The sequence below is a fragment of the Rhinoraja longicauda genome, chromosome 15 (genome assembly GCF_053455715.1).
Source record: "Rhinoraja longicauda isolate Sanriku21f chromosome 15, sRhiLon1.1, whole genome shotgun sequence".
NCBI classification, from domain to species: domain Eukaryota; kingdom Metazoa; phylum Chordata; class Chondrichthyes; order Rajiformes; family Arhynchobatidae; genus Rhinoraja; species Rhinoraja longicauda.
In genome coordinates, this window is record NC_135967.1 from 31860339 (window position 1) to 31932427 (window position 72089).

Below are 72089 nucleotides of genomic sequence, written 5' to 3' on the forward strand. Positions count from 1 at the left end.
ATTTCCCCCCCTCCCCAACTAGTCTGAAGAAGGGTCCCAACCTGAAACATCACTTATCCATGTCTTCCAAAGATGCTGCCCGACCTGTTGAGTTATGTCAGCACTTTGTTTATCTTTGGATGCAAGGAACTGCAGATACTGGTTTACAAAAAAATAACAAAGAATTAGAGCAGCTGATCAGACCATGCAGCATCTCTGGAGAACATGGATAGGTGACATTTTGGCTTGGGATCCTTTCAGAGTTCATTCTGCCTGATCCACTGAGTGGATCCACTGATCCACCCCAGCACTTTGTGTCATTGTTTATATTTTCTCAATTTGGTCGTGTTTTGTGGATTAGTATAAAGATATCAAATCTAGTTTCTAAATCATAATTTGTCACATTCCAAGGAAATGTCTGTTTGAGCATTATGGAGGGAACCTCACTTGGTATCTCGCTGAGACTGACTGGTACCTCCATCGACCCAGCTCTGGGCTTAAATCACATATACTCTGCATACTTACAAGCCTGGGATGGTACAGCGCTAACTCCACATGTCCTCCAGCAATTCCTAAAAATCAGAAGCCCCTTTTCTACATTTTTTTTTCTCTTTCGTTTCAACGATTATATTGCATGTGATATTAAGGAACTTCACAATTTTAATGTCCGTTTCTTTTATTCTGAAAATTAGGATTGTCCTTTGGAGAGCAAACATTTTCTGGCAGCATATTCCCAGTAGAAGAACCAAAATGGTGAAGTCAAACAGATATGGGAATGTGAATGATTACAGCAACCCAAACTATTGCAGTGCTGAGGCAAGTGAGGGAAAACTGGAGTGCTCCAATGCTGCAATGACTTCACAAATGTGAAGTTGAAGAATTGAATGAGAAAATGTAAATCTTAGCAGAGCTGTGTGGCTCAGGTCTTGAGGCATGCATGACCAGGTTAACATGTTTGTCCACAAGTCATTTGGTCTGCCTGAAGATCAAGTGATGTAGCAGCAAAAATCAGATGAACAGATTTAAGGCCAATTACAAAGATATTGGAAAGCAAGCATGATAAAGATAAATAATGAAAAGCTGCTTCTATAGAAAGAACTGATTTAGATTAAATTTACAGGAAGGGAGAAGTTAAAAAGAAAGCAGGTGCTATTCTGGAATAATGAAGGCACTGAAGGATTAATGGGCTGTTCCATGGATAAAAGAGAAGGATCATTTTCTTATGCGCTGACAGTGAATCTTGCCATTTGTTTCCAATATCCAATTCAGTTAATTGGTATATTTCCTCTATTGACCAGGCCAAAGCAGAAACAGATGGAAAATGTATCGTATTAGTTTTCCTTTATTTACTTCAACCACAAAGTCTGTCCACTCCCATCCACATATTCTGTCTGATGCACTGAGTTCCTCCGGCAGTTTGATTTTACTTATTTTCAAGTTAATGTTTTTAAGATTAATGTTAATGATACCACCCTGGGGTTCGAGAGGTTAGATTGTCAAAACCAAGAATGCCATACCATCTTTGCACATGATAAATTTGTTTGTGTTCTTATAAGCCACTGGCAAAAAAAAGCCTCCCATGAATAGGCACTGATATAGGAGGCTGCAGAGTGTAAGCAAGTATCACCTGACAAAACAGATGGGAGTCTTCCATAACTGAAGGCTAGGCCACATTGTTAATACACAACATATGTGAAGTGACTGGTCAGCATCTAACACCCAAGCCAACAATAGATGCAGCAGTCTTACCGGTTGCTGATGAGAAATGGTCGTGTATATTTGTGAATTAGAAGAATTGCATTCTCAAACCCATCATTTCAAATTTAAGAGATTTGTTGAGTAATCTTTGAGAACAATACAAGTTGTTTTTGAAGATCAAGTAAGAGTCTTTATTTTAAAATAATGCTCAATTACTGTATTATGTTATTTCAACTTGAGGTAATTCACATATTGAAGCCATTTCCAGTAGAGAGCACAAATCTGCACACAACTGCGTGAGATGGCAAGTTGACAATTCTGTACTCAATCCATTACCTCCCGATCATTGCATTTTTTTGTCATTATATTTTCTTTGCATCCACATTTTTAATGGAAATTAGCAGTAATCCATGGTGGGTTTCTAGTGCTGGTTCTCGTCTGCACTTTGGGCTGTAACCTACTAGGTAATGCTAGTCCTGTGCCAGTCTTCTGCCAAGTACAGGATGGCCGTGAGATCGCGCATGTTGAACATGCTGGCTGATAACCATTTTCTGTGATGGGGAGGGGGATCTCAAGGGAAAGTTGAGGTAGATCATCCATTTGGCATAAGTGGGCAAATGTGGTTACAAATGGTCCATCCTTTAACCCATGTTCCAATGGGCCCTGGCATTGTTGAAAATGGGAATGATTTTGGAACTTCATCTACCTGTTAACCTTTTAGGTAGCCAACATCATTCACAACTGGGTGTGTAAGCTACGATCTTATTCAACAGTTTTGGGATCACGTGGCTGCCTCCAGCATATTGCTTTTGCTATTTTGTTGTATTAAGACCTGTTCTTCAGCTTTGTTGTGTTTTGCACACGTCTGACAATCATCCTGCATGATCATCTATCATCTACATTCTACGATGAACTAGGGTTGATCTCCTGATTCAATGGAAATGGAGTGTGAGCCGTGTCAGGCTATGAAGTTATAATTATAGTAGAGCACATTTCTGCTGCTGCTGATGGTCCAATATGCCACAATGATGCCCAGATTTAAGCTGGCAAATCTGTTCTCAACCATTTAGCACAACAAATGTGCACAAACTAATGGAGGGTGTGTCTCATAGAAAGATGGGTGGCAGTGTGAATGTGAAGAGGATGTTAGGAGGTTGCAGGGTGACCTGGACAGGTTGAGTGAGTGGGCAGATGCGTGGCAGATGCAGTATAATATAGATAAATGTGTAGTTATCCACCTTGGCGGCAAAAACAAGGAGGCAGATTGTTATCTCAATGGAAGGTATTTATTCTCAGGAGAGAAGGAATGGGTGACGTTTCGGGTCGAGACCCTTCTTCAGACCCTCATTATCTCAATGGTGTCAGGTTAGGTAAGGGGGAAGTGCAGCGAGACCTGGGTGTCCTTGTACACCAGTCACTGAAAGTTGGCGTGCAGGTACAGAAGGCAGTGAAGAAAGCTAATGGCATGTTGACCTTCATTTCAGTATAGGAGTAAAGAGGATTTCAGTATAGGAGTAAAGAGGTTCTTCTGTGGTTATATAGGGCCCTGGTAAGACCAAATCTGGAGTATTGTGTACAGTTTTGGTCTCCTAATTTGAGGAAGGACATCCTTGTAATTGAGGCAGTGCAGCGTAGGTTCACGAGATTGATCCATGGGATGGTGGGACTGTCATATGAGGAAAGATTGAAAAGACTAGGCTTGTATTCACTGGAGTTTAGAAGGATGAGAGGGGATCTTATAGAGACATATAAAATTATAAAAGGACTGGACAAGCTAAATGCAGGAAAAATGTTCCTAATGTTGGGGGAGTCCAGAACCAGGGACCACAGTCTTAGAATAAAGGGGCCATTTAAAACTGAGCTGAGAAGGAACTTTTCCACCCAGAGACTTGTGAATTTGTGGAATTCTCTGTCACAGAAGGCAGTGCAGGCCAATTCACTGGATGAATTTAAAAGAGAGTTAGATAAAGCTCTAGAGGCTATCGGAATCAAGGGATATGGGGAGAAGGCAGGCATGGGTTACTGATTGTGGATGATCAGCTATGATCACAATGAATGGAGGTGCTGGCTCAAAGGGCTGCATGGCCTCCTCCTGCACCTATTTTCTATGTTTCTATGTTTCTCCAGTTGATCTCTGCAGTGATTAATTCTATCAATGTTGTTGTGCTACATGAAGACTTTGGAGGAGGTCAAGAGGGTTTCTGCTTTCTGTTGATTCCCTGGAGGTAGATGAGAACAGGAGAGGGGGAGACAAATGGGGCTCTGAGGGGTTATAGATTCATGCAGCATGACAACAGGCCCCGTGGCCCAACTTGCCTATGCCGACCGAGATGCCCCATCTACACTAATCCCACCTGCTTGCATTTGGCCCATATTCCTTCCCATAAGAACCTGTCTGTCCTTGACCTCCTCAATTGCCAGAATTAGGCCACATGTTCTGCTTATATTCTGCCTGGGTAACCTACAACCCAATGGCATGGACATGGAACTCTCCATTTTCAGATTAACCACACCACTCTCACACCTACCCCAGTCCTCATATTCATACGCTTTTTAAACACTCACCCTGGCCCCATCTTCCAGTTCTTTTTCCCTCCTCCACCTCCTCCTCCAATACAACTTAGACAATAGACAATGGACAATAGACAATAGGTGCAGGAGTAGGCCATTCGGCCCTTCGAACCAGCACCACCATTCAATGTGATCATGGCTGATCATTCTCAATCAGTACCCCGTTCCTGCCTTCTCCCCATACCCCCTGACTCTGCTATCCTTAAGAGCTCTATCTAGTTCTCTCTTGAATGCATTCAGAGAATTGGCCTCCACTGCCTTCTGAGGCAGTGAATTCCACAGATTTACAACTCTCTGACTGAAAAAGCTTTTTCTAATCTCCGTTCTAAATGGCCTACCCCTTATTCTTAAACTTCATCCCATCTAGGCACTATCCCTCCCTCTGGTTCTACAAGTCATTCATCAACTTACCAGATTCCACCATCTGCAGCCCTTTGTCTATTCCACTCATCACCTCCAGCCTCTGAGACCATATTCTCTTCCCTACTGAACTCATCTGTCAGTAAACCTCTCCTTACCTAGATTAACCTATCATTTGTCAACTCCTGTCGCACTCCTTGGCCTCGCCTCCTTCGACTACGATCTCCCCTCTACCCAAGTCTTGATGAAGGGTCCTAACCCAAAACGCCCTGTCCATTTCCATCCACAGATGCTGCCTGGCCCACTGAGTTCCTCCAACAGTCTGTTTTATGTAGATTCCATCATCTGCAGTCTCTTGTGTCTCCTAGGTTAAGCTAGAAGTCATATAAAGGCATTCTTAGATTTCTGCAGTCTGCAAAAGTTTGATTTTGTACCCATGATGTCTTAACATACAAGTTGGGGGGGTTTCTGCAGCCCTTGTTAGGGGTTCTAAGGGAATCACCAGTCATTTTTGCAGTTGATCACAGCAAATGCCATTACGCCATTCTTAAAGTAATTCTTAAAGCCATTCTTAAAGTAATGTGACATCTGTGACCTTTTGCTTAATGCAAAAACTGTCGCTGCATTGATTACACTTTGATTGAAGAGGTAGGAACTAATGGGAAGGGGAAAGTTAAGGGCCCATATGGGAATAGGGGTGACAAGGATGCCAAAGCCCACCACCAGAAAAATCAGTGCTTGAGAATGTGGGATAAGTGCAATACAATTTCAAAGCACGGTAGCGCAGCGGTAGAGTTGCTGCTTTACAGCGAATGCAGCGCCGGAGACTCAGGTTCGATCCTGACTACGGGTGCTGCACTGTAAGGAGTTTGTACGTTCTCCCCGTGACCTGCGTGGGTTTTCTCCGAGATCTTCGGTTTCCTCCCACACTCCAAAGACGTACAGGTATGTGGGTTAATTGGCTGGGTAAATGTAAAAATTGTCCCTAGTGGGTGTAGGATAGTGTTAATGTACGGGGATCGCTGGGCGGCACGGACTTGGAGGGCCGAAAAGGCCTGTTTCCGGCTGTATATATATGATATGATATGATATGATATGATGAAAGTAGATGTTTCAAGCTTATTAGAGCTTCTGCAAGCTTATTGAGTTTTGGAATTTTAGAAGCAGCTAGACCAAGTGGACCCGTTAGGCCCAAACCTCTTCTGCATTGGTGTAGCACCCTCTCCACCCCCCCTCCCCACTCCCCCCTCCCCCCTCCCTCCTCTCCTCCTCCCCTCCCCCTTCCCCTCCCCCCCTTTCCCTCCCCCCCCACGCCATCCCCCTCAACCCCCCTTAACGTCCCTCCTCCCCCTCCCTCTCTCCCCCTCCCTCCATTCCCCTCCCTCCCTCCCTTGGAGATAGATTTAAACTTTAAAATGTGAATAACTTAAAAAATATAACACGGATTTCAATGAAACTTCTTCCATTAGCACCAAATGGACAACGGTGAGTAAGGTGGGCCTAAAATTGTCATGCTATCGTGTACCGTTTTGGCTGTAGTTCAGGAACAAACAAACAAACAAACGAGAGTTTTAGTATATAGATGTAGAGAATTTATAAGTACAGTGTTGCATCCCAAAGAGGCGTGTTGTACTGTAATTATGTCCTCAAGCACATATAAACTAAAATGTGGTTTTGACAATCGATAAGAAATTTGGAATGCTTGACATTATGACGCCAGGCTTGCAGTAATGAAGATTTCATAAGATTAACATCACAAGAGATCATCCACTGATAAGTCCACTTTGATCTTCAATAATGCAAGGGCTGCTCAAGTGTCACTAACGTTATTGAAGAACTTTAAAGAGAAGTTTATCTTCAAATGTTTTTTCCCCTGTGTGCAAGGAATTTATTATGCAATTCTCACTAGCATTTTTCTTTTGATTTAATGGCACAAATTTCTCTCATTCTTCTGTGAAAGTGTTGACGCATTAGCAGAGTCATCGCGAATGACTATTGCCCCATAATGATAGAGAGGAAACACCTGCTGCTTTCTGCTGGAAGTGCACCTGCTTCTCATGCTGGATAAAGGGGCAAGTTTTGTCCATGCCTGAAGTTGGTGTCAGAATCTCTGCATTTACAGAGGTGGAAACAAAACCCTACCCCAGTTATTAGAAGAGAAAAGAAAGATTTCAAAGTGATGAAAGGACATTAAGGCTACTAAAACTATCAGACCACCAAGTGGTGTGCAATTTTATTATGTTGCTAAATCTTCAAATTTAGTTTTAGTTTTAGAGATACAGCGTGGAAACAGGCCCTTCAGCCGGCCGAGTCCTTGCCGACCAACGAACACCCCCTACGCTAGTTCTATCCTACACACTATGGACAGTTTTACAGAAGCCAATTAACCTACAAACAGGCACATCTTTGGAATCTTGGAAGAAATCAGAGCACCTGGATAAAACCCATGCCGTCACAGGAAGAATGTGCAAACTCCATGCAGACAGCATCCGTGGTAAGGATCGAACTTGGGTCTCTGGCACTGTAGAGCAGCAACAATTTCTATCCATTAATATCCATTAACATCCATACATTTTAACCATTAGCAGGAGAATATACATTGAGGTTGAAGAAAGATAAATTAGCTTTGCCACATGCAGGTAAGGCAGAAGGCATGGAATTAAGTATTCTTCCAATATTGTGTCTGCTTTGGTGATGCACAGATACAATAACACAACTGCCTCAATCTAGATTAAAGTTTAAGAACTGCCGTGTTGCTAAAGATTGTCTTTTAAAATGTGGTTTCAACTCAACGTGCAGCGTATGGCAATTAAATAAAGGTTTGAGAGATGCAAGGGTTCTGGTTGCCATGCTTTGTGTTGTTTCTTCCTGCCTTCTGTGATCCAACATCTTCAATTGGTTAGTATCAGCTGTTTGTTACGAGTAGATTTTCTTGTTCGTGCCGCACACCCTTTACGGAGTGGACATATCTGTACATGGATATCCTACCTGATAAACTTCAGGCTTAGTAACCAAGGGACATTCAAAAAAGATTGCATATTTAAGAAACAACTTTGGCAATTCTTTTGCATTCCTTACAAAACAGCTGTGGCAAGAATGTAAATCGCAATACATTCACATGATATCATCAGGATGGAAACGATAAACACCTTGACTGTACGATTTCCATCCTTCAGCACAACAGACTGCATTACTCAGAGGCCACAGGATGGCGAGTGTGGGAACCAGGAAAACATCCCACAGCTGCATCAGGGGGTCTCTTAGGGGGGCAGAGGCAAATAACTGGAGCAGAGCAGGAGATCTCTGCACCACAATGCCATATCTGACCAGGCAGTATTGACATTATACGTCTCAGCCCTTTACAGCGCTACTCTTCTTCATGAGCACTAATATTAACACAACGTTAGGATCTCCTTCGAACAATAGAACTGAACTTCAGTCCCAATAGGGCAGAGTAGAAAGAGGGTGAACTCATGCCTGGAGTTCTTCACCAATGAATTCTAGGATTGCAGCTGAGATACCACCTGCTCCTCAGGTTTTACTGTTTTTTTAAAACTTGGGATTATGTAAAATGGCAGACATGGGCAGTCTCACATACATCACCCCTTGACTTCAATCAACTCATTGATCATTGCATGTGGTGGATTGGTTTCACGTGGAGAAAACTGAACACGTTACACATACAGAATACATTCTCAATTTTATGCTTTCTTTTGTGGTATTCTTCAGCACTAAAAAAACCTTTTTGTTCCAATGAAGCAAAACTATATCTTGAATATTCTTAAAATAAAGTGTTGACCTTTAGGGATCTTCTTAAAATACTCATGCCCACACTATCAATCCTGGAATTTGTTGATTAATTATACTCCAGTGCCTTAATTAGGTTGCCATTTACTATGGTAGCAGGCAAATTAAATTAAATTATTTGGGTTCATTTCAAAACTCAAGTATTTATACATATTTTAATTAATTTGTATTACTTTTAATATGGTTTTATTATTTAATTTAATGTTATTAGTTTTTAAATGCCAGAGTGCAATAATAAAAAAAAACATTGAGTAGACAGCTGGCTATCCATTTTCTCCAGTTTTGCTGGCTTCAAGGGCTCCAGTTGCCTTCAAGGGAAAGCCTCCACTATTCATTATCCAAGTGCCCACTGCTGTCTATTCATGCTCTGGTCTCTAGGATGAAAAACCCAGGAAGGTAGTCCTTCTGCCACCAACCTGGACAGGATAGGCATGGACAGACCACAATGATGGACTTTGGGACAAGGTGTGAGGTAAAGACTCTGCCCAACATTATCCAGCCCATTTTTTTTTCTTGTCCTGTTTAAGTTTTCTATTAGACTCACGTTGCACTTGGATTTGCATCACAGTCCTTTGAATTGTCAACAGCAATGGACCTAAGAGTTGGATTAATTTCTTAGTTCACCCGAAAATAACCACAACATGAAGCATTTTTATATCAGTGCTTATTGACTGAAGTGGAATGAGACATTTTGAGTTTACTGCCCTCTATGGTACATGCCATATTTTATAAAAATACACCGATGTGATGAATTATTTAAAATAAATTTGTCAAATTTATTCCATAATTCAGTTCTGTTAATGTTGCATTACAATGGATAAAGCTCTAAATAAATCTACATGAATTTTATTTGAGACTAGGATGCAGAAATATATTGGCTGCTAACACTGGCTGAATATTTATAACAGGGTGATTTTCATCCACTGCTCATATGTTTCTCAGTTGAGGAAAATCAAACGGAGGCCCTTGAGGCAGAGTTAAGATGCAGCATTTCATCTCAAAATGAAACGCAATTCAAGCAATTTAAAAAAAACAGGTTCATCTTTCTTATGCAACTTTACCACACCTTGAGGAAAAAGGATTATTGAATATTCTTGTAGAGCATAGATTCATTTTAAATAATCCAGCGTGTTGATCCACTTTCATAAAGTCTGGCATGAACTCATCTAATGTGATTTTCAAGTAGTCCTATAGCAACCTGAGTAACTGGTGGCATCATTGATTGATTCTGCAAAAGTTGGTTAGGACCAGGCATTCCTCACTCATACTCCATGGATTACTATCAACTTGTAAGTAGCCTAACCAGTGGTAAATACGATGATGTCCACTAAATGTTCCCAAAGATTGGAAGTATAACCTTGTGAATGTATTACGGAACTAAATTCCAGAAATGGAGGACGTGCTTTGCCATGTCATGTGCTCTGCAGATACAAAAGGACAATATCCAGTTCTCATGCTTGCATTCTCTGCTTGTCCAAATGTCCACAGTTGTCCCTCCAGAGATACGCTCCTCATTGACCAACTTCCCAACTCGCCCCTGTACTCTGCTAACCTATGGATCCTCGGGTTATCGACTCTGACTTGAGCCTAAGCATAATTCACGCCTCCTGATGTGGACAACAGATGGATTGGCGAGAGGTCAATAGTAATGAAATATCGGGTGGGAAAGTTCAAATATTACCCAAGAATGTAAAACAGGCAGGAGAGAAAACATGGGGAACTACAGAGCAGACACCAACAAAAGGAAAATTGACAGTTTGTATCATTTGGGAAGTGACAGCGGAACTACTAATAAATAATTCTAAGATTGCTCAGAATAGTCATCTTTGATACATGTTACTTTTGATTTAAGATTGTAACACACATGGTGGATAATGGGAAACTGGCAAATATTACATCTTGCACTTTCACAATGCCTTCAGGGAGGTGACAGATGGGGCACATATTAAATGAAATAAGACCACACATGGGATTGGGAATAATAAATAGGCATAGATGGAGAATTGTGTAATTGTCAGAAAAAATAAAAATGTGAAAGAAAGATATACAATACTGGAGTAACTCAGCAGGTCAGACAGCACCCCTGGAGAACATGGATAGGCTATGTTTTGGGTCGGAAACCTCCTCAGAAGATGAATAGGTCTTTTTTTGGTCTGTGTTTAGTAATGCACTGCAGGGCTCAGTGCATGGGCCCCCGGCTATTCATAATCAACATCAATGATTTGCATGAGGGGATCAATTGCAATCAATGCATGATTTGTCATGATACAAGACTTGATGGTAATTTGTCATGAAACAAGACTTGATGGTAATTTGGGTTGTGAGAAGGATGCAGAGGGTCTTCATGGAGATATAGGCAAGCCAAGGATAAGGCAGATGGAATGAAGGGTAGAAAAGTGTGAGGTAGAAAAATGGAGAAGTGGAGCACTTTTAAATGGCGCTGGTGTACAAATGGATCTGGGTGTCTCTGCATATGAGGCACAAAGTTAATATGTTGATTCAGCAAGCATTTAGGAAGGTGAATGGTAAGCTTGCCTTATATTGCAAGAGGATTTGAGCACAAAGGTCTTACTACAAGTATAAAGCAACGTGATAAGACTATTCCTGGAATATTGTGTATGGGTACCCAAGGAAGGATATGCTTGCAATGGGTGAAGTGCGATGAAGGTTGACCACATTGATTCCTGGGATTGGGGAGTTATTCTCACGAGGAAAGGTTAAACATGCTTGGGAGCACACTCTTTGAAAATAGAAGAATGAGGAAAGATTTCATAGACGCTTACAAAATTCTTGCAGGGTTTGACAGGTTTATGCTTTCCCTTCCTGGGGTGTTCCGAACCAGTCATGTTTAGTCAAGACTGAGATGAGAAGAAATTTCGTCCCTCAGAGGGCAGCAAAACTTTGGAATTCTATAAGTCGGATGACAACAGAGAATCTGTTGGTGAGCATATTCAACATAGACACTGATAGATGTTTAGATATAAAGGGAATCAAGGGATACAAGATAGTGTAGTGAAGTGCTCCCGAGGTAAAAGATGAGACAAGGTCTTACTGAATGAAAGGACAAGCATATTTCTCCTCATGTTACTTTAATTACGCATATCATTTCTGATTTATAGTGTGAAACAGACCCAAATAAAGCACCCGAATAAAATAAAAATGAAAAAGGGCTGTAAAATGGAGTGTGACCGGAATGGTGTTTTAATTGACACGGTGCTGACAACTCGTCCTCGATGCTTCGGGTGTCACCAAGACCCATGTGTTAAGGAACAGCTTCAGAAGCAGAGGATCTGATGACTCATGGTTCCCAGGAGACTGGTGAATGTGCTGCCCACACAGCTGGAGCCCTGGACAAACCAAGGAAAGCTGTGCCTCGAGTGAAGAGCATAATCGGGTGATTGATGCTGTACACGCATACGCCGCTGGAGTCAAAAACAAATCCTTTATATTAACACAGTGATATTAACATGGTGATCTTAAAATACTTCAGCCTGAAGGGGGGTCTTGACCCAAAACATCACCTTTTCTCTCGTGATGCTGCCTGACCCGCCGAATTACTCCAGCATTGTGTGCCTTCATTTCAAACATCAATTGAAACTGGAGAAACCACTGGTGAGGAACAATTATAAACCTGATGATTTCATTCCAAGGAAAGAGTGATGATGATAATCATCATTTCCCCTATGGAAGACGCTAAATTGTATGTGACATTATGCAAGGCTCTGCACCTATGTACTGTAGTTTGTTTGATGGGTTGAGACCTTGGAGAGATTTTATTTAATTTCCATCCCAAATGGGGACTTTTTACAGCTTGGAAAGGATATGACCCGGACCATGGATGCTATACAAGCCATGTGGCAACTTACTGATGAGATATGAAGAGCTAGTGACCAAATAGAGTTGATGCCAAGAGCCACATTACAACTCCAACATTGAATGGAATGTGCAGCCATGGCAAGGAAGTATGTTGGCAAAATAAATTGTCAGCCATGGTAGTCATCTAGACCATAATGCCTATCATCAACTTTAAACTCATGTCTGACAAGGGTCTTCTTTGCAAATAGGCAGAAGTTCTGAGTAAGATGTGTAGAGAAGTGAGGGATGATTTTCTGGCATAGACCCAAGTGGTGTAAGTTGGATAGCAAGGAAATTGGCGAGGTTAGATTGCAAGGAACAGTGATCACATGCTGGGCAAGGAAGTGTATACTTAATGGATTTTTATAGAATACATTTGTATTCTACCAAATGACAATGTGGAGATCAATCAATATAATTCCCAAGGTTATTGCTACCTCCAAGCTCTTGTATTGTAACATCCCTCAAACCAAAATTCCTGCAAGAGAAATGCATTTGTCCTTCTCCGGTTTTCTTTGTCTACATTCATGGATCGCTCTCACTTCAGTGAAACCAGTTATTTTTGACAGATTTAACCTCATGTTATCACAGTGAGAGTATTTAATTGTATTTCTGGATTAATTTAGCAGCATCTCACATTTCCATCTGCTTTATGAGTTCAATATTATATAAACCATATGAAGAAAGTCACAGTGATAAGTCGAGCAATCTAGCCTTCTGCTAATTAACTTAGCCCGGAGAACAAATGATCTTTAAATGGATAGCAACTGAATAAAATCTGTTTTAAATCCATCACTGGTAATTATATTTTAAAACATTTGGACGCAGGTGAGTGGAAAAATGGTGGGATCCTTTGCAGATTGATAGCAGCATAACATAAGAATATTTTATGATTATGGTTCTATTGCTAGAGATTAAATTCACTTTAATTACTGACTTTCTTTTTGTTGAGAAATCCCCTGAGTAGTGAAAAAGGCTGACTGGTCTGCTACTGGCAAGATTTTCATTGTACCTGTATCTCACTGTACTTATGCATACGACAAATAAACTTGACCCGACTAGATTTACAACAGTGGCTCGCAACTGTAATTAGTGACTGGAATTCTGAGGACTTAGAGTCCAGAACATGTCAATCATCATTTGCACACATGCCACAAAGCTGAGAATGTGGATTTCTGACACTAGATTAGCATCTAGTATTCCGAGCCATTGATCCGGATACAAGTTTAAATTCCCCTATGGCAGCTGGGAATGAAAGAAAGAAATATAGTTAGCGGCTAGTCTCTGTACCAATAACCATGAATCGTCCATACTGGTGCTTAAAAAACAATCTGCTTCAGGTTTCTTTCAGGCCAGCACAGTGGCGCAACGGTAGAGACCCAGGTTCAATCCTGGCTATGGATGGTGTCTGCATGGGGTTTGTACGTTCTCCCTGTAACCACGTGGGTTTTCTCCGGGTGCTCTGGTTTCCTCCTGCACTCCAAAGATGAACAGGGTTGTAGGTTAATTGTCTTCAGCAAGTTGTAAAATTGTCCTTAGTGTGCTGGTTAGTGTACTGGGTTATCGCTGGTCGGCGTGGACACGATGGGCCGAAGAATCTGTTTCCATGCTAAAGTAAAGTAAGACTAAAGTAAAGGAAATGGTGTGATATGGCTGGGCATAGTGTGGTTGACTGTTGACTGTCTCTCTAATTTAGGAGCTGTTATAGATGGACAATGAATGTTGGCATTGCTAGCAAAGACATTATGACATGAATTATAAATTTAAAGAATTTCCAGATATATTTTGTCCACACAAAATGGGACATCTCCAAAAACCATTCCTGGAGTTGACTCTCAATTTTAAACAGCATAAAGAATAAAGTGATAGATGCACCACTTATATATGGAAATGGTTTATGTTAGATCTAACCCAATTCCTGGTGAAATGGACCCATAGGTTATTGTACAAAACAGGATTATCTTCAACAAGATTCAAAGGAGACTTTAGCAAAGAAGGAGCCAGCATGGGAGGGCTGCCAAGAACTCGGAGGGACTGGGTGTTTTTTTTGGGAGAGGGGAGTGGGGGGGGGGGGAGTAGAAGGAAGAGGGACTATATTGAATGCCTTTGTTACTGTCGGCACCCTTTATGTGGTGACTCTTGTGTACTGTATGCAAAACAAAGAATTTCACTGTACCAAGTACCAGTGACAATAAAGTATCAATGATAAATGGAAATATTTCACTTTAAATGGGTATTTTCTGAACAGGTATTATTACTGATCTTCAGGGTAAGATCAGTAATAATACTCTCAACTGTCTCACTCATTAAGTTGAGAGAGTATTATTACTGAACTAACCCAGAGCTTACTCAACAGCCCAGAAGAAAAAACATATCGCCTACATCATTCGTTCTATTTCAATAGTCAATTGCAAGTGGCATATAGACAGCTAATGAGTGAACATGAATGTTGCCAGGATACTAGGAGAATCTACAGCTTTCACATCATGGTGTGAAGTCACTGCATCTGTTTGTACAATCATCATCCTTTCACCTGAACAAAATGGTACCTCTGACATAACTGTGTTCCCTTAGTAAAAGGGCTGCAGAGAACGAGACCCAAACCCTTAAAAAAGGCAAGATTATGGTAAATTAGTAAAACTGGCATTGGAAAAAAAGCTTTATTTTAAACCCATGCTACAATTGACAGGACTGTCCAAGATAAGATACCGGAAAAAATCTTCCATTGCATATCATTGCACCTTAATGATTGGAATACCTTCCAACAAGACTCAAAGGAACAGCAAATAAACAATCCAGAGTGGCAATCCAGACTGATTTGGCATTATGAGATTCTCTTGAGAGCTTTTTTGTGCCTCACATTTACCAGTTTTGACAGGTGAAGACTGTTGACCCAATTATTTCAGCCTCCGTTATAGAAATCCTTTATACCTATTGACTGCTCTAAAAATATTTGCACAACATATCTGCAATGATTAGCATTCTTCTCCAAGAGAACTGATTATCAGGCTGTATTGTCAAAGCAGAATCTTCACCTGGATACAATCTGGGAATGTAACACATTCCAATGGGAAAACAGATATTATTCAACATTCCTCGAGGTCGGCAGCAAATATTAAGAGATAGGGGATGAAACATGGAGAAATATTAACAGGCAAACAAAGCACACCCTCTGCTGTACAAGAGCAAAATTTCACTCATCGTACTGGTGAATGCTCAATTCAAGTACAATTTTTCTCTGAAGCTCTTGTGCAGAGGGCAATTCAAGACTGTTAGTTAAATTCTGTGTGACTTTTTCAAGAGGCTCCTTAGATTAGATTTTCAGGCCGTCTGCCAGGATTTGCTTTTGGTTTGTTATTTTCTTGATCATGTATTTTTATTGCTCTATGATACAAGTATTGACAATTGTTGATTGACTCACCTCAGACGAAGCAAATTGTGTATTAATTAAATGGGAATTAATATTAATTAAATGGGAAAACCAAAAGAATGATTATATTTTATTATAATAGTAAAGAGCTTATGCTTCAATTTTGTAAGGCATCACTGAGAACCACGTCTGGAATACAACATACAAAATTGATCTGAAATTCTCATTGATATAAAAGGTTACGTAAGGATTTTAAAATGCGGTAACATTTTCTAGATTAATACCTAGAATAGGCATCTTGTCTTATGAGGACAGATTGGACAAACCGGAGTTTAGAAGAATGCAAGAAAACCTGTTTGAAGATACAAGATCTTGGGAGATTAGATTTGGGATTAGGTTTATTATTGTCACATGAACTGAGGCACAGTGAAAAGATCTATTTTGCATGCTATCCAAACAGATCAGATATACCATATGTAGATCTTAATAGGGTGGTTGTGGAGGACTTGTGTCCTCTTGCGGGAGAATTTGGAACTAGGAATCACTGTTTAAAAGGGGTTTTCCATTTCAGGCAGAGAAGGGTATTTTTTCCTCAGACTTGGAAGTTTTTGAAACTCTTCTCTTCAGAAGGCAATGGAAATAGGATTTTGAATCTTATAAGTTAGGGGTAGATAGATTCTTGATAAAGGGGCGAAAGGTTACTGAGGGTTAACAGACGCAGAGCTGAAGCTGAAATCGTTCATAAAGACATACAGGTTGGTTGGTCAATTACTTTGGTAAAGATTGTAAACTGTCCCTCGTGTGTAGGGTAGTGCTAGTGTATGGGGATCGATGGTCGGTGCGGACTCAGTGGGCCAAAGGGTCAGTTTCCACACTGCATTTCTGAACTAAACTACTCTTTATCCCATTACCTGATCCTGACGCCCAAATGTAAAATTGATTGCTGATCTACATGCAAACATCCTTTTATTGGCCTCTGCAATCAGTCTAAAGAAATGGAACCTGAAACATCTATCTATTTTCTCTAGAGATGTTACCAAACTCGTTAGGTAACATCTCTAGATTTTGTGTTGATTTGTGTTGATCTTTGGTATAAATCAGCATCTGCAGTTCCTTGTTGATACAAATATTATCTGATTGGAAGTCCACATATATTCTTTCCAATTTATCTGACACCATCTGCCTAGCAAACCAAGCTTAACACAGGTGATGTTGACTAATCTCCTATGTTCATTAATTTGGTAAAATCACCTGATTAAATCCATGCACCATATTTTCTCAGATGATGTTTTGTGCATCTTAGGAATTTAGATTATTATATTTAGGCAGTCCAACTTTAATATCATTTTAGGTTCACCTATTCTGGAAGTAGCATCTTATCCCAGAGGGTTCTGTTTGTACATTATGTACACAAGAGGCAGTAGATGAAGGCAACTTTTGAGACAGTAACACCTGGTAAAATGGTTTTCATTTACATAATGTAATGGTGTTTGCACATAAACTAGAACAATAAACTGTCACTTAAAACTATCTGCAAAATAAATGATGAAGGGAAAATCCTGTGAAAAAAATTATACAACATCAGTAATGGGCATGAAATGCCAGAGTAATTCAAGTCAGGCAGCATCTCTGGAGTACATGGATAGGCGACATTTCAGGTTGGGACCCTTCTCTGTCACTTATCCATGTTCTCCAGAGATGCTACCTGACCTGCTGAATTACTCCAACGCGATGTTCTTTTGCGTATTAACCACCATCTGCAATTCTTTGTTTCTACATAAAACATCAGAAATTGAGTATATACACAGCAGAGCACAGTTTGCTTATGAACTGGCAATAATTCCTGGAATAAATAAAATGTTCCAAAATAGACTTGTAAATGATTATTTAATCTGTTTGGGATTTGCAACCTGCATCACTCCAGCTGGAGATTCCAATTATCAACACTGTTTTATCCAGGTTTGAATCCTGGCCAATTATTTAAAGGAAAGAGCTGTCTAATTCTCAAGAAAATAAACAACTCTTCCCCTCTCAAACTGATTTCTATGCAGCATCCAAATTTCCATTTCTTCAATATAGCACGGAATTGAAGAAAAATAGATAAAATAACTGTTTTAGTCAATAAATTACTCAGTCTCCAAAATGAGTTACTGTCCAAGTTCTGTGCAAGTACTAAAATGAATTGGACTTTCATTTAATGTAGTATCTATCTTCCATGCTGTCTCAAAATACCTCAGTGGATAATTATTACGGTAATTCAGCAGGTAATTTGCACGCAATATGTTTTTGTGTAATTAGTATTGAGATAAATGACCAGTTATTCATCTTGTTGATATTGATTATGACTAAGACTGCGACACAACTGCCATGATTTTTAATCCACTTAAAATATTTCCAATTGCAAAATGCAGTGAAAGTCCTTCTTCAATGATATATAACCCAACAAATTGAAAATAGTCTCAAATGAAATAAATAAAGATGTCAATGGCTTGGTATTGATATCACACTTTTGAGCCAGAAAATTAGAAGCTCCTGCTCCAGGGACTTGAGCACATAATGAATGCTGACACTCTTGTGCAATACTGAACTGATGTTGTACTGTGTGGGTTGCTGTGTTTTGGATGAGATGTTAAATCAAGGGTTTGTCTACTGTACATGGACAAAAAAAACCCCAACTAGTCGGGACGGGGCGGCACGGTAGCGCAGCGGTAGAGTTGCTGCTTTACAGCGAATGCAGCGCCGGAGACTCAGGTTCGATCCTGACTACGGGTGCTGCACTGTAAGGAGTTTGTACGTTCTCCCCGTGACCTGCGTGGGTTTTCTCCGAGATCTTCGGTTTCCTCCCACACTCCAAAGACGTACAGGTATGTAGGTTAATTGGCTGGGTAAAATGTAAAAATTGTAAAATGTAAAAATTGTCCCTAGTGGGTGTAGGATAGTGTTAATGTACGGGGATCACTGGGCGGCACGGACTTGGAGGGCCGAAAAGGCCTGTTTCCGGCTGTATATATATGATATGATATGATATTCAGAGAAAATCAAGAGACTTCTCGTGTGTCCTTCAGTTTGTGGGATCCTTTCCCATACAATAATGGTCTGCTGTTGCACTCCAGTGTGAAAGGTGATACACTCACAAGTACTTCATTGCTGGCAATATATTGAAATCATGAAGAACGACTTTTTTCTTTTTCTCATTTTGTTAAGATATCACACTCTAACTACAAAATCAAGAGTTATTCAGTATCAGAGAATGTAACACGTGAACTTGTATCGAGGCTTACTAAAAACTGTGAATGAAAATTTGCCTAAATAATCAAGTCATTGTTGCCAACAATATGTTTCTTTTAAAGTGAATGTTTAAAACATCAAAAAAGTCATTTTCCTTTGTTGTTATGTAGGTCAACAAACACTGTCAAAGAAATCTAAAAGGTTGCCATTCATGCCCATCTGAACATGGATTCTATAGTATTCTGTATAAAAAGTGACAGTGCATTGGTACAGAAGGAATTATTCCTCTATGCAACTTTGAAAAAAGGAAAGGGCCATGCAAAGCTACACATGGTAAATGAGAATAAATTAAAATCAAACATTTTTTGCAGCCGAACTCTCCATCAGATCTAAAGATAAAACTCTCCTCTTTCTCCGAGCTGGAATTTAGATTTGCCCTAGAGGTTAAACAGGACTCTATGCTAAGATCTTATTCTAATTTAATTTTCAAATTCCAGGGGTAAGGGAGCAGGAGATTTGAAATTCTGATCCAATTAAAGCCAGCTTATTCAAATGGTTATTTTTCATCTTCTCCCCTAAAAAAAACTAGGCAAATACATATCCAATAACTTAAAATGTAAATTACCAGACACTTATAAATTTAGCTCCATTGCAATTAGTTAGGAGATTTCTGTTTATGTTGTTCTGTCCAAGAAATGATAAAGGCTTGTAATATAGGCTTGTGAAACATGTTTCAGCTTAAATGAATATTCTTGCCCTTGAAGGCACTACTTATAAACCAGATTGATGCAAACAGACTGATTCATGTCATTACTTTGCTGATGCCCATCCTACATATTAGACAAACTAATTATGCCAACAATAAAATGTAGTAATAAATGTTGGCGATGGCCTAATTGCACCAATTTACTAACATTCCAGAAGCATTATATTACTGCCTAGAATAAGCTTTAAAAAATATTATCCTGAATTAATGAACTTGTTCTCTAATTATTTTAGTGGTATAAAATCAACATCTGGAACTCAACATCGGGTGGCACGATGGCACAGCAGTAGAGATGCTGCCTTACAGCACCAGAGACCCGGGTTCAATCTTGACTACAGGTGCTTATCTGTATGGTATTTGTACATTCTCCCCGTGACTTGCGTGGGTTTTCCACAGGAGCTCAGTTTTCCTCCCACACTCCAAAGATGTACAGGTTTGTAGGTTAATTGGCTTGGCTAAATTGTAAATTATCCCGAGTGTGGGGGGATCGCTAGTCAGGGTGGACTCAGTGGGCCAAAGGGTCAGTTTCTGCACTGTATCTTTAAACTAAACTAAATTCATCTGGATGGAGCACCATAAGAATTTGATTTCAAAACCATTGCACATGTTTAACTGCCATTTTAATATCTTGTATTTGAATTTTACTTATCTTGAGTTGTTGCACCCCGAATTGAAAATTAACATCCACGGTTTCGTGTTAAATATGAATACTTTTGCATTAATCCAATACATTATGTTTTGAAATGCTTAGAACTGTATGCAATGATAGTTGTGGCCTTACAAAATATTTTGTTTAGAGATATTTAGTTTCAGCACGGAAGCAGACCGTTCGGCCCTCCAGGTCCACGCCAACCAGCGATCCCCACATAATAACACTGCTAAACATTTCATCTGCCTGCTCAAATGACATTTAAATGTTGTTATTGTACCAACTACTTTCTCAGGCAGCTCGTTTCGTATATCCATCATGTCTGTGAAAAAGTTTCCCCTCAAGTTCCAATTAAATCTTTCCCCTCTCACCTTAAACTTATACCTTCTAGTTTTTGATTCCCCTACGCTCTGAAAAAGACTGCATTTACATTATCTAAGCCCCTCATAATTTTATATACCTTTAAGGTTACAACTCCAAGGAACAACATCCTAGCCTGCCCAATGATTTTTTATAGCTCAGGCCCTTCAGTCCTGGCAATATTCACATAAATCTCTGCACAGTTCCCAGTTTAATGGCACCTTTCTTATAGTCAGGTGACCAAAACTAAACACAATACTGCAAATGCAGCCACACCAATGTCATGTATAACTGCAACATAATCTCCCAACATCTACATTAAATCCCTTGACTGATAAAAGCCAGTATGCCAAAAGCCTCCTTCACCAACCCATCTACCTGCAACCAAATTTCAGGGAACTGTGTATTTATACTAAATCCCTCTGCTCTACAAAATTCCCTATGGCCCTCATTCACAGTGAGGGCCCTGCCCTAGTTTAAATTCATAAAATGTATCACATCACACTTATCTGAATTAATCCATGTTAGTATAAAATGTTCACCTTTAAATCACTACCTATCTGTCCATTTTCTTAATGTTTCTACAATTTCCTGCAGCTCGGTATTCTTGCTCAAACCTTGTTGATTGGTATCATTATCAGACTTTACATTTATCCCTACCCTGTACTTGCGGCTAAATAAATTTAATAATGAGAAAGGAGCTCAGCACAAATACCTAGCATGTATCATCACCTTTAGTTGTCATTGATATACAACTCCCTTTTCTCTACATTTAGCAACGGTGGTTTCTCATTCTCTTGGTTACATTTCCTTCAATACACTTTCAATTTTGTATAGGTCTCATGTGGTTCCTTATTCCTTCCAAAGATCATTCTGCTAAATTTCTATAATCCATACACTCTTATTTGCCAAGCAAAGGCACTAAAATTTAAACAAGATTTGGTCCTTAGAACTAATCATTATTTTTGAAATGTTTACGAACTACTTCGTGCTTTAGATTCTAGAGTCATGATGTTATAATTGTGTATCCCTGTTTTGCTTGCCAAAGTGCATAATATGAAATTATAGAAGAATTTGGAAATCTCTAAATGTTCAATGATGTGAGAAACAAGGAACTGAAGATGTTGGTTTATATTAAAAAGGCAGAACTGGACAAACTAAGCAGGTCAGGGAGCATTTCTGGAAAATATGGAGAGGTGAAGTTTCAGGTCGGGACCCTTCTTCAGACTGATTGCGGCGGTGGGCAGGGGGGAGGGAGGAGAAAGCTGGAAGAGAGGAGGATCAGGCCAAAACCTAGTGAGAGTGATAGGTAGATACCAACCACCCGCCATGAAATGTCATTTATACATGTCCTCCAGAGATGCAGTCTGACCTGCTGAGTTACTCGGACATATTGTGGCATTAAATGATGTGAATTAGTCCACATTTTATTTAGATTTCTTTCTGACACCTAAGGTATCGAAATTAGTTATACGAATGTGTGAGACCAACAGTAAAATACAGCAGGAACCTGCCCCTTTGAAGTTTAGCTAAAGTAGTGGTAGGACTATTGCTGTCGTATCTCTAGACTGGATATCCTTCTTTGTTGAATAAGTTTCAAATTTAAGATCCAAGGTACAAATTTATTTACAGAGGTTCACAAAAAAGAAAATGTAGTTGTATGAATGAGATTATAGGAAAATATTTCATTATAAATGTAAATTATTGCAAAATAATATCCAACTTTCAATTATCAGGCAAAAAATCCCTGCAGCCCTTTGCAAAGTTACCCCACAATGATGTAAAACAAGTCCCTGTTCACCTTTTGTTTATGGTTAAAAGTTAAACCTATTAAACCTAAGATTTGTTTCATTAAAATCGCATTTTCAGTTTTCATAACAAAATTTTAGCAGCTAGAAAAGTTGATGGAAGTCTGGCATTATTGTGCATATCTTTCTTTCTAAAGCTGAGAGTGCAACTATTTCAATGGATTTGAACCATGTTATTTTTAGCTTTAATTTTAATTCTATACACAGTAATCTATTTTACATTCATTAGCTTCGCGAAACTAAATATCCCTTCATGTATCATGAAGGAAACATTTTAGTAATTTGGATTTTGCATTTATCATAACCACCTAGTATGAAAGTTCTTTTTTTTGTGGATCTCATTCTATCCTATTTAATTTTAACAAATGTCTACCTTTTAAACTACTGAACAGAAACATTTCATACAGTAGGTCAAGCATTTCAACAGTAATATCACACAAATGCTTCCAACACAGAACTATGAATATTTAGAGCAAAAACTAAATGTCATAGAAATCCATATAATAGCAGCAGTCAAAAGTTCAAAATGGCATTGGAAGTACTGTAGGATTTGAATCTCATTACATCGTCACTGTATCAGAGACTTTGACTTTGTATCTCATAAATATATGTACTTTTAAAAATCTGATAAGAAATTCTCATTTATTTCACATATGCAATCCTACATTCTCATTAATTATTTCCTAAAGTTCAGTCCTATTCTTACACACAAACACATTTTCTCAGATCCTAACATAAATATACTCTTGCATGCACTTGCTCACATTCATACACAACGTTTTACCACTTTTCCCATGTTACACCTGCTCTCAAAGTTAACTGTCATCTGCTGTTCGCAGTTACAGAACTCCGAAAACACACTAGGTAACATTATTATCTTTTGCAGTCATTGTGTTTTCATTTGGGAATGCAGTCACTATTTTGTCAGCAAATAGAAACAGTGCAACAGTGAATAATCTCTATAAATAGCAATGGATAGATTTAGGACAAATTTGGTTTAAAACCTCTGCAATATCTCAATAAAATTTGCTTACCAGAGCCTCCATTCTCTCAGCACAAAACAGGCAACCTCTCACTGAAAAAAAGGCATACAATCCCACAAACGGGAAAAGGCAGTACACAGGATCCACAGAGAGACAAAAGCAGCAGCCATACATTGAGAGTCTCCCTTCTCTCTCCAGTAGATGTCTCATTCATTGAGCCAATGCTGCAGACAGTTGACTGTTTTGAAACCCCTTGCATTGAGGGACTTTGATTTTAGTACTGAGGAGTGCAGGTAGCAGCCGCAATGTTTACAAACTGGAATTATAGAGTAAAAGTTTACCAGCTAAAAAATCATTTGCCATTCTTATGTATGTTAAAGTAAAATTGCTAAAGCGACTCTCTGCAAATGATGTGCAAATTCATATTCATATTTTACATTCTTGAGGCCAATGTCATACCAGAGTTAATTCTGTTTAAACCATATTTTTATTCTTATTGTCCCTTGTCCTTCTCACCATCTTGCCTCAATAGGCTGGGATGTTATGACAGAAATTATCCATCTTGAATAAAAATTAGACAGACAGTTATGTTAAAACGGAGAAAGTGATCTGTTTGCCTGTATTTCAACAATCCCTCATTCGAGCCAATTTTGATGTTTATTTGGTGATATATCAAATATTTAAGATTTATGAAAACAATCACCTGCCCTTGTATTAAATGTTTCACTTCAGGCTAAACAGTACTGGGATAAATATTATTCATTAATAATTTAAAATATTCTTATTGTATTTCCAGCTACCACCATTTGACAAGATTCTACGATTACTAAAGAAATTCTCCTTTCACGTCATGTGATTTCTTGAGACATTTCTCACATCCAGGGCTTGAGCAGACATGCTGACTCGATTGGTCTCCTTTTTTAACAAGGTGTTGTTAGAGATGTTGTAAATTAAAGAACAAAGGGAGCATGAATATTTAACAAGTACCCAAGATCTAACTGCACTGAATACAGATTTTCACTACTCATCCTGCGAATCTTACTTATTCATGTTAATTTATCTCATCATAACAGAGAGAGGAGTATGTTAACTTGCAGTGAATTTAATTACATTTAATGCAACGGATACAGAAAATAATGATCCTCCATCTTGTTCACCTTAAAGACCATACCCCTGCTTTTGTGGACCCAGTGCCATAAAGGCAAGCTTTCTTATGGTGTTTCATTAATTCTTTTTTGTATTAGATGGGTAAATGCATTATAGTCCTTTTCAGAAAAAATAAACTGATGAAAGAACTCTATGAGCAACATCCATAGAGCAACATCCATAGAGCTAAATAGACAATAGACAATAGACAATAGGTGCAGGAATAGGCCGTTCGGCCCTTCGTGCCAGCACCACCATTCAATGTGATCATGGCTGATCATTCTCAATCAGTACCTCGTCCCTATAAAGGGATAATCATATTTTGTGCCTAGACCCTGTATCAGGACTGAGAGGATAGAGGGAAGATAGTAATTATAAACAGGTGAGAGAGAGGGTAGGGATGTGAGACCAGTAAAGGATGTGGAAATATAAGGCAAGGATGATGTGCAGATTAAACCACGCTTGGGATGGATATGAAAGATGACCAGGGTGGAAAGAAACCTAGGATAATTGGGCCACGTAACAAGGGGAACCAAAAGAGAGAACGTGGGTAGACTGGCGAGGATGGGAAAGGAACACAGGAGGAGTGGGTTACCTGAAACTGGAAAATTCAAAGCACCTCATATTCTGTTTGGGTAGCCAACAGCCTAATGACAAGTTGACCTTTTGCAATAATCCCTTTGCCTCCACAGATGCCACTTGACTGGCTGGATTCTTCCAGCAGTTTATTTTTGTGCTTCAGATAAGAGCATCTGCAGTTACATATGGCTCCTAGTTCTTTAGCAGGACTCTCCCACAAAATGAACTTAAATTTACTTCCAATTTTCCAAGATTTGAAAATCTTGATAAGGATGACTTATCATTTAACCTTTAAGAATATTTGATAGCCCTGAAGATAACATATGCAGCTGAAGAAAACTGCAGGAGCAGGGTTGACCCAAGGTATGGGGTTATTTTTAGATGACCATGATATTTTAAAAGTTATTAGGTTGAAGTAGTCCTCGTCTCCCCATAGAAATGGCAAAGGACCATCATCTTTACCAGCCGTTGATTTATTTCAGGGATACAACAAATGTGAATATCAATTTCTTGTGACAATTGGGATTAAGGATCATTTTGAACAGGTAGTTTGAAATCCAGCGTAATAATTACTTTCACATATTAAGTGATCACGCATTCATCGAAGGTGGTCTGAAAAAAATAGCTTCTTTTAACTAGTGACTTCCGCATGACCATATATTCTTCAGCCATTTCATTTGATTTACTTTGGAAATGCGGCATGGAAATAAACCCTTCAGCCCACTGAGTTCACGTTGCTATCACTCACTCGTTCACACTAGCTCAACGTGATTCCACCTTCTCATCCACTCCCTACACACTAGGGGCAGTTACAGAGGCCAATTAACCTACATACCTGAACATCTTTGGGATGTGGGAGGAAACCAGAACACCACAAGGAAACCTACACAGTCACAGGGAGAAGGTGCAAACTCCACACACCCAGCACCCAAGGTCAGGATTGATGCTGGATCTCTGGAACCCAGGTGGCAGCTTTACCAGCTGTGGCACTGTGTTGCCCTAAGCTTTTGCATCAAACTTGTAGCTCTCAAAACAATCTGAAAATGTCCATTTACTGTTTTCACTTTACACTCAGATGAGACCCATCTATAGCAAATGGCACAAGCAGACTCACCAAAGTTATAAAACATGGTCTCTGCCATACCACAAGAAACAATATGGTTTACCTCTTAGGTAGGTCCATATTTGTATTCTGTATACTTCAAGAATTGTGCTCTTAAAAATATTTCTATTAATTTCATACACATAAAATAGTCAAGTCCATCCATCTCTTGAGCTCAGACTTACCATGCTCACAGCTTTCCTTCATTGGTCTACTTTCTTGCCACTCACTTTGAACTTGATCACTGTCTTGCTATTAACTCAAGCAGAGACATTCTAATCTTGTTGCCAATGTATTATGTGTAGGTTCTTGAGTGTTACTGTGTGTAAAGGAAAATCAGAGGTGGAAATATCAACAGAATACCTTTCATGAAGGTAGGACACTCATGCAATGGCAGAGCTTAATTAATTGGTGTAATAATATATCCAAGGTGTTTCTACATGGTGCACTCAGATCATAAAAGTACATACACCGACAGTGCATTCAGAAAGTATTCAGACCCCTTCACATTTTCTACATTTTGTTATGTAACAGCCTTAATTTAAAATTGATTCAATTCTTTTTTTTAAATCATCAATCTGCACACAATACCCCATACTAATAAAAGCGAAAACAGGTGTTTCGAAATTTTTGCAAAGTAATTAAAAAGAAATAACTGAAATATCACATTTACATAAGTATTCACACCCATTACTCAGTACTTTGTTGAGGCACCTTTGGCGGCGATTACAGCCTCAAGTCTTCTTGGGTGTGATGCCACAAGCTTGGCACATCTATATTTGGGTCATTTCTCCCATTCTCTCAAACTCTGCCAGGTTGGATGGGGAGTGTCGAAGCACAGTTATTTTCAGGTCCCTCCAGAGATGTTCGATCGGGTTCAAGTCTGGGCTCTGGCTGAGCCACCCAAGGACATTCACACACTGGTCACAAAGCCACTCCTGCGTTGTCTTGGCTGTGTGTTTAGGGTAGTTGTCCTTCTGAAAGGTTCTCCCATCTCTACAGCCGAACTCTGGAGCTCTGTCAGAGTGACCATCGGGTTCTTGGTCACCTCCCTGATCAAGGCCCTTCTCCCCCGATTGCTCAGTTTGGCCGGACGGCCAGCTCTATGAAGAGTTCCAAATTTCTTCCATATCAAAATGACGAAGGCCACTGTGCTTTTTGGGACCTACAATGCTGCAGAAATTGTTTTATATCTTTCCCCAGATCTGTGTCTCGACACAATCCTGTCTCGGAGGTCTACGGACAATTCCTTTGTCTTCATGGCTTGGTTTTTGCTCTGACATGCACTGTCAACGGTGGGACCTTATATAGACACGTGTGTGCCTTTCCAAGTCATGTCCAATCAATTTAATTTACCACTGGTAGACTCCAGTCAAGTTGTAGAAACATCTCAAGGATTATCAATGGAAACAGGATGAACCTGAGCTAAATTTTGAGTGTTATAGCAAAGGGTCTGAATACTTATGTAAATGTAATATATCAGTTATTTCTTTTTAATTACTTTGCAAAAAAATTTAAACACCTGTTTTCACTTCTTCATTCTGGGGTATTGTGTGTAGATTGATGATTAAAAAAAAAGAATTTAATCCATTTTAAAATAAGGCTGTAACGTAACAAAATGTGGAAAAGTGAAGGAGTCTGAATACTTTCTGAATGCACTGTTTAAACACTACAATAGACTTCATTGCAGCAATCAGCAGGAATAAAAACTGTTTGTAATAAATCTTTATTTTGTCAAAAGGACTTAGGAAAAAAAAACCATGATCCAACCTGCAGCACAGTGATGCAGCAGTAGAGAGTCGCTGCCTTACAGCACCAGAGACCCCAATTTGATCCTGACTACTGGTGCGTCCGTATGGCGTTTGTACGTTCTCCCTGAGACCTGCATGGATTTTCTCCGGGTGCTATGGTTTCCTCCCACACTCCAAAGATGTACAGGTTTGTGGGCTAATTTGCTTGGTAACATTATAAATTGTCTGCAGAGTATGTACAAGAGCGATGGTGTGTGGGGATCGCAGGTCGGCTCGGACTTGGTGAGCTGAAGGCCCTGTTTGTGTGCTGTATCTCTAAACTGAACCAAGAAAGTTTGTTTTAAACATGTTTTTATTGTTTAGAGAAAAAGCTGACACCAACTTCTCCACCCCACCAGTTCCACAATTTCCATGATCTGCACCACATTTCATTTGCGAAAGTTGCTGAAGAGAAATTAAAAACAATATGAAGGGATCAATAAGCCTGCAAGGACGTTAACAGCTTCAAAATAATGGTGGCACGGTTAAATCAGGGTCAGTACAAGAAGCACAATATAATGACAAGTCCTTCCACTCACTCGGGAAATCTCAGCTCTTAGAAATTCTTGGAAGAATATAAATTATTTGGCACACTGTGGATCACTTCGTCTTTTGGGAATTAAGTCTTTTTTTCTTTGAGTTTTGCAGTCCTCAGAATAAAAATGGTGATCAGAAGATTTAAGCGCACAGGCAGCTGCTTGCATTGATGGTGGATAGGCCAAAATTCAGACCAAAAACAAATTCATTCTTGAAGGCTCAAATTAAGATCAGAAATGCTATAATTTACAGAATAATTTTCAAATGAATTCTTGACTGTCTGTCCCCTTGGGGCCTGCCTTCAGTTGAAATTATTTGAATTCTATATCTATCTATATATTACTAAAACTCTCATCTTGTCTGTTTGTGGATATATTTGATTGTGGATTTGTGGATATATTTGTTCCCGAAATACAGCCAAAATGGTACACGATAGCGCAGCAATTTTAGGCCCACCTTACTCACCATTGGCCTGCGGCTCAAATGGCTGTTATATTTTAAAAGTTTTTCACTTTTTAAACTTAAAAAATCACTTTTTAAACTTTAATAAATCCCTTTTCCACTCTTCCTGCCCGTCAGCCGTGCCTGCACAGTAATACCTCCGTGTTTGACGTCACAATGGGAACCCAACGGGTCCGCGCCTGCGCAATTGAGGCCTGTTGATCAAATACAGATGCTCCCTGACTTACAATGCTTTGACTTACGATATTTTGACTTTGCAATGGTGCAAACGGAGGTGGGGGGGGGGGGGGGGGGAGGGAGGGGGGGAGGAGGAGGGGGGATACAGGGGGTTGAGGGAGGATGGAGTGGGTGAATGGGTGATTGGTGGGGGGAGGGGAAAGGAGAGGGGGAGGGGGGGATAAGGGGGGTTGAGGAGGGGATGGAGTGGGTGAGTAGGGGGAGTTGAGGGGAGGAGGGGGGATAAGGGAGGTTGATGGAGGATGGAGTGGGTGAGTGGGGGGGAGGGGGAAGGGGGGAGGGGGGGAAGGGAGGGAAGGGAGGGTGCTAGACCAATGCAGGAGAGGGTGCTAGACCAATGCCCAACGGGTCCACCCTTTTCTAGTATTTAATAAAATTACAAATTGTTCAGTACAAAACACTTAGGGCCAGCCAACACCTGAATCAGAGAGCACAAATAATTATTTTTCCAGTGGGCAGCTTTATTCCAAAGCTGGGGCACACTCTGCTGGATGTTAAATATGATTAAGATCAGAGCTATGGGAGAGAAATGCACGATGACCTGGGTATTAAAATAAGGATAAAAGGAAGTTAAAAGTGTTACACATGATGCTCGAGGCTGTTAGTTATCGGAGAAAATGACATTGAGGAATTTAAGCAAAGAGACAATAACAAAACCAAAAAGAAAAGGTTATGAACAGAAAGATGAAAGAGAATAGTGGGCTACTCATTTTAATAAAACACAAAGCCATGAAAAAAAGCTGTCTGTACAGAAATGAGGACACAGAAAGATGGGCTGGAAGCTAAAGGGGCAGAGAGCAGGAGGCACAGACCTGAACAATGTACTCAGGGAAACGCTCAATATCAGAGGCAGTATTACCCATGGATAACTTGGGAAAAGACATTAAATCATTCATTAGTAATCATTAAATGACTGAAGTGAATCATTTTGCTGGTTTACTTTGATGGCTGTCATTCAGGATACCTACTATGGAGCCAAGCAATTGCACATATTTTAAAGTTTAGTTTATTGATACAGCTTGGAAACAGGCCCTTCGGCCCACTGAGTCTACGCCGACCAGCGATCCCCGCACACTTACACAATCCTACACACAATTTACAATTATGCCAAGCAAATTAACCGACAAACCTGCACGTTTTGTTTGAGTGTGGGAGGAAACTGGAGATCCCAGAGAAAACCCACGCAAGTCACGGGCAGGGCCGTCTTAACGCATGGGCCTGATGGGCACTTGCCCGGGGCCCCACGAGCATAGGGGCCCCATGCTGATCTGTGTATGTTAAGTGACTTGCAATAAATAAATACTACTTTAAAAATGTAGGTTCAATAAGTGCTTTTTTCGCAACATTTTCGGTCTCTAAGTGCTTCTCACAGCGATCTGTTTCGCAACAATTAGCTCCCTAAGTGCTTTGCTTTTCCATCCCTAAGTGCTTCTCACAGCGATCTGTAAGTGCTTTTCGCAACAATGTAGCACCCTAAGTCCATCGCTAAGTGCTTTTCGGTAAGTGCTTTTCGCCGGCACGACAGGGGGGGCTGGTAGGGAAAGGGGGGTGGGGGAGAGTAACGGTGGGGGCGACGGGGAGGGTGGGAGGAGGAGAGTTGTCGTAGGGGCCCCAGTACACTGCTTTGCCCGGGGCCCATAATGCTGTAAAGACGGCCCTGGTCACGGGGAGAACGTACAAAGTTTGTACAGACAGCACCCGTAGTCAGGATTGAACCTGGGTCTCTAGCGCTGTAAGGGGGCAGCTGTACCGCTGCAGCACCCTGCTACCGAAGATGCTGGAATCTTGAGCAAAAGAATCAATGTGCTTGAGGAATTCAACACATCAGGCAGCATTTGTGGAGAGAAATGGATAGACGAAGCTTCAGGTTGGAAAGCCTCTTTAAACTTTATACTACGTTTGCTCAGTGACATTGATGCGATGTCCAATCTATTTTGGAGATGGGGGGGGAGGGGTTCGGTTTCACATTTCCTACATAAAGGTCTCTCAATTAGATCCAAGATTCTGTCGTACCAGTGCAGGAAAAAGGGACTTGCCTCAGGTGAAGTCAAGTCCCCTGCCGCCCTGCAGCACCTCATGCGAGCTCCAGTGCATCCCACAGAGAAACAATTAGACTGTTTAGAAATGGATTAATTACCAAACAGAATTAATGCAAAGGCGAGTACAGATGGAAAGGCATTTAAAAGGAGCAGCATCTGCAAGATGACTTTGCATCCAGACTGCCTCAGTGGCCAGTGGTGCACAGCGTAGAGGCTCAGAGTTTGAAATAAGAATAAGTTATATGTATTAACAACTGTTCAATATAGTGGCTTTCAAGAAGCATCTGCAGCATATTAACAGCTTGTGGAAGCTTCTGGTGGATGCATCAACACAGCCTAATCCATTAAACATCTGGCCATTGAATAGATATCCCAGGGTCTGAGGAGCCCATCTCTCCATGCCCAGTGAAAACAGACTGATGAATGGAAGGAGACCTCAATCAGATCACAATGTCCTAGGTTCTGTTCTCCAACATGTTAAATCGCTGCAGAGCCAAAGTTCTCTTAGTAGTGGCAATGATAAAAGTGAATTGACACATGCTGCGCTTAATCTCACTTATATTGCACCTAATCCTTTGCTAAATTTACAATCAATTCATCATACTGTAACAGGAAACTTTCTGAGCCAGGCACATGTGAGCACTACTAAAATGCTCTAGACGTGCATCTGAAACATCAACTGCTTAAAATTGGTGGGTGCATTTTATTCAAGAATGATTCACGTGCTTCACAACAGTCCCAAATACGCATCTGGTAAGAATCCATCATGACCAAGAGAACATGTAAAAACCCTCATTTGTGATCCTCATCAGGGCAACACCAAGCATGTTAATATAGACCTACCCTGAACAAAACAATGGTATCTGAAGTTACATTTGATGTGAGGTCACATTTAGAGTATTGTCATCAGTTTTGGTCACTGTGTGGTCGGAAATATGTCGTCAAGCTGGAAAGGGTGCAGAGAAGATTTGCGAGGATGTTGCCAAGACTCAAGGGCCTGAGCTATAGGGAGAGGTTGAGCAGGCTAGGTTTTTATTCCTTGGAGCGCTGGGAGGATGAAGGGTGATCTTATCGAGGTGTGCAAAATCATGAGGGGAATAGATCAGGTATATGCACAGAGTCTTTTGCCCAGAGTAGGGGAAATCGTGAACCAGAGGGCATAGGTTTAAGGTGAGGGAGGAAAGATTTAAATGGAACCCGAGGGGTAACTTTCTTTTTTTTACACAAAGGGTGGTGTAAAACCCTATAGCTGCCGGAAAAAGTAGGTGAGGCAGGTACTATCGCAATGTTTAAGCATTTAGATGGGTTCACGGATAAGATATGTTTCGAGGGATATGGGCCAACACAGGGAGGTGAGACTTGTGCAGATGGGGCATGTTGGTCAGCCCCACGCATACCCTCTAGTTTTATCCATTTCTGATAAGGAGAAAGGTTTCCTGAAGTCTCCAGTATCTATACTCATTTTATAAACTTAATTATGTACACCTTAATCTCCTCCACTTCAATAAAACATCTTAGCTTCTCAATTCTCCCTTCATCGAGAAGTGTGAAAACATATACCTCCAGATTCAGACAAAATGTGTCAGAAAGAACTGCAGAATCTGGTTTAAATCGAAGGTAGACACGAAATGCTGGTGTAATGAAATGAAGAAAGGTCTCGGCCAAAAACATCACCCATTCCTTCTCTCCAGACATGCTGCCTGTCCGGCTGAATTATTCCAGCATTTTGTGTCTGCCTCCAGATTCAGAGGCAGTTTCTTCTCAGCTGTTATCAGGCATCTGAACCATCCTCTCACCAACTAGAGAGCGGTCCTGAGCTACTATCTGCTTCACTGAAGACACTCGGACTATCTTGAATCAGACTTTACCTTTCAATAAAGTCATTCCCTTTATCATGTATCTGTACACTGTGGATGATGGCTTGATTGTAATCACGTATAGTTTTTCCACTGACTGGTTAGCACGCAACAAAAGCTTTGCTGTACCTCGGTGCACGTGACAATAAACTAAACTAAAATAAACTGCTCTATCCCAGGCAACATCACGGTGAAACTCCTCTGCACCTCTTCCAGTGCTTTCACATCTGTGCACCCCATCCTGAATTCTCTACATCCATCTTGTTGAACACAGATGAGAAGTATTAATTGTGGACCTTCCACAATTTGTTTGCCTTTTACAAAGATTCCCACGGTCCTCAAAGAAGAACTATTCTTCCCCTAGTTACCCTCTTGCTCATAATAAGAAAATATCTTGGGCTTCTTCATAATTTTACATGAGAAAAATATTTCATGGCCACTTTTGTCCTCCCAATTGCTTTTTAAAAAAATTTCAATCCTTCAACCTTTATATTCCACAATGCTCACTTCATTGCAGGTGCCTGTGCCTGCCACATGCTTCCATTTTATTTTCTTGATTAAACCTTCAATATTCCTAGTCAACCAACGTTCCCCAATCTTGCTATCGTTACCTTTCACCCTCACCAGAACATGCTGGTCCTGAACTCTTACTATGTCTGTTATCTACTTAAAATTCTCTCGCCACAATCATCTTACGAGGTCTTCCTACTTCTTCAACATCCTCCGTCTTTGCATTTAAAGTGCTGGTCTAATACTAGGTTAGTGTTCTTTCTACATTGCAAGATCATTGTAAGATCATGCAACATATGCTGAACTATTTGCTTGCAAATATTCTTTGTAGGTTGTATCACAATATGTCACAAGGCGTGTGAACATTGGGATCTATACAGCAATTGAAAAAATGTTCTTAAAATGGACATTGTGCAAGTCAAAATGGCACTAGTTAGGTGATTTGTTTTTACACAAATAAGATCTAAATGATCACAGGTTGGAAATTATAGTCCTTTCCCTTGTGAGACCAAACTCGTATTATAAGAGACATTTGCTTTTCATATGTAGTCTAAAACATGTAAACCATTTGAAAGGTGAAATAAAATAAGCAGTGACAAACCAGCAATTAATATTTGCAAAAATATCATTTTTCAGCTCTGAAGGCAAAAATGTGCAGCATTCAACCATATTGATGTATTTGTATGAATTTGTTTTATTCACGGATTAACAGAGGTTCAAACAAATTTACATGACTCATTTAAATACCAATAAAAATATCATGCAAATATATGGTCATCTGCTAATATAATGTACAACGGCTTTGTTTCATCATGAAGGTTTCCAAAATCATTCTTGAAAAAACTGATTGCATCAAACATTCTGCCAGTATGGCTGTTGCTTATTGCTGAGCGTGCATCAGCATCAAAACATTCTCACATCAGAAGCTGCAGAATCTCTTTTGAGGTTTGTATTTGCACAAGAGGGAGAGGTGAAGGGGCAAATTCCTGTGAAGATGACTAGCTTTTAATTTGCATCTTAAATCTATACCACTGTGTAACTTTGCCACTGCATTGGTTATGCAGTTTTGCTTAATTAGATTTGTAGCCTGCAGGGGCTAAAGAGCCACGTGACATCAAATAATGTTTTCAAGCACAAGTTTTACATGAGGACTAGCTATTTCTTGGATTAAAGAAACTCTAGGGAAAGGTGCACACTTGAAGTGATGGCACCATTTATCATACCGAGCAATGTACATGAACTTAGTAATTTGTAAAAAAATTAAAACAAAATAGTGGAGATATTGTAAACTTGAAATAATAAGAAACACTTACTGTATCAGATACATCTGTGAGATTTCTTGTGAAGATAAACTTACATTTCAGAAACTTTAAATGACAGCCGTTCTTAACCAGTGCTTCAATTTATTCACTGAAGCAAATGCTGGTAAAGTAGATTGGTTGTGCCAGAAGATCAGAGTATCAAGAATTCAGGAGGTTGTACTTACATATGCCAATGCCAGGATGGTCTGCACTCCCCACATTGGCCTTTTATCCATCAAGTCTCCAGGGTGTGGTGTCGGGATCACACCAGGATCGGCAGAGACCACACCGCCACTCACAGTAGGGTGAATGCATATGATATACTTTGTTTACAGTGGTGACAAAGTCCACCCCAGTGGTGCTGTCCCTCACCATCAGAGCACATGTGCAATGATGCTGGCGATCTCAGGGTTGTCCCAGCAACTCAGTCCTGGTCTTCAAAGGAGGAGGAATGGCAGCCTCTCACTTAATCCTGCGGTTCACCCTTACCTCCAGAGGTGCCGACAAGTCAAGTCAAATCAAAAGTTTATTTGTCACATACACATACACGATGTGCAGTGAAATGAAAGTGGCAATTCCTGCGGATTGTGCAAAAACAATTACAATTACAGCATATAAATTAAAATTAATACAGAAAAGAAAATTTAGTCACTGGAGTTATAATAGTTAACAGTCCTGATAGCCTGTGGGAAGAAACTCCATCTCATCCTCTCCGTTTTCACAGCGTGACAGCAGAGGCGTTTGCCTGATCGTAGCAGCTGGAACAGTCCGTTGCTGGGGTGGCAGGGGTCCCTCATAATCTTGCTTGCTCTTGATCTGCACCTCCTAATGTATAGGTCCTGCAGGGGGACGAGTGTAGTTCCCATGGTGCGTTCTGCCGAACGCACTACTGTCTGCAGGGCCTTCCTGTCCTGGGCAGAGCTGTTCCCAAACCAGACTGTGATGTTGCCGTAAAAGATGCTCTCTACAGCCCCAGAGTAGAAGCATTGAATTTCCTCAGCTGTCTGAGGTGTTAAAGGCACTGCCTTGCCTTACCCACCAGTGCAGCAATGTGTGTTGTCCATGTCAAATCCTCTTTGATGTGGACTCCCAGGTATTTAAAGCTGCTCACCCTATCCACTGTAGACCCATTTATCTCCAGTGGCGTGTCCGTCCTTGGATGTTTAGCCCTCCTAAAGTCCACAATCAGCTCCTTAGTTTTTTTGACATTCAAGAGGAGGTTATTGTCCCAAAACCAGAGTGCCAGATCAGCCACCTCCTCCCGGTAGGCCTTCTCATCATTGTCGGAGATCCGGCCCACCACCACAGTGTCATCAGCTCAATTGATGATGGAGTTTGAGCTGAACCTGGCCCCACAGTCATGTGTGTACAGGGAGCACAGTAGGGGGCTAAGGACGCAACCCTGGGGGGATCCTGTGTTCAGGGTGAGGGGGCGAGATGTGTGTTCCCCCATCCTGACCACTTGGGGCCTGGCGGTGAGAAAGTCCAGGACCCAGGCACACAGAGGAGTGTGAAGCCCCAGTTCCAGCAGCTTCTCAGCAAGTCTGGTGGGGACTTACAGTATGGGATTCTTCCTGGTGGTTCAGCATTGGGCTTGAAGCGGTGCCACTGGCAGTCTCTGCATTATCCTGATAGTCAGTCTTTGCCTGTGTGTGTGTGTTTGTGGGCACAGTACCACACAGCCTGTGGGCAGGAAGAGGTCTGACATCACAGGCTTGCGCTGGCCAGTCAGTCAGCCTCAATACAGGGTGTCTAGGGTTTTTTCCCAGCAACCCAGTCTTGACAACACAGTGGCTCAGTCTTCCTCAAACCTACAACAGCCCAACACAGACAGACAACAGACAGACAACTGCCAGACAACTGCTGGGGATTAGCCTCTCCTGACCAGTCAGCCAGTTAAAGGGATCCGAGTGACATCCATGGTAGAGGGCGCTGTCACAGGGGCCAGAAGAAACCATTGTATTTTGCCAGGTTTCCGTGGTCGTGATTTTCCAGAAATGTGGAAATCACATTAGGAACTGTTCTTGGCTAAAATACTCACTGTCCATAAATACCTTGCTAACACTTACAACATGATATTAATATGAAGTCAGGTGTCTAGAAGAATGGGCAATAAAGCAGGGTGGTTGTGGGATTGAATAGTGAAAGCGTACAATTTGGATATACCACCAGGGGGCACCGCACGATGGCTGCCTTGCCAATGGCCTGTCTTTGCCTTTTCATTCTTTGTGTTTTTAGTTTGTTGTAAAATGTCGGTTTTAGTTTATCTTTAGTTTTGTATTATGTGGGGGGTGGTGGTGGGGGGGGGGGGGGGGTGGAGGAAACTTTTCTTATCACTTTCCTTGACGGAGATGTGACTTTTTCCGTGTCATATCTCCGTCCACACTGTGGCCTAACATCATGGAATTGGTGGCTTCTTGTTGGGACTTCTAGAGCTCCAAAACCGTGGAGCCTGCGGACTTACCATCTCGGAGCGGGCGATCCCTTTGCCGGGGTCGGCCTTTGGTGCTCCAACCTGCGGGAGCTGCCGACTTTAACATCGTGAAACTCGCTGTCCCTGGTTAGGGACCGATTTCGTGAACACCGAGCCGCAGGAGTTTTGGACCGCCCCGATGCGGGAGCTTAGACCGCCCCGACGTGGGAGCTCGATCGCCGGCTGTGGATGGTTCACCTCCCCCGACCGCGGGAGGAAAGGAGGAAAGAAGGTAAGACTTTATCGCCTTCCATCACAGTGGGGAATGTGGAGGAGCCGCTGTGGTGGATGTTTATGTCAATTTTTATGTAGTTGTGTGTCTTGTTGCATTTTTGTTATGATTGTATGGCAAACCAAATTCCTTGTATGTTGCAAAACATAATTGGCTAATAAATTACAATTATGATTATTAAGATTATTATATGTTGAAATCTGAGATACAACTCATTGAAAATTGATTTGTCAAAAGCAATTTGTTCAATCTCCAAGGACTGCGTGGTGACGTTGCTGTAGAGCTACTGCCTTACAGCGCCAGAGACCCGGGTTCAATCCTGACTACGGATGTTTGTCTGCATGGAGTTTGTACATCCTCCCCGTGACCTGCATGGGTTTTCTCCGAGATCTTCAGTTTCCTCCCACACTCCCAGTAAAGGTTTGTGGGTTAATTGGCTTGGTATAAATGTAAAATTATCCCTGGTGTGTGTAGGATAGTGTTAATGTGCGGGGATCGCTGGTCGGTGCATACCCGGTGGGCCGAAGGCCTGTTTCCACGCTGTATCTCTAAACTAAAACTAAATTGTGTGGTAGATGAGGTGCACACTCACATGATATAATCACAGATGTACTGAAAGGGATTGTTCAAAAATGGATCCAGAAACCAAAAATGGAACCTGTATTCAAAAATGAATACAGGAAGCACATTGGCAATAAGAAAGTGTAGCAGCCAGATTCAAGAACTCCAACCTGAAGGCACTGCAGTAAGGAGCAGGAACACACTTGCCCTGGGCAGCAGATAGCCCAAAGCACTTCACCAATTCGTCCATCCCATGTGTAGAGCCCCTTTTCTGCCCATCCTTCTAAGTGTTCTTTATCACGCTGCTCCCCACACCGTAACCTTCAGCAGAGTTTAGCCTCCACTTTCTGCGGACATCGTCATTTCTACTTTTATCTTTTCCCCTTGACCACTCACCCATATACTTTATTGTCAATGGTATCAGATGCACTAAATCTAACAGATGAAGATATGGCTTTCAATCAGTCATGCATCTGTCTCAATTCCCTGTAAGAGTTGAAAGTGCATTACATAAGGGAAGCATTGATGTTGGCACATCTCCAATTCTCCGGCTGACAAATGCAGAGGATATTCCAGAGATGGGAGGCAAGTATGAAACCTTCTTAGTCAGAGACCGAGAAGCAGTGAATTTGCAGTTTGCTAGTGAGAGAATCACAAATATCTTAAATTATATGTGCTGACCCCTTAATAATCTGGTGGTTTTGTATAGTGCTGATGCTTGCCATAATGAAGTATTTTGTGCAGTATTAATGAAAGAACATCCATGATGATGATAGTTCCAAGCTTCCATTCTAAGTGTGATTGCATCTAAAATGATGGACTGGGTGCAGATCACATTAATTTTGAAAGCAGTATGAGAATTGTCAAAGCAAATGTGGCCTTTGGTAGTTTTATGTGCAGATGTGGACAGAGGCATTATTCAACTAATAAAATTAGACTACAAAGCCATTGCATTGTCAGCCCTTATTGACAAATGTGTAGCCTCGATTGTGCTCAGATTTCATGTTATCCAGCAGCATCCCTTTTACATGGGTAGGAAGGAACTGCAGATGCGGGTCTATACTGAAGATATACACAAAGTGCTGGAGTAACTCAACGGGTCAGACAGCATATCTGGAGAAAAAAGATGGGTGATGTTTTGGGTCGGAATGTCGGAAGAAGGGTTCCAATCCAAAACGTCACCCATCCTTTTTCTCCAGAGATGTTGCCTGACCCTCTGAGTTACTCCAGCACTTTGTGTCTACCTTCACATTTACATGGATTGTCTATGGAAACAGATGGGAATCATGTGGGAAGGTCCATGAACTTCAGGCTTTCACCCAGACCAGCACTGAAAGAATCTATTCTCAGCTGATGTGATCACAGGTAAAATTGCCACGACTATTTCTTCTTTTTGTGATGATCTAAAGGATGAAAAACATTTGCAGAAAGGCCAGAAGAAATGTTTCAAGGCCTCTTTCAAGGGATTCTTGTGGCATTTGTACAGTGACCCTGAGTCCTAAGAGGACTTTGCTCCTACATGTTTTACCTGGCCTCATCCATGCTGGGGCTACAGTTCATGAGCAGAGAACTGCTGAGGCAGAGCAGAAGCAACACGTCAGCAATCTCACAGCATAAGCATGTCTGCTGCCAGTCATGCAATCTGAAGCAGCATCTTTTATTTAGTGTCAGAATCCAAATCAAGGCTGCACGGTGGCGCAGCAGGAGAGTTACTGCCTTACAGCGCTTGCAATGCCGGAGACCCGGGTTCGATCCCAACTATGGGTGCTGTCTGTACGGTGTTTGTACGTTCTCCCCGTGACCTGCGTGGGTTTTCTCCGAGATCTTCGGTTTCCTCCCACACTCCAAAGACATACAGGTATGTAGATTAATGGGCTGGGTAAATGTAAAAATTGTCCCTAGTGGGTGTAGGATAGTGTTAATGTACGGGGATCGCTGGGCGGCACGGACTTGGTGGGCCGAAAAGGCCTGTTTCCGGCTGTATATATATGATATGATATGATATGATAAATGGATAATGCAGCTTTACTATGATATTCCTAGACTTTCATTGTATAATCAATGTGGGATACCTGAAAACTAGGCTTGTACATAACAAAGAATAAGGATATAACTATTTTAAACATAAAATAACTTATTAATCCAAAGAAGGTGTCCCCTGTTCTCCATCCTTTTACGATTTAAATTACGAACTGATGAAGATTCATAGTTTGAAACTTATACTATGCTGACATAACTATTTCCAGCCAAGACACCAAGAAGATGTTAGAATCAATTATGTTGTCCAGGCGACCAAAAAGGAAAGGTTCTTTATAAGCTTCAGTCAGCTCAGGTTTCCATTCTTGATTATTGATAAGTTTATCATTTAAACTCACATAAAGAATTATCAATGGACAAATGCGAAAGAGGGACTACTTAGAATCTTTAGAGAATATTTGGGGAATATTTTGCTAGCCTTTAATAAAAATTAAACAGAGCACAAAGTATACAAACCTTGATAAACCATTGTCAGCAGTTTCACTTTTTTGATGCTCACTTACAATCAGTGGTACATTTACATAGTCAAGTCAAGTCAAGTCAAGTCAATTTTATTTGTATTGCACATTTAAAAACAACCCACATTGACCAAAGTGCTGTACATCAGTTCAGGTACTAAGAAAACGAACATGCAATGGCACGCAAACATAACAGCACATATATAAACAGTTTACAGCGCCCCCTCAGAGGGCCTCAAATGCTAGGGAGTAGAAATAGATTTTGAGCCTGAACTTAAAGGAGTCGATGGAGGGGGCAGTTCTGATGGGGAGAGGGATGCTGTCCCACAGTCTCGGAGCTGCAACCGCAAAAGCGCGGTCACCCCTGAGCTTAAGCCTAGACCGCAGGATAGTGAGTAGCCCCAAATCGGCTGACCTGAGGGACCTGGAGATAGAGTGGTGGGTTAGAAGATTTTTGATATAGCCACCACCTCACAGCACCAGGGATCCAGGGTTAACCCAGACCTCAGATGCTGTCCATGTGGAGTGCGAACGTTCTTAATTGGCCACAATATTGCACCTAGATTAATTGGCCACAATAAATTGCTCCTGGTGTGCAGCTGAGTGATAGAATCTGGGAAGAATTGGTGACAATGGGGAGAATATAAAATGGTGGATTAATGTAGGTTCCATGCAAATGGATGATCTACAGTCAGAATAGACTTGGTGGGCCAAAGAGCATGCTTTATTTCTGACTCTATGACTCCGTGACCCTAATCTGCAAGAACATAGAATACCAACATATTAAAATCATTGTCTTTACTTTCATCCTTCTAAGCTTCAGGACTTAACTGTAATGAATGATTTTCATTTTGTTGTCTTGCATAATTGACAGATTTTTGGTGAATACAAGAAAAATCTATGACAAGCACTTTGGGAATTAACCTCTGAACAAGGCATAATTCAGATGTGCAAAATGAATATGTGCTTTCCATTCCAATACCATAAATTAATAATAATCCTGTATGTTATGACCCTTTAAAAATATGTTTTCCACATACAGGCTATGTAGTTTTATCCACCAAAACAATGTTCATCCATTACAACACTCTCATATTGCCATTTTTCAATGAATTGTTGGCTTGTGTTCAAACCTGAAAGTTCCAATTTAGTGTAGTTTAGTTTAGAGATACTGCACAGAAACAGGCCTTTCAGCCCACCAAGTCTGCACCAACCAGCGATCCCCCCACGTTAACACTATCCGACACGATCTAGGGACAATATACACACTTATACCAGCCAATTAATCTACAAACCTGTACGTCTTTGTAGTGTGGGAGGAAACCGAAGATCTCGGAAAAACCCACATGGTCACAGGGAGAACATACAAACTCCATACAGAGGGATCCCGTAATCGGGATCGAACACGAGTCTCTGGCGCTGCAAGGGCGCAGTAGGGCAGCAACTCTACCGGTGCACCACCGTGCTGTTCTTGAAAGGATTTTGTTTCCTTAGTTTATGCTTCTGGCACTCTTTGTGCATCTATCGAGGTACCTTTTACCTGACTCAACTGGGACATTTACAGGAAATTTCCATTTGGCCAGGATACCGCCTAATTAAATCTCTGTGCATGATTTTATAGCTCGTCCCATTTATTATGATTTCCCTCATTTAATTATGAGTGGCTTATATTTTTAACAGTTCACATAGTTCATGCTGCTTTCCTCTATCACCCTTTTATCTGCACATCTGCCCATGAATCTCTCCCACGTCAGTTCTTCCCAAAATAAGACTAAACATGGCATTATTGAGTACATAGAACTCCATACAGACGGATCAATCAGAACGTGTTCAATCTCCCAATTTGTGAGATAATATTTTATTTGCTTACTTCTGTGTTTAATTTTGAAGATTAGAGTTGTTTTTGTGCAAACAGTCCACCCCCTTACAGTAGGAAAACTGGAATGGCATGAGTCGCAACATAATAATATAATTACTGTTTCCTTTAATTCATTTCAACATGTGCATGTTTTTTTTTTGCATTAAGTCGCATGTGCCAGAATAAAAGCCAGCTCAAACTGAATTAATAACAACATTTAAAAAATGCATGTTACTAATTGTAGCCCATCAGCCTTGAAAGGTCAACCAGCATGTGTAACAGTGAGAACCATTTATTTATTATAACTGTCACATTTCACATGGTAGCCTGTCTATCATAGGTTATTTCAATTATGGATGAATACAAAGCCAGTTTAATTTCAAACAGATCAAGTCAATCACCAAATTCTACAAATTAGCCTGAATTAAGGAAAGTCAGCCTCGAAACCTTGTTATTTTTTTAAGCATTCCATGATTTAAAATTCTCTTTCCCTAGAATGAGCTGAGATTACAGTTATTTCCATGTCAACAGGCATTCGGCTGGAAATTCATATGTGCATTTTCTGAGACAATTCACAGTTCATGCACGTTACACACAGGATGATACAATTCTCCATGCAATGCTCCTTTCGAAGTCTTGTGGGGAAAATAGAACAATTGCATCAGCATGGTGGGCCTGCAGTCGAGTTGCTGCCTTACTGCACCAGAGACCCAGGTTTGGTCCTGACTACGGGGGCTGTCTGTACCGAGTTTCTATGTTTTCCCAGTGACCTGCGTGAGTTCTCTGGGAGCTCTGGTTTCTGTGCTATACTGTTCTACATTCTGTTCCTTGGGACTATTCAAGTGTGTAGAGAAAAGACGGGCTGTTCACTTACAGAACACTAGGGATCACACAGAAAATAAAAAGATAAATGTATGAAGTGCTTTGGGACATTCTGAATAACTGAATGCCGAATTAAACATATGATGCCAATTTGAACTAATCCCCTCTGCCTGAACATGATATTCTTCAGCCATCTAAGGGCATAACTTGCTTCTCTTTACCCTTTACTCTGTGTGGAGTTTGTACTTCCACTGAAAGTGAAACTAAACAGCTGCGTTCTGCTGGTCAACCTTGATGTTAAGTGCCTCAAGGTATCACTTTCAGATGTCTTTGAAACACCGTTGTAGATGCCCAAGTGACATAGAAACATAGAAACATAGAAAATAGGTGCAGGAGTAGGCCATTCGGCCCTTCGAGCCTGCACCGCCATTCAATATGATCATGGCTGATCATCCAGCTCAGTAATCTGTACCTGCCTTCTCTCCATACCCCCTGATCCCTTTAGCAAAAAGGGCCAAATCTAACTCCCTCTTAAATATAGCCAATGAACTGGCCTCAACTACCTTCTGTGGCCGAGAATTCCACAGACTCACCACTCTCTGTGTGAAGAAATGTTTTCTCATCTTGGTCCTAAAAGACTTCCCCCTTATCCTTAAGCTGTGACCCCTGGTTCTGGACTCCCCCAACATCGGGAACAATCTTCCCGCATCTAGCCTCTCCAACCCCTTAAGAATTTTATATGTTTCTATAAGATCCCCCCTCAGTCTTCTAAATTCCAGCGAGTAAAGCCTAGTCTATCCAGTCTTTCTTCATATGAAAGTCCCGCCATCCCAGGGATCAATCTAGTGAACCTTCTCTGTACTCCCTCTAAGACAAGAACGTCTTTCCTCAGATTAGGAGCCCAAAACTGCACACAATACTCCAGGTGCGGTCTCACCAAGGCCCTGTACAACTGCAGTAGAACCTCCCTGCTCCTAAACTCAAATCCTCTTGCTATGAATGCCAACATACCATTCGCTTTCTTCACTGCCTGCTGCACCTGCACGCTTGCTTTCAATGACTGGTGCACCATGACACCCAGGTCACGTTGCATCTCCCCTTCTCCTAATCGTTCACCATTCAGGTAATACTCTGCTTTCCTGTTCTTGCCGCCAAAGTGGATAAAGTGACCTTTGGCTGAACACCTTTTGAAATTCTCTCACCACTCTTTTGTTGAATATGTCTCGGCCATCAAGTAGAGCGTATGCTAGGAATGAAGATGATGGTGTTTTGACCCTGAGTTTCAAAGGTACATTCAGAATACATTGTAAAAGTGCAGTTGGAAGCTAGACACAAAATGCTGGAGTAACTCAGCGGAACAGGCAGCATCTCTGGATAGAAGGAATGGGTGGCGATTCGGGTTGAGACCCTTCTTCAGACTAAACCAAACCTCTCTAAACCAAACCTGAAGAACCTTTCTTCAGACTAAACCAAACCTAAACTAAACCAACCCCCTTCTTGCTCCTTCTTTGCACAGTGAGTGGCTGTGCAATGCACTGCTTGGGTTGGCAGAGGAGGCAGATTCAGTTGTAGTGTTCTCAAGAGAGCTGGATAAATTTGAAAAGGAAAGAATTTACAGTGCTTTGGGGAGAGAATGAGAGAATGGGATTAGCTGGAATACCCTTACATAGATCTAGTATAGATATGAGGGACCGAACGGTCTCCTTCTATACTGTAACCTTCTTGTGAATTTGGTTGGGTGACTCTGCTGGTTATACTGAAAAGCTCTGAGGTTTGGCCATTACATTAAAAAGACGTTGGTGAGGTCGCACAGTATTATGTTTGGTGCTGGGCACCATGTTATAGGAAACGTGTTGTTAAGTTGGAAAGGGTGCATAGAAGATTTACAAGGATGTTGCCAGGACTTGAATGTCTGAGCTTTTGGGAGAGGTTGAGCTGGCTGGGACTCGAGTTCCTGGAGGGCAGGATGATGACGGATGATCTTATCGAGGTGTATAACATCATAAGAGTAATAGATCGGGTGGACACAAAGAGACTGTTGCCCAGAGTAGGGGAATGGAGAACCAGAGGACATAGGTTTCAGATGAAGGGGGAAGGATTGTTTCGGAATCTGAGGGTAATTTTTTCATGCAAAAGATGGTGGGTGCATGGTACGAGCTGCCGGAGGAGGTAGTTGAGGCAGGAACTATCGCAGTGTTTAAGAAGCAATTAGACAGGTACATGGATAGGACAGATTTAGAGGAATACTAAATCCTGACCGTGGGTGTCGTCTGTACGGAGACAGCATCCATAGTCAGGATCGAGCCCGGGTCTCTGGCCCAGTAAGATAGTGATTCTGCTACGCCACTGTGACAGTGATTCTGCTACGCCACTGTGACAGTGATTCTGCTACGCCACTGTGACAGTGATTCTGCTACGCCACTGTGACAGTGATAGCGTGGGTTTTCTCCAGGTGCTTTGGTTTCCTCCCACATTCCAAAGACGTGCAGATTTGTAGGTTAATTAGCTTCTGTAAATTGTCCCTGGTGTGTAGGATAGAGCTAGTGTACAGGCGATCGGTGGTCAGTGTGGACTCGGTGGGCCGGAGGGCCTGTTTCCATGGTGTATCTCTAAATTAAACCAATTCAATATCTTGCTGATGGATGAAATTGGAATTTTCCAGAATTAAACCCAAACCTCAACTGCCCTGTCACAATAAATAAGCAACTATGTGGTACTGAAGAGAGAGGGTCTGTTCTTCCTTGTGCCCTGGGCGCTGTCATTCCTCAAACAAAGCAATTAAAAACTCTCTTGATATTATTGCATCATTATCTATAGGTCCTAATTCGACATAAATTTGATAGACAATAGACAATAGGTGCAGGAGCCCTTCAAGCCAGCACCGCCATTCAATGTGATCATGGCTGATCATTCACAATCAGTACCCCGTTCCTGCCCTCTCCCCATACCCCCTGACTCCGCTATCATTAAGAGCTCTATCTAACTCTCTCTTGAAAGCATCCAGAGAATCGGCCTCCACTGCCTTCTAAGGCAGAGAATTCCACAGATTTACAACTCTGAGTGAAAAAGTTTTTCCTTATCTCTGTTCGAAATGGCCTACCCCTTATTCTTTAACTGTGGCCCCTGGTTCTGGACTCCCCCAACATTGGGAACATGTTTCCTGCCTCTAGAGTGTCCAATCCCTTAATAATCTTATATGTTTCGATAAGATCCCCTCTCATCCTTCTAAATTCCAGTGTATACAAGCCTAGTCGCACCAGTCTTTCAACATATGACAGTCCCGCCATTCCGGGAATTAACTGAATGAACCTATGCTGCACTTCCTCAATAACAAGAATGTCCTTCCTCAAATTTGGAGACCAAAACTGCACACAGTACTACAGGTGTGGTCTCACTAGGGCCGTGTACAACTGCAGGAGGACATCTTTGCTCCTCTACTCAACTCCTCTTGTCATGAAGGCCGAATGGCCGAATGTGCTGGCTCGAAGGGCCGAATGGCCTACTCCCGCACCTATTGTCTATTGCCTAACATGCCATTAGCTTTCTTCACTGTCTGCTGTACCTGCATGCTTATTTTCAGTGACTGATGAACAAGGCCACCCAGATCTCTTTGTACTTCCCCTTTTCTTGGTTCTTGGTTCTTGGTCCTCCAAAATATTCCAAAATTTTCCTAACCTGACACCATTCAGATAATAATCTGCCTTCCTGTTCTTACCACCAAAGTGGATAACCTCACATTTATCCACATTAAACTGCATCTGCCAAGCATCTGCCCACTCACACAACCTGTCCAAGTCACCCTGCATCCTCACAGCATCCTCCTCACAGTTCACACTGCCACCCAGCTTTGTGTCATGTGCAAATTTGCTAATGTTGCTTTTAATCCCTTCATCTAAGTCATTAATGTATATTGTAAATATCTGCACCAAGCCTGATGCCGGGATCATTTACAATAAAAACCACACTTTCTAAAGAGTTTCTTTGACTGTAAAATGATTTGGCACTTCCTATGATAAACAGTATATAAATTACCCTACATCTTAGTTATTCTTTGCTTTGATATTACCTCAACTTTTTTCCTCGGCAGCTACTTAATAATAAAAAAAATGTTTTCTAAATCAGAATTCCTTACATCTTTGGTTTGCATTAAGTTCTGTCATGCAGAAAGATGTGGTAATGAGTCGATTTTATAGAATGTGCTACAGATTGAAATTATTTTGTCATGTGTTACAGCATAATGGATCGAGATTATTGGAGCTTTTCTGTGAATCTGTACTCAATCCTTGAGTATTTTTAGCTTCATTTTTAAAATTCTGTACCCAGACAAGAGAATTACTATAGAACCTAAAAGATGCACAAAAATATCAAACCCTGAATTTTCTGAGTAAAAGACGTTTCCAAACCCACTGAAAAATATATCCTTTCTTCCAATATTCATAACCCCTGCTGCAATGAGTACCAGAAAATTACATCTGAACCCAGGAGCAAGCATACAGTCTCAATTAAAATACTTTAAGAAAAGCCCAACTTATTATAAGATTCCAAACTTTTTAATCTCCCTATTCACCAATTTACAGGCTGCCAAGGAAGAGAGTACAGGAAAAGTTACAAAAGACACCCAAATTAATGGGACGGAACGTTCAAGAAGGGATAAGAGAGTAAGATCAGGTGAAATAGGAACCGGTGTGAGAGGGGAAGTGAATACCGAATTAAAAGTGTTACATATGAATGCGCAAAGTATAAGAAATAAAGTGGATAAGCTTGAGGCTCAGTTGTAAATGGGTAAGTATGATGTTGTGGGAATTACAGAGATATGGCTGCAAGAGGATTGGAGCTGGGAACTCAATATTCAGGGGTCCTATCGAAAAGACAGACGTGGGCAGAGGGGGTGGGGTGGCTCTGTTGGGAAAGAATGAAATTCAGTCCCTTTGCGAGGGGTGACATAGAATCAGAAGATGGAGAGTCATTGTGGATAGAACTGAGAAATTGTAAGGGTAAAAAGACCCTAATGGAAGTTATCTACAGGCCCCCAAACAATAGCCTCGACATAGGGTGCAAGTTGCATCAGGAGTTAAAATTAGCATGTAACAAAGGTAAAGCCTTAGCGGTTATGGGAGATTTCAACATGCAGGTGGACTGAGAAAATCAGGTTGGTACTGGACTCCAAGAAAGGGAGTTTGTAGAGTGCTAATGCTATCCCACTTTTCAAGAAAGGAGGGAGAGAGAAAGCAGGGAATTATAGACCAGTTAGCCTGACATCGATGGTGGGGAAGATGCTGGAGTCAATTATCAAAGATGTAATAGGCGCATTTGGTTGGCAATAACAGGATCGGTCTAAGTCAGCATGGATTTATGAAAGGGAAATCATGCTTGACAAATCTTCTGGAATTTTTTGAGGATGTAACAAGTAAAATGGATGAGGGAGAGCCAGTGGATGTAGTGTACCTGGACTTTCAAAAAGCCTTTGGTAAGGTCCCACACAGGAGATTAGTGGGCAAAATTAGAGCACATGGTATTGGGGGTTGGATATTGACGTGGATAGAAAATTGGTTGACAGACAGGAAACAAGGAGTAGGGATTAACGGGTCCCTTTCAGAATAGCAGGCAGTGACTAGTGGGGTGCCGCAAGGCTCGGTGCTGGGACTGCAGCTATTTACAATATACATTAATGACTTAGATGAAGGGATTAAAAGTGACATTAGCAAATTTGCAGATGACAAAAAGCTGGGTGGCAGTGTGAATTGTGAAGAGGATGCTATGAGAATACAGGGTGACTTGGACAGGTTGGATGAGTGGGTAGATGCATGGCAGATGCAGTATAATGTGGATAAATTTGAGGTTATCCACTTTGGAGGCAAGAACGGGAAGGCTGATTATTATCTGAATGGTGTCCGTTTAGGAAAAGGGGAAGTACAACGAGACCTGGGTGTCCTAGTACATCAGTCACTGAAAATAAGCATACAGGTACAGTAGGCAGTGAGGAAAGCTAATGGCATATTGGCCTTCATAACGAGAGGAGTTGAGTATAGGAGCAAAGAGGTCCTTCTGAAGTTGTACAGGGCCCTGGTATTGTGTGCAGTTTTGGTCTCCTAATTTGAGGAAGGTCATTCTTGTTATTGAGGGAGTGCAGTGTAGGTTCACGAGGTTAATTCCCGGGATGGCGGGACTGTCATATGATGAAGGAATGGAGCTTGTATTCACTAGAATTTAGAAGGATGAGAGGGGATCTTGTTAAAACATATAAAATTATTAAGGGATTGGCCATGCTAGATGCAGGAAACATGTTCCCTATGTTGGGGAAGTCCAGAACCAGGGGCTACAGTTTAAGAATAAGGGGTAGGCCATTTGGAACTGAGATGAGGAAAAACCTTTTCACACAGAGAGTTGTGAATTTGTGGAATTCTCTGCCTCAGAAGGCAGTGGTGGTCGGTTCACTGGATGCATTCAAAAGAGAGCTAGTCCGAGCTCTTAGGGCTAATGGAATCAAGAGGTATGGGGAGAAGGGAGGAACGGGGTACTGATTGTGGATGATCAGCCATGATCACATTGAATGGCGGTGCTGGCTTGAAGGGCTGAATGGCCTACACCTGCACCTATTGTCTATGTATCTATGTATCTATGTATCTACATGGAAATGGTTCCATTTGTCCACATTTAGAACGGAGATGAGGAAGAACTTTTTCAGTCAGAGAGTGGTGAAGGTGTGAAATTCTCTGCCTCAGAAGGCAGTGGAGGCCAGTTCGTTGGATGCTTTCAAGAGAGAGCTGGATAGAGCTCTTAAAGATAGCGGAGTGAGGGGGTATGGGGAGAAGGCAGGAACGGGGTACTGATTGAGAGTGATCAGCCATGATCGCATTGAATGGCGGTGCTGGCTCGAAGGGCTGAATGGCCTACTCCTGCACCTATTGTCTATTGTCTATTATGTGATCTAAATTTAAGCTTCTGTCAGACTTTTGAAACCATAGGTCCATCTTTTGCTAATTTTGTGAATTAATGTTCTGCTGAGATATATTGTTTAGAATCATGATTTGTAGGGTTTGGGGATGGGGGTGAGGAGGGGTGTTGGTTGAGGGGTGGAGGGGTCCACAAGTGAGTTCACCAAAAGGCAACTGAGCCAAGTGTTCCAGAGGAAGGATAATCTGTGTTGCAAACCCCATTGAGGACCATGTGTACATCATGATTGATCTAATATAGAACTGAATTCTAAGAGGGGCACAATCACCTCTTTACCGTTTATCATATCATATCATATCATATATATACAGCCGGAAACAGGCCTTTTCGGCCCTCCAAGTCCGTGCCGCCCAGTGATCCCCGTACATTAACACTATCCTACACCCACTAGGGACAATTTTTTTAAACATTTTACCCGCCAATTAACCTACATACCTGTACGTCTTTGGAGTGTGGGAGGAAACCGAAGATCTCGGAGAAAACCCACGCAGGTCACGGGGAGAACGTACAAACTCCTTACAGTGCAGCACCCATAGTCAGGATCGAACCTGAGTCTCCGGCGCTGCATTCGCTGTAAAGCAGCAACTCTACCGCTGCGCTACCGTGCCGCATTAGTGCTCAACCTCCTTCTCTAATTTCTCTAAAAACTATTTTCTATTCCAGCATTTAGACTCGTAAGGTTCCCACAAAGCTGACTCTCACTGAATAATTACACTTACACATGTGGAAGATGAACATCTCACTAGACGTTTATTTGCCTTGGGCAAACTTTTGGATTCATGAGGTCAAGGCAGGTACTCTAGTTTGTCTTCCTTCAGTGAAACTTACTCAGTGTTATATTCCTATGAGATTTATGTCATTAGGAGTCAATGATGTGGCAACATGGCTAAAAAGGAAGCCTTCCTGTTTTGTTTGGGCGGGTGGAAGAAAGGCAGGAGAGCTTTGACTTACCAGGTTCATGTTTACTTCATGGCCAAAGGGCATAGTGAACATTAAATATTGCCTTTATATTTACCAAGAGAATACCATTGGTAGACATAAGAAAAGATCAAATGAGACAGGAAAAGTTGTATGTTAGACTATGGAGAGATAACTGGTAAACTGGTCAAACATAGAGAGGATGAAATCCATGCTCTAGACTGATAGCATTTGTGCATTTTGGAAGCAGTTGCAAATAATAATAAAGACACTATTAAGCAAATGATACCTAATAAATAAAATGGAACAATGCCAAAGAACTAGCAGATTTTAGTTCTAAAATCTAAATAAGTAGAATATACTGCACCACCATTGTGCTCTCTTTTGATTATCTCCTCATAAAAGTCAGTAAGATTGGTCAAGCAAGATTTTCCTTTTGAAGAACATGCTGTCTAAAATATAAACAATAAATAAACTGTCCAACTGTTTCAATAGATTCTTTATGTCAAATCTGTTACTTTTCAATTGTTTGATTTTAATATATATATTTTTAATGTTAGGAACATTGTGAAACATACCAAGTTCTTTTGTGCTGTCCCTTGAGCTAGACAAGTCCTGAACTCACCTCTGCACTCCAGGGCCTGCTATCATTCAGGGCAAGGTCTTCAGGAATGAGACTGGCACATGTGGCTGTACTCCTGCATTCGTCACAGCCTCACAACCTGGAAATGACCCACGTATTCATGCTCTGTATGTTCTGTCCATTAACCAGTCCTCAATCCATCCATGTATATCTTCCTAACTCCCACAGGGCACCATTTTGCTACTCATACTAAATTCGTTAAGCTCCGTATATGCTGTTCACCAGTCGTTTGCCACAATTCCAGGAGATTTTCTGTGGCTTCCCTTTGAAAACATACATAATTTTTTTTTTCTGTCATTGCATTATTGCCTAATATAATTTCTCCTGCTTCAACCTGCATGAGATTCACATTCATCCTTATGGCACACCAACGTACTTGGCAGCAAAATACTTTAAAATGATCCAAATGCGTGAAAGAAAGATCCAAATCCAATATAACTCATTGTTTAATTTCTCAGATTTTTTTTCAGTCTACTGTACAATTCCATCACAACTGGACAATCCCGTCACCCACTGTACAATCCCTTTCCCCCACTGAAGATTCAGAATCAAATCTGGGTTTTGGAGTTGTGAGGTAACAGAACTAATAGCGCTCCACCATACCACCATTTCTCTTTGTAAGCTTCTGTTTTGCTAGAACTTTATTTATTTTAGCTTACCCAGCCAGTCCTGAATACCCTGTTCTTTGTGCTCTCTGCTGTTCAGTTCATCAGTGCCATGGGCAATGCTATGAGGAATATACGGGTATGATGCTTTAGAAAAGGAAGAGCATCTGGTCATTTAGTCTTTTTATGTCTTGGTTACATCTGGCAAGCAGATGTACTGCCAGTTAAAATCAACGAGGCCTCATAAGAAAAATAGAGGAATATATCACCTTTTCTCAAAACAACAAATATATTTTATCAAGGAACATAGAACCATACAACACTGGAACAGGTCCTTTTATCCACAATGTCTATGTGAACATGATGTCAATCTCTATCTGAATATGATCCGTATCCTTCCATTCTCTGTATATCCATTTGCCTATCGAAAAGCCTCTTAAATGGCACTATTGTATCTGCCTTCACCACCTCCTCTGGTGGCACATGGCAGGCACCCACCACCCTCTGTGTAAAAAATGTCCCACACATCCCCTTTAAATGTTGTCGTTCTCACCTTAAAGCTCTGCCATCTAGAATTTGATTTTTCAATCCTGGAAAAAAGATTCCGACACTCTACCCTATCTATGCCTCTCATACTTTCATATACTTCTATCAGGTCTCCCTGCAGCCTCCGGTGTTCCAAAGAAAACAATCCAAGTCTGTCCAACCTCTTGCTGTAGCTATTACCTACCAATCCAGGCATCAATCTGGTAAACCTCCCTTTTCCAAAGCCTCCACATTCATCCTGTAATTTAGTCACTGGAACTGCAGGCAATAGTCCATATGTGGCCTAACCAAAGTCCTGTGAAGCTGCATCATGACTTCCTGACTCTTATACTCAATGCCCTGACCAATGAAGGCAAGCATTGCATATGCCTTGTTTATCACTCTACCTACTTGTGTTGCCATTTTCAGAGAGTTATGAACTTGGACCACATGATCACTCTGTACATCAATGCTATTAAAGCTCATGCCATTAATTGTATATTTTCCCTTTTTTAACTGCCCAAAGTGGAACACCTCACACTTTCTCGGATTGAACTCCATCTGCCATTTATCCACCCATTTCTGTAGCTGATCTATAGCCCGCTGTATACTTTGACAGCCTTCCTCACAGTCGGCGACCACAGCAAGCTCAGTGTGATCTGCAAACTTACTAACCAACCCATCTATGTTTACATCCAATTCATTTATATATATCACAAACAGAAGAGGTCCCAGCACATATCCCTGCGGAACTCCACAGGTCACAGATCTCCAGCCTGAATTCGTCCTTCCACTTCAACCTTCTTTCCATCAGTAAACTAGGACTCAATCCATAAACCATCATTGGCGGTCGGCGGTCACTCGAAGCGAGTATGACTATCCTCTCCATAGAGCACGCCTGTGCGTGACTTTGCTTAACGTGGGGAGACTGGTGCACAGACAGCCACCACACGATCCTTGACAGATCTAGGTCAGGATCCAGTGGCATGGTCCAAGACCCTTTTCTGCTGCAGCCTTCATCCGCCTTCCCAGCCGTTGTGATGCTCCACTAAAGTCAGCTATCATCCTCTGCCTGTTCCACCATTGAGATCTTGGTTGGATTACTCTTTGTCAGGGTCTTCCCCCTCGACCTTACCGCCAAGGGGTACCCTACCAGGAGTATAGCTCCAGACGGCATCGCTCTCAGGATTCCAGGACCAAACAAGTTTCTCCACCACGACAAGGTGACAATCCACGGAGAAGACACCATAGACCAAGACCAAGACCACGACCAAGCCGCTGTTAATCCTGCTCATCTTAATCTTTTGGATCAGCCTACCATGGGGAACTTTATCAAAAGCCTTACTAAAATCCATGTGGACAACATCTGCCACGCCACACACATCAATCATCTTTGTCAACTCTTCAAAAAACACGATCAAGTTAGTAAGATACGACCTGCCACATACAAAGCCATGCTGACTGTCCCTAATTAACCCATTCTCTACCAGATGAGGGTAAGTCCTATCCCAAAGAATCCTCTCATATAGCTTCCCTACCATTGACATGAAGACCACCGGCCTATAATTCCCTGGATTCTCCATACTTCCTTTCTTAAACAAAGGAACATTAGCTTTTCTCCAGTCCTCCTGTGGCATATTATAGTTGAACCAGGGCCTCTGAGAGGGCGGTGCAGGGAGTACATTGTACCCGGGCCCGGGGTCCAAAAGAGGGCAAGGGAGCCAAAGGGGGGGGGGGGGGGGGGGTGGGGAGGAACAGGAATTTCCTGAAATCTAAAAACAAAACGGTTAAAAAAAAATTTAAAAAACATTTTCATTTTTTTTAAAGCAATTAAAAGGCCTGTTTGTTTCACAGAATAGACTTTTTAAAAAGCCGTTAAAATAACCCGTTTGTTTAAAGTTTTCTCATTCAAAAAAAAAATTAGCTTGCATAAGAAAAAAAAAATGTTTTAAAAAGTACACTCGATGCACGATTGGTCCGGGTCCTACATGGGGGACCTTGCCATTGATCGGCGGTGCACGCACGGGGCACAGGCAAGTCACTTTCACAGTCAATGGGTCCACGGATCAGTAGAGTGATGCCCGTTGATGTTGAGAGGGGATGGGGTGGGTGAATGGGGTGTGGGATTGGGGTGGGGGGTTGGGGTGGGGGGTTGGTGTGAGGGATTGGGGTGTGGGGGGGGGGGGTAGTGGAGGGGGAGGGGGGGATGGTGGGAAATATCTCACCATGTCTGAAAGTGATGTGGAGAGAAAAGCTTTATCTTTATCAGAGCAATATCTTGCTGACCTTAAGGGTGATGATTTTGGAAAAGAAATGCGACATTTACCCTCAGTACATAAAGCAATTTTTGTAAATGCACAGTGAAAGCCAGTAGATCTGATGAACCTGTTAACAGAGTACAGACTTTGTGACCTTTTTCCAAATGTTTGTGTTAGCTTAAGAATACTATTAACAATCCCAGCAACTGTAGCATCTGCAGAGAGGTCATTTAGCAAACTCAACCTGATTAAGAATTATTTAAGGTCTACAATGTCTCAGGAACGTCTTGTGGATTTGGCCAGGCTAAGTGTTGAATCAAACATTGTCAGAACAATTAATTTTCATGCTGTGATTCGAAATTTTTCACAAAAAAAGGCCAGGAAAGCTCTTTTTGTAAAGTGTATACTAAGCCTATCTACCTTTTTACTAATAATTATGTCTTCTGATGATCTGATCTGCATTGCAATATAAAAGGAAGTTTCAATGTGAATTCTTTCACCATATCTGTATTGTAGCATAAGCAACAATGTTCTAAACAAATGTGCTTTCTTCTCGCTGATCCTTTTATTTTATTTATATTTATTTATATTTATCATAGAGGGAGTATAGGAGCATCAGGCCTCAAATGCAGAAAATCAACAGAGCACTCCATTCCACCCCTCTCTCATCTCCATACCCTTTTTGGCCTTACAGGCTACAGCTCATGGCATAAAACCATAGTAGATAAAAACAGGATGACTAATGGAGAAGGGAAGGGGGCCCGAAAGAAACTTTGTACCCACTGATAAAATTCCTCTCGGAGGCCCTGGTTTGAACAGTTAATCCTTTTAGAATAATTGCTGATTGCAGATTGATGTACTTCTGATTCTGGCAGCCTGAGGGAGCTGAAGCAACATGTTGGTGATGCGGTTCTGATTGCTCTAGTTCTGGCTGCAGGTGTGCTTGCAGTCTGGTGTTACATGTGATGTCTGACAATACTGTGTGCCTGTGCGATATTTAATGCCTTGACCTTTGTTGCATTTGGCATGTGGTGAATATCCGCAGTTATATAATTTGAGGTGTATGAAGCAAGCATGTGGCGTCAGTCTGTGTGGTGTATGTTATCTGTTTGCATGATGCATGATGTGTGTATGGAACGCTTGCTTTGTGGTGTATGGTCCATGATGTGCGTCAGGTGATGTAGTGGGTAGGTTGAGGTGTGCTTGTGTTTGGAGTTTGGTTGTTACTGATGTAGTGTGTGTTCTGTGCTATTTGTGGTCTGTTCTTGGAGTTTTTTTTCACCAGAGCTACTCATCTCCAGCTATTTAAATCCAAGATACACAAATGGAATAGGGAATTCAGTAAATTATTTTAGACTTAATAATAATAATAATAATAATAATAATAATAATAATAATAATAATAATAATAATAATAATAATAATAATAATAATAATACATTTAATTTATATAGAGATTTTCTAGAAACTCAAAGACGCTTTACAGAGTGAACAAAACATAAAAGTAAATAAACAAACAAAAGATTTATCCAGACGGAGAAGCGGCGAACAAACAGCGCCAGCGTCCTCTCACGTCAGGGTCCGGCATAAATAGTTGACAATAAACAATAAACAGTAAATGGTTGACAGTAAACAATAACGAACACAAGACACACAATTACAGTTTAACACAGACAACCATCACAGTGATTCTTCCAGGCACACCCTCACTGTGATGGAAGGCAAAGAAAAGTCTTATCTCCTCCTCATTCTTCTCCCGCGGTCAGGCAGTCAAACTGCTGCCTCGAGGCGATCGAGGCTCCCGACTTTAGAAACCCCCGCGGGGCGATGGAAGGTCCCATTTAAGGGGAATGTAAAGTGGGTTGGATTGTAAAGAGGCGGGAGGGGGGGGGGGGGGGGTGGAGATTGTTGAGGGGGACCAGGGTGGCATTGTACAGTGGGAGGGAATTAAACTGTGGAGGGAAATTTGTACAATGGGGGAGGGATTGTACAATGAGGGGGGAGTGTTGTGCAGTGGGGAGGGACTGTATAGTGTGGGATAAGATTGTAAATGGGGCATAGGATTGTACAGTGTGTGTGATCGCACTGTGGGGCTGGGATTGTACAATAGGACAATGAAATAGGGATTACACAGTGAGGAAGGCTTGTACAATCGGGGGCATTGTACTGTTGGGGGGAAGGATTTCACAGTGCGGGTGGGGTTGTATAGTGTGGTTTGCTTTGGGCAGTGAAACTGGGAAGGTTGAGAAGGGAAGGGAATGTAGAGTGGGGTGAGCTTGTACAGTGGGAGGGGGATTATATACTGTGGAGAGGGTATGTACAGTGAGGGTGGGAATGTGTGGTGGGGGGGATGGGAATTTTATGGTGGGGGTGGGATTGAACAGTGGGGATTGTACAGTGGGGGGGACTGTACAGTGGGGGGGACTGTACAGTGGGGGGGACTGTACAGTGGGGGGGACTGTACAGTGGGGGGGACTGTACAGTGGGGGGGACTGTACAGTGGGGGGGACTGTACAGTGGGGGGGACTGTACAGTGGGGGGGGGCTGTACAGTGGGGGGGGACTGTACAGTGGGGGGACTACACAGTGGGGGGGACTGTACAGTGGGGGGGGACTGTACAGTGGGGGGGGACTGTACAGTGGGGGGGACTGTACAGTGGGGGGGACTGTACAGTGGGGGGGACTGTACAGTGGGGGGGACTGTACAGTGGGGGGGACTGTACAGTGGGGGGACTGTACAGTGGGGGGGACTGTACAGTGGGGGGGGACTGTACAGTGGGGGGGACTGTACAGTGGGGGGACTGTACAGTGGGGGGGACTGTACAGTGGGGGGGACTGTACAGTGGGGGGGACTGTACAGTGGGGGGACTGTACAGTGGGGGGGACTGTACAGTGGGGGGGACTGTACAGTGGGGGGGACTGTGTTTGTGAGTGTGTTCATTGAGAAGCACTCAGGTATATATATAAGTCCTTTATTAGCAGGGCCTTATAGTACAGATGCTGGCTTCCATTACCTCCAGTCTCCCGCCTGATTCCTGTGTAACCCAGTACAAAACCCGGCCTGGATTATGGACCGGGTGCACAACAGTAAAACCAGACATGGATCTACATCCCCCTTCTTAAGCATAAGCCCCCCCAAACTAGATAACAATATGAAACAACTACAACTTACAACTTACCCCCATCCTAATACAAGGGATGAAAAGACAACTACAGCAACGCTAAACAGAGGAGGATACAACTCGAGTAAGATAAACAAAAGGGGAACGGTAACGACCGTAATTAACCAGAGTCCATAGCAAGTGTCTAGCCACAGTCTTGGTACTTGGGATTGGGCTTACAGACCCGTCCTGCATGAGTACAATACCAGCCCTCCGCCGTACCCATTGTAGGTGTCAGCACCATGGGTGGTGGTTCAAACGGCACTGGTCTCGCAACGGCCTTCTGCACAGGAGACTGCACCAGTGAAGTCATGGGTGATTCCATCACCGGCTCCTTTGTTGGTGTTAAGACCAGCTTGTGGTCTGCCGACGCCTGGCCTCCATTGGTCTGTAACCCGCCATCTGCGACCTCCGTGTAGCCATGTGAACGCGGATGAGCTGGCACCAGCTCATTCACCGGTAGAAGGTGTTTTCTGTTCCGCCGGAAGGTTCCTCCTTCCGATTGGACAAGATAGGACCGCGGCTCCTGGCAGGTCCCACTAACGACACCCAGACGATCATGACCCTTCTGGGTCTGCAGACGGACCGTCTGACCCCCCGACAGAGGCTGGAGAGGATGGCTAGACCTGTCGTAATACGCCTTCTGGATCTGCCGTTTATGTTGCAGCTGAGCCTGAACAACTTGGGGCTCGTGAACATGGGGCTGCAGCAGGTGTCTTGCAACAGGAAGGGTGGTACGAGTTTGTCTGGACATCAATCGTTGGGCCGGCGAACCCAATACCGGGTCACGTGAAACGTTACGGAGATTGAGGAGATCCAGGAATACATCAGACCTGGCTCTTCTGGATCTCTCCATGACCTGTTTGGCACTACGGACAGCCCTCTCGGCTAGCCCGTTTGACTGTGGATACTCCGGGCTGCTGGTGATGTGTTTAAAATCCCAGCGCATGGCAAAGTCCTTGAAACACTGACTGGTAAATTGACCGGCATTATCCGACATGAGGGTGTGAGGAGACCCATGGACCGAGAAATGTCTCGCCAGTTTTTGAATTATCGCCGCTGAGGAAACTGTGCGGAGCAAATCGACCTCGAACCATCCGGAATAGGAATCCACCAGAACCAGATATTGATTGCCACGCCACTCACAAATGTCAGTGGCCACAGAGGACCAGGGTAAATCAGGAACCGGGTGCAGCAAAAGTGGTTCCCTTTGCTGATGTGGGGCCAAGCTGTTACATACTGCACATGATTGCACCCTCTGGTGCACGTAGTCGGATATAGCAGGCCAGAAAAACATACTTTTGGCTCGCTGAACCGTTGCCTCAGCGCCAGGGTGGCCCCTATGTATTGCGTCAAAGTACTGCTGCCGTAGTGAGGCAGGGATCACCGCCTTGTGGCCTTTCATAATGACCCCGTTCTCGATAACCAGCTCATCTCTAACGGGGAAGTACGGTTGTACAGAGAATGGTACCATATGCGATTTGCTCGGCCAACCGTGTCGAATGATGGACGCAAGCGACTGCAACGTGTCGTCCTCTGCCGTGTGTGCCACCAACAATTCCAGACAAGACGAGGGGAGATGATCGACCATCATGACATCAAAACAATCCTTCTCGGCAGCATGCTCATTAGAGGTCTTCCTAGGCGCACGGGATAGGGTGTCAGCTAGGTGCATGTCCTTGCCGGGTTTGTAGGTTAGTGTAATGTCGTATTTTTGGAGACGCAGCAGCATACGCTGCAGTCTCGCCGGGGCAGCATGGAGTGGTTTGTTCAGTATGGAAATCAGTGGTTGGTGATCGGTCTCCACAATGGCAGCCTTGCCGAAAATGTAATCGTTGAACTTTTCACATGCAAAGACAACCGCCAACAGTTCTTTCTCGATTTGTGCGTAGCATGTCTCCGCGTCTGTCATGGTCCTTGAGGCATAAGCAATGGGCTGGCCATCCTGCAGGCACGCAGCACCGAGTCCATACTGGGATGCGTCGCAGGTCAGCGTAACTGGTCGATTGACGTCGAAATATGCCAGGGTGGGAGGACACGACATCAGGTGTCTGAGAGCGTCAAAAGCCCGCTGTTGTTGCTCATGCCACGTCCATGCAATGTCTTTGTGAGATAGCTGTCGCAGTGGAGCGGAGAGTTCACTAAAGTGAGGAATAAACTTGCAAAGATAGTTCACCATGCCCAGGAACCTCTGTAGGCTGGTGACGTCAGTCGGAACTGCCATCTCACTGATGGCTGCTGTCTTCTCAGGATCAGCCTTGAGGCCCTCACTGGTGAAAACATGTCCTACATATTTTACCTTGTTGACACGGAACCTGCACTTGTTGGGGTTGAGTTTTAAGTGTATCTCCCTGGCACGATTGAGTACCTTCGTTAAGTTAACATCATGCTCCTGCACGTCCTTACCTGCCACGATAATGTCATCGACAACAATCGCACATGGGCATCTGTCGAAGAGCTGCTCCATAGAGCGTTGAAACACTTCACTGGCCGCGTTAATCCCGAACGGCATCCGCAGGAATCTGTAGCGTCCGAAGGATGTGCTGAAAGTAGTGAGCAGAGATGATTTGTGGTCCAGGGGAATTTGCCAGAACGAGGTCTTGGCATCGAGAACGGAGAACACTGTGGCCTTGCCCATGTGTGCGGCCACCTCCTCCACAGTGCGCATCGGGTGATGAGGTCGCTTGAGTGCAGTGTTTAAATCCTGCGGGTTGATGCATATACGTATCTCCCGCTTGTCCTTCTTGGTCGCGGCCACCATCGAGGACACCCAGTCAGTGGGCTCCGTAACAGGAGTAATAACTCCTATAGCTTCCATCCTGTCAAGCTCTGCCTTGACCCGGTCTCGCATGGCAACTGGGACGCGATGAGCAGGGCGGACCACGGGTCTCACATCCCGGTCAATAGTCATTGAGTAAGTGATAGGCAGCTTGCCCAGTTCATCGCTGAAAAGATCCTTATAGTTCGCGAGGATCTGTTGTGTGGAGTCTGGGACTGGCGCAAGCTGCTGCACGGCCTTGCCGAATGAAATCAGTCCCATGTTGATACATGCTTCAACGCCAAGGAGAGGCACGACTGTGCCATCAACAACGTAAAATTGTAAATTGTACGATTGTGCTGCGAGGTGGCACCGTAGCTCCACCACCCCAATAGGAAGCACTTCGTTCCCCCCGTATGCCTGGAGGGTTGCGTCACATGTCTTTAATTCCTCAGCTCTACGAAGCCTTGAAAACTCGGCAAGAGATATGACGTTGCACGCCGCACCTGTGTCTACTTTCACAACAACAGGCACATTGTTTATCTTTAATGTGACCATGGGATCTTTGTGCTTAATTAACTGGCCCCGGACAGAGTGTGCATTGAGGCGAATTCCATCCACTGAAGGTGTATTGAAGTTTACAGTATCACAATCTGATAAGTCATGTGAAGGCTCTGGGTGTATCAAATGTACAGCTTGTGTTGTCCCAATCGCCTTGGAACTTCTGCAGCACTTCAAGAAATGATTTCTCCGTTTGCAGCCATGACAAATCTGTCCAAAAGCCGGGCAGTTCTCCTGTTTGGCTATATGAGAGTGACCACAATTAGTGCAATCACTAACGAGGCTGATGCCAGCCCTGCCAGGTTGGGCTTGTGTCACTTTGAATGGTCGACGTCCCTTTCTGATAAATGGTCCCGTCGAGTCAACGCGGAAAACAGGCTGAGGCACGGCACTCAAAGTCCTTGTGTCGACATCCGTCAATTCATAAATCCGACAGGTGCTAATCGCTTTAGCGAGGGTAAGATCGCAATCGCGCAGAAGGCCCCTTCTCAATTTGTCGTTGGTGATACCACACACCAGCCTGTCTCTCGTGAGTTCATCACAGAGGTTACCAAATCTGCAACTTGACGCGGCATATTTCAAATAGTTGATATAGGCTTCAACCGGCTCACCCGGTTTCCAGGAAAATGTAAAGAATTTGTGCCGTTCCAAGATAAGGTTAGTCTGCGGAGCACACAGCTGCCGAAATTTATTTTTAAGGCACACAGGGTCATGTATCGTCTCGGCAGGTGTGATGACTGCATCAACCGCATCCAGCACAGCCTCAGCATAAACAAAGAGTTTCGCCCGACGGATTGCTTCCAAACCTGCAAGATTGAGGAGAATGGATGCTTGTACGTGGGGATTCTTGTCGTGGTGTGCAGCAGCAATGAATACATCGTAATCTTCCTCGAAGGTGCGCCAACGTTCACCGATGTTGCCGTCGAAGACAAGTGGATCAGGCTTCCGAAAAGAATCAGCCATGGTTAGAGACGTCAAAAGTCTTGAGGAAACAAATTGTGGTGACCCAAAAGCTAAATAACGGCCACTTCTGACACCATGTTTGTGAGTGTGTTCATTGAGAAGCACTCAGGTATATATATAAGTCCTTTATTAGCAGGGCCTTATAGTACAGATGCTGGCTTCCATTACCTCCAGTCTCCCGCCTGATTCCTGTGTAACCCAGTACAAAACCCGGCCTGGATTATGGACCGGGTGCACAACAGTAAAACCAGACATGGATCTACAGACTGTACAGTGGGGGGGACTGTACAGTGGGGGGGACTGTACAGTGGGGGGACTGTACAGTGGGGGGACTGTACAGTGGGGGGACTGTACAGTGGGGGGGACTGTACAGTGGGGGGACTGTACAGTGGGGGGGACTGTACAGTGGGGGGAACTGTACAGTGGGGGGACTGTACACTGGGGGGAACTGTACAGTGGGGGGACTGTACACTGGGGGGACTGTACACTGGGGGGACTGTACACTGGGGGAGCAATTGTACACTGGGGGAGCAATTGTACACTGGGGGAGCAATTGTACAGTGGGGGGACTGTACAGTGGGGGGACTGTACACTGGGGGAGGGATTGTACAGTGGGGGGACTGTACAGTGGGGGGACATTGTACAGTGGGGAGAGATTGTACAGTGGGGGGGACTGCGCAGTGGGGGGACTGCGCAGTGGGGGGGACTGCGCAGTGGGGGGACTGCGCAGTGGGGGGACTGCGCAGTGGGGGGACTGCGCAGTGGGGGGACTGCGCAGTGGGGGGACTGCGCAGTGGGGGGACTGCGCAGTGGGGGGACTGCGCAGTGGGGGGACTGCGCAGTGGGGGGACTGCGCAGTGGGGGGACTGCGCAGTGGGGGGACTGCGCAGTGGGGGGACTGCGCAGTGGGGGGACTGCGCAGTGGGGGGACTGCGCAGTGGGGGGATTGTACAGTGGGAAATGTACGGTGGGGGGACTGTACAGTGGGGGGACTGTACAGTGGGGGGACTGTACAGTGGGGGGGGGGACTGTACAGTGGGGGGGGGGGACTGTACAGTGGGGGGGGGACTGTACAGTGGGGGGGACTGTACAGTGGGGGGGACTGTACAGTGGGGGGGACGTACAGTGGGGGGGACTGTACAGTGGGGGGACTGTACAGTGGGGGAGGGATTGTACACTGGGGGAGAGATTGTACAGTGGGGGGACTGTACAGTGGGGGGACTGTACAGTGGGGGGGACTGTACAGTGGGGGGGACTGTACAGTGTGGGGGACTGTACAGTGGGGGGACTGTACAGTGGGGGGACTGTACAGTGGGGGGACTACAGTGGAGAGATTGTACAGTGGGGGGACTACAGTGGGGGGGACTGTACAGTGGGGGGACTGTGCAGTGGGGGGATTGTACAGTGGGAATTGTACAGTGGGAATTGTACAGTGGGGGGACCGTACAGTGGGGGGACTGTGCAGTGGGGGGACTGTACAGTGGGGGGACTGTACAGTGGGAATTGTACTGTGGGGGGACTGTGCAGTGGGGGGATTGTACAGTGGGAATTGTACAGTGGGGGACTACGGTGGGGGGACTGTACAGTGGGGGGGGGACTGTACAGTGGGGGGGGGACTGTACAGTGGGGGGGACTGTACAGTGGGGGGACTGTACAGTGGGGGGGACTGTACAGTGGGGGGGACTGTACAGTGGGGGGGACTGTACAGTGGGGGGACTGTACAGTGGGGGGATTGTATACTGGGGAGGGATTGTACAGTGTGCCAGGAAACATAGAGTGGGGAAGGGATTGTACCATGTGGAGATGATTGTACAGTGGGGGAAGAGATTGTACAGTGAGGGTGGGTTTGTACAGTGGCGAGTGATTGTGTTATGGGCATTAGGCTTTTGCAGTACCTGCTGCCATTGTGCCGAGTCTGACAGGGTTGTGCAGTGGGTGTCAAGCCGCTCCAGAGTGTATTGAACCTGTGCATTGCACGTTGGAGCTGTGGAGTGCCTCCTGGTGTTGAGGACGGGGAGGTGTCACACTCTGTGCCTGTCTGATATGCCAAGTATCAATGCCCTTCAGAACCATCAAAGAGCTGAGTATTTCCAACAACCTCATCCAAAATACATTATGAAAACCTGGTGCAAGCAACACAAATGAGCAAATAAATTTGAAGGAATGTCAAACTTTTCCACATTTCTTTTCCGATAGTTATTCTTAAAAATGGATCGCGATGCTGAGCCTGTGATGCAGCTACCGTTGCCTAGTTACTGTCACTATAGCAATGTACAAGTCTGTTTTAAACCGCAGTACAAACTCTCATCTTAAACTTTCACAGTGAGATAATTTATACGGATGCTAACTGTGTTCGGCTATAGCGGAGGTTATAACCTTCTAGAATAAATTCGTAAGACCTTTGGTAAAATAGTTAAAATTTAAGTTTGGAACAAACATGTTCAGATTAACTTGCAAAACTGACTTGAGGATATCGAGGTCAGTGAACATAAGTAGAGAAACAAACAGGAAAGGCTGCAAGCATTGCCGTTCCTTCAAGGATCTTTGTTTGATTTGCCAGACTCCACTCATCCCTGTACAAATTCCTGGGGGAGGCAAACAGGCCTCCAATTATTACTAAGCATCCTGGCCATTTCAACAGTGCAGTAATTACATTCTGAATGTAATGCATTGGCCAGTATAGCCACAGGATTTAAGAAGCATTAAATATTGATGCAACGAGAAAGCTGAAAGCTGGCCTGGAAGTCTCTGATCAAACATATAGTACCCTGCATATATGGTATATTACTAGAAGGTGATGAGATGTTTATGAGCTTGCGAAAGGAATAGGAGATGGGAGGCAGGGTCAAGAATTGAACACAGTGCAAGGATCTAGGATGACTGGCGCTGTAAGGCAGTAACTCTACCGCTGCACCACCGTTGATTGAGGGGTTTCCCCACTGGACTCAGCCTCTCAATGTCCAGGAGTCAAGTCAAGTCAAGTCAAATTTATTTGTCACATACACATACACGATGTGCAGTGAAATGAAAGTGGCAATGCCTGCGGGTTGTGCACAAAAAGAATTACAGTTACAGCATATAAATAAAGTTAATAAGTTACTATTAGTGTCGACAAAAATTTAGTCTCTGGGGTTATAAAAGTTGACAGTCCTGATGGCCTGTGGGAAGAAACTCCGTCTCATCCTCTCCGTTTTCACAGCGTGACAGCGGAGGCGTTTGCCTGATCGTAGCATCTGGAACAGTCCGTTACTGGGGTGGCAGGGGTCCCTCATGATCTTGCTTGCTCTGGATCTGCACCTCCTGATGTATAGGTCCTGCAGGGGGACGAGTGTAGTTCCCATGGTGCGTTCTGCCGAACGCACTACTCTCTGCAGGGCCATCCTGTCCTGGGCAGAGCTGTTCCCAAACCAGACTGTAATGTTGCCGGACAGGATGCTCTCTACAGCCCCAGAGTAGAAGCAATGAAGGATCTTCAGAGACACTCTGAATTTCCTCAGTTGTCTAAGGTGGTAAAGGCGCTGCTTAGCCTTACCCACCAGTGCGGCAATGTGCGTTGCCCACGTCAGATCCTCTGCGATGCGGACTCCCAAGTATTTAAAACTGCTCACCCTATCCACAATAGACCCATTTATCTCCAGTGGCGTATACGTCCTTGGATGTTTAGCCCTTCTGAAGTCCACAATCAGCTCCTTTGTTTTAGTGACATTCAAGAGGAGGCTATTGTCCTGACACCAGAGTGCCAGATCAGCCACCTACTCCCGGTAGGCCTTCTCATCGTTGTTGGAGATCCGGCCCACCACCACAGTGGACTGTGTTCCTTCCCCATACCAGTCAGCTGCATTCCTTTATGGAGATCTCACTGTGCTGAAAGACCAAAAGGTGTGGGCAGACCAATGGGCATCTTTTCCTATGTTCCAACATCACTTGATGTCTGTCTCTGAAAGTGACCCTGGGAATCACTCTTAAAGAAAAGAGTCCTCTGCAATATAGCTGCTCAGGATGATCTATGACAAGAACACTTGCATTTCTCACCAGGTCCTCTTAGAAAATGCAGTCTGCAAAAAGGTCGGTAATCATCTCCTCTCCATCACAGTCATCGTGAGGGCAACATGTATTGGGAGTGAGATTCTAACCGTGCAGGAAGGATTTGACCAGGATGCTTCTCTCCCTGTCTGCCGAGTGAGGTCTTGGTGCTGGTTGGTGAGTTCTCGTGATGATACACTCTGTCAGGTGATCTGGATAGTCTGCTCAGGAAACCACCCCACAGGATCCACTGAGGCCTTGTCTGCTAAAGTCTGAAAGCCATTCCATGTTATCTAGATGAACGATCTAGAGTGGAGGGCTGCACGGCCGGAAGACTGGAGATGCTGGGTCACAGTTTGGTTTAGTTTAGAGATACAGCGCGGAAACAGGCCCTTCAGCCCACTGAGTCCACATTAAACAGTGATCCCCGCATATTAACTACCCTACACACACTGGGGACAATTTACATTTATACTAAGTTAAAATTAACCTACGTCTTTGGAGTGTGGGGGGGAAACTGGAGATCCTGGAGAAAACCCACGCAGGTCATGGGGAGAACGTTTTCGAGGGAAACTGCCGAGTCTGGTCACTGCTGTCTCCCGATGACCGGAGAACCGGAGAGACGGACGGAAGCGAAAGGGCCGGTAAGAGAGTCACTGGGGTCTTACCTTCCACGCTCTCAGGTTTGGCTGCGGGAGGCGCCCTGGGGCACAAAGGCTAAAGGTGGCTGGGTGAGGAGAGGGATGATGTTTCGCTGGACGATCCAGACTGAGGTGACTGCTGGAGGCCCTACACCAGCCTGGGGCTCCTGGAGATCGAACATGCAGACCGGGCTGAACTTTAAAAATGGCACCAAAACCAGCCGACTCATGCATCCGATCTCAGTGAACTATTTCAATACTCTTCGAAGGTATCACAAAATGCTGGAGTAACTCAGCAGGTCAGGCAGCATCTCAGGAGAGAAGGAATGGGTGATGTTTCGGGTCGTGACCCTTCTTCAGACCCGCAACGTCACCCATTCCTTCTCTCCTGAGATGCTGCCTGACCTGCTGAGTTACTCCAACATTTTGTGATACCTTCGATTTGTACCAGCATCTGCAGTAATTTCCTTACATTCCATAAGACACACACCCAGGTCTGATCACCCTGCGGTGGGTCTGCCTTGACTGAGGGTGTCTTGTGATAAAAGGCTGAAACACCCAGTGATGTTGAGGTACACAACTGAAGATGTGTCTGAATGGTAGCAATATCACCTAGTGGTCACCCCCCAAGAACAACACCAGTCAATTGTAGTGCAAACCTTAGGGATTGTAACATCTAGTCCTACTAATCAATTTCTTTGTACTTATCGGGGACAGTGCTTGAGTATGGTGATACTTTACTAAACTGTATGTAAAAACAAAAATGGCATTATACCTCTGTACGCACGATGATTAAAAACCATTGAACCAACGAACCACGAAGGATAGGTAGTGCGGCAATATCGAGCTGGCTGGATCATTGCTTGGCAATAGGGCCAGGCCCATCCTTAGTAACACCAGAGACAGGCGGACCTCAGAGCCCACGTACTTTGGTTCCAAGCACAGTCTAATGAAGCCACTTATGAAGATGGCCATCGGCATAAGGATAATGTTGGATTCGCTTTTGCCCCGTTGTCTGTGGACTTACATCATGGCCCATCAGACCTATTGCATCTTTGATGCCCGGAGAACTGGAAGACAACCTGGGTGATCACCAGGGTGGAAGAGCGGGGGATGGGCCACTTCTGCACCAAGTACATCAGCTCTGAGAGCACCTTGCACCTGATGACTAGGTTCTTACCACTTATTGAGAGGGACCACTGTCCCACAGATTCAATTTTTGCTTTGTTGTACACATACACTCCATCAATTATTGTTGCATGCCTCGGCCCCTACGAACTAGATTCCCAGTACTTTCAGATAGTCAGAACTAATGGTAAAAAGGATGGGAAACCGGCTGGTCAGTTGCTGAAGGGCCTGGTCACGCTCTTCTTGCAGTCTAATCAGGCTCCTGATGCCAACTCAAACTGATGGCAGATGCGGACTGACCATGCATCTGAGCAGAAGATAATAACGTCGTCTGTATGTAGCACATAACACAACCTACACCAGTCTGAAGAAGGGTCTCGACCTGAAAAGTTATCCATTCCTTCTCTCCAGAGATGCTGCCTGTCCCTCTGAGTTACTCCAGCTTTTTGTGTCTATCTTTGGTTTAAACCAGCATCTGCAGTTCCTTCCTAGACTACACCAGTAATAGTTAGGCACCGGATAGAAGCACGTCTGATAGACACACACATCACCTATTACACATTAAACATCAGGACTGAAATATCCCTTTAAGCATCAGAGATGCAGGTCTTTGTTAATGCTCCAGATCTTAAATGCATTGGAAAATTAGAAAGCAAGTTACAGACTCTGCTCCTCAGTTTGAGACTTGGTTAAGAGAATTAATGGGCATATTACACGTAGAGAGGTTGAGATATGAATTGTCTGGCAACCCTCAAAAGTTCTTCAACATATGGAACCCAGTGCTGCAGCATATTAAGGACAAGTAAAACTATCCCCTCAACGCCACACGCTTTTGTACCTTCTTTGAATCCAGCAGTGAAAATACTGAAATATTTGACTTGTGAAAATTACCTTGCCTCATGTTTTTGTGCTTTTGTCTTTTTTGTCACATTGTAGTTATGTTTTTTTTTAAATGTATTTTTATTTATGTATTTGTTTGTTTTTGTTTGTTTGTTTTCATGATTATGTAGGGAAGGGGAGGGATGGGGTTTACTGTTGTTGTTATATGGACCGTAATCAATTAAATAAAAAATAATTAAAAAAATTTTTTTTTTTAAAGAAAGCAAGTTCACATGAAGAGGTTGGTTTTAAAAGCCATTCAATTGACTTGCAGTGCTCACTTGCATGGTTCCTGAAGCTGATTGGACTTCACTGCTCCCAAAGCATTTGAACGGTAATAAAACAGCCACTGAACTGAGCTTCCGCCAAAACTCTGTTGAACCATTTTCAGTTTTGGGGAATATTTGCTCAGCATTAAATACAGAATATTTACAAAGATCTTAAGTTATGTCAGTAAGTCACAGAAAACAGTTACTTTCCCAGAGTAAAGCTATTTGGTTGTTTAGTGGAAATTTGACCTTCATCACTCGTTCTTAACACATGATACATTCTGACAGATGAATAATGAAAGCTGACGGCATTGCTCTCAGGAGATAATTCAGTCGCCAGGAGGCCTTGTAGCTGAAGAGATAGATACCACTGCATGATAACATAAAATAGTGGATTGCAAAAAGGCAGATTATCAGGAGGTGAGAAATCTCAGATGTTTGTAAATCCAGAGGAGGCCTCTGAACAATCCTCTAAATTCAACATCCCCATCATCGAGGCCTTCATTGCTCTCAAATAGCCACATTGGGTAGGTTACATGCCGAGTCCTGAAACGGATCCTTTCTAATTTCTGTTGTGGGAGGAAGCTATCAGGCAGACAGATGAAGATATTCAAGAATGCACTCAAAGCCGCCTTGAAGTAAAACATCCCCATCAACTCCTGGGAATGGCTGGCTCAGACTGCCGAAAGCGGGGAAGGAGTTTTGAGAGTTTAATGGCTATGCGAGAGGAGTGCATAGAAAGAGTGGAAGGATCGCACCATCTTACAATCTGATCAACCATCTCAGGACCCATGCAACTGGAGGGGAAGCAACTCATCCAAGGGACTGCCTAAAGGAAGAACAGACATCAATAAACGTGGGGCCATTAAGGGTTTTGAAAGCCAAGATGAGGATTATAAGATTGAAGTTTATTTAAAATACCCTTTAACTGTTAGACCAGCTGAATGAGTTATAAAAGCAGCATCAATTGCAGCCAGCTAATAATGGGTAGATTATTGCAGTGAATGATAGCGATTTAATTTGCTTCCCTCATTGTTGCAAAGGTGGTCCTGGTTAAAAATTTCTGTTCAAAATAAGTAGAGTAATGTACCTTTTGATATTGCTCACAGGAGAATTTCATTAAAAATCTCTGTTAAGCATTTTAAGCGACAGTCATTTTTAGCCCGGTGCCTTCTGATCAAGATCAGAGTCGTTTTTGATATCCTGCACTTCAAGTGGGGATCTTGTGGTTAACAATGTGCATCAGCTTTTCTTCTTCATCCATCACAATGCTGTAATTAACTGGGAATACTCATTCGTCAAAGGATATGGGGCCCCAGGTTTTCAAAGACATCGTTATTTTTTCCAAGCAACAAAATTTATGAGTCATTTAATGACATTTAGAAGTAAAGAAAGACTGTAAACAGCCAATGAACGATGGTTGAACCAGGGTTACGATAGATATAAGGAGAGAAATAGACAGAAAGAAGAAAATAATTAGAATCATGGATTAGTGTTACATTCAAAGGGGTTCTGATCCACACTAACCATCAAATATATTTCACACAAATCCTATGCTTAATACCATTTATTCTCCCCACATACCTCACCACACACCCCAGATTCTATCATTTACTTACATCCACGGGACAATTTTCAGTGCTCAATTAACCACCATTTGAGGAAGAGAGAAGCAAATGGAGAGAGGTTAAAAGAAGGAAGATTTCTTGAAGCAATTAGTGATTATGTGAGTTTCACTTGTACTTTTCTGGGTTTCCAAGCCTGAGTTTCATATGCTCATAGCATCATGCATCATGGCATGGCAATTTAGGGGAAAGAGAAAGACCATTTGGCCCATCAAGTAGAAGGCAGCTAAGTTATAGAGTCATAAAGTCATACAGTATGAGAACAGGCCCTTCGGTCCAATTTATCCAAGCTGGTCAACACAGCCCATCAAAATAGTCCCACCTGCCTGTGTTAGCCCCATATCCCTCTAAGAAAATGTTATTCAATGTGTAATGGCAACTTCAGTCTTTTCCAGCAAACTCGTTTGAAATTGCCATTACTATACAGGGAACCAGAGTGATCTTGACGCAAACCCAACAGAGAGATTTTCCAGACGTTTTTCCAGTTTAATTGGTTGTTTATTGAAGTAGTTGTACAAACAAGGAGATGAACATACCAGGCTGTACTTATTTTGCATACAAGTTTCCCCTGTCTGCTCACAGATCTCATTGCAGGTCTGGTAAGAAATGTATCCTCTGGCTGCTCCCCCTGTCTAGCTCCTCCCAGTCCTTGTATGCACAGATATACCACCTTGTTGTGGCTCCTCCCAGTCCGTTATGCCCATATATGTATTCATCTAACGACAGCCACCAAGTGTCCAAAATA